The sequence below is a fragment of the Telmatherina bonti genome (assembly GCF_933228915.1).
Source record: "Telmatherina bonti genome assembly, chromosome: 14".
Taxonomy (NCBI): domain Eukaryota; kingdom Metazoa; phylum Chordata; class Actinopteri; order Atheriniformes; family Telmatherinidae; genus Telmatherina; species Telmatherina bonti.
Genome location: NC_136612.1, coordinates 12126160 through 12198248, shown reverse-complemented (window position 1 = coordinate 12198248; position 72089 = coordinate 12126160). Strand labels below are relative to the sequence as shown.

The window sequence follows — 72089 nt, the reverse complement described above, 5'->3', positions numbered from 1 at the left end:
GAGTGCAATGGTCAAGTTTAGCCATAAAGGTAGATTCAAGGTTGACGGTTGTTATTCTCTTGAATTCTTCTTTTATCTGTAAACCATTCAAAATTAAGAATGTCATTGGTTGCTTAAGGGTGGGGAAAATCAACCAATGAAAATTGGCTACGAAGCAATAATGGCTTTAAATATACAATATAAGGGGAAAAAACTTACCTGAGTAGGCTCACATAATGCAGGCCAGCGCTTCATGAAGTCCCTTATTGCAGGGGATTCATAAATGATCTCTTGTCTACGAAGAGAGAATGTTTTGGCCATTTTCTCAGCAACTACCTGGCAATTATCTCTTTTTGTCACTTCGTGTAAGAGGTCAACTCTTACTTTCTCCAAACTTTCAGTGCTTTCACCTTGAGGATGAGGAGGTAGGTAATTTACTTCAGCTTTTTTAGGCTTTTTAACATTTTTTGCAGGGGCCTGCTCATGTGCTGGTTTCCTCTTGAGTGAGTTCACTTCAACTTCTGGACAGCCAAGACACCGAAGTTTGGATCTGAAGTTGTTCATCTTATATTTGAGTCGCTGGATCCATCCATAGCATCCATTGAACGATCCTGGTTCTTTAAGGCAGGGATGTTTTTTGATCAAGGCCTCTGCTACTTGACTTAGTTGTGCGCTTGATGGATAAGCAGTGTACTCATAAATGACTTCAGCTAATCTTCCAAGAATGTCTGGAAGTAGGGAGATGAGATTTTTGGTGCCAAAAAATGTCCCAGAGCAAGTAAAGTTTTCATTGCCTGACTGAAGCAGAATCTCTGTACTCGAAGAGAAACGAGGGATTGGAAATTCTGAGGGCCAACCCTTTGACCGCTGGGTTAAACTTCCTGTCATGAGGTCTGGAGATACCGGCAATGTGTCATGGGAGGACACAGATGAGCAGACTTCGTCAGAAGACTGAACAGAACCATCAATAACACTCGAGAAAGACCCACCGACGTCTGTTAAGGTCACAGTTACTGTAGCTGGTTCTTGGATATACACAACCTTGATAGTATCCTTATCTGTGATATCAGTTGTCGAACTCAAGGAGAAAAAATCATTACCAAAATCAGCATCCTTGTAATGCAAACAGAAATTCCCATAAATCCCAAATGCATCTTGAACAACTGAACAAAGTTCTTCAACTGTTCCAGGGATTCCAAATGGTAATGTCAGTTTCTGGACATTGTGATCTGAAATGATCACTCGGAGATGGGCTGGTTGTGACATAACTCAATCTGTAAAACACAAAATGTTTCACAAAGTACCAGAACTACAAATTTCAGTAAACATCCAATACAAAAAGAAACAATTTCTGCAGAGTTGCACAGCCACAATTTCAAGCCAATGTAACAAATTCTGTTCTATGTTTTGTTTATTTTTAAATGAAAACATGAATGCCACATAACCAATAATTGAGGGATAAACTATGTTTCTGCACTGTACTAGTTAACTTGTTATGTACATCTAGTGAAACTTTAGGACAACAGGGCTACATCTCATCATGAAAAAGTAAAAGTTGGTCATTAGAGAATCCTTTTTTTCCAGGCATGACTTCTGCACCTGACCCATCAAGTATACGTTGGTTATCTATGAAATGCAAATGTAACGTTTTAGGGTTATAATGCTTTTTCCACCAAAAATGTAAGGTGTTAAAGGGAACATGTCAGACAGGTCTGCGGGCTCTAGCACTTTCACAGTGCATGTGTTCTCAAGGATGTAGCTCCTGAGATGCTCAACCAACCAGGCACTTAAGCATTTCACAAGGAATACAAGAGTGCCCTTCACAACAACTATTTGAATCAACTTTCCAAAATCTGGCAGACCACCTGTTGAACCATTAGCCAAAATCATTCCAACCGCATACTTTGTGCCACTGTAACACACATGGTTGGCTATCTGGACACGTGTCTCACCAGGGAATTTAGCTTGCAGTGCTTCCTGGATATCTTTTCTTAGCAAAGTAAGATCTACAGTAGACAGATGTGTGGCCTATAAGACAGGTTTCACAACACTGGGATCATGGTGGTTATATGCAACCATCAGCTGATGCTTCATGGAGAGTGACAACAGGATGTTTCGAAAGCTGTGAGTGTGCTTAACAACACGCTTAAAAAAGCGGTGTTTGGCTTCAAACCACATAGTCCACAGAAATACTAGTGGACCATAGGCCCTGATCAGCTGTGGGTAATGTTCCAGGAAATGGTGTTTAGGGATTAGTTTTTCCTGTGGGAAAACCTGGAGAAACCTGTGTCTGTGTTCAGAGATTTTACTGTCTAGGTAACAAACAGTCTCCTCTGTGTGAACATGACTTACAACAAGCTCAACTATGTCTTTGAGCACCAGGAGTACTTCCCATGCTGGTTCACTCTCAGGGATTTTTGGCCCAATTATGAGGGGCAGGAATTGCAGCAATGACCAGTTTTCATGGGCATTCCCACCAACACTTCTCCTTGCTGCAAAATTCAGAGGGACCTGCTGTGGAGCATTAGCCTTGTCTGACCATTTGTAGGGGAATGTTTTGATTCTTTTGTTGAGTTCATCAAGAGTGAAGTATTTTTTCTTAAGAAATACTTGAAGACATAGAGCCAATTCCCGGGGGACTATACCCTCAAACAGATCATGCAACACATCAGGCGGGTAACCTGACAAAACACTGAAATACTTCAAATGCTCTGTAAGTGTACATTGCCTCTTGACTCCATAGACATGTGCCAAAGCAATGTTCTCCTGCATAGCCTGGACATGCATTTCATGTTCTTCTTTAGTTCTGAGTTTAAATGCTCCCGTCCTCACTTCTTCCATCTGAAACTCTGACTGCTCACCCAGACAAAATCTGCAAACGTGAGAGCTGGAGAAGCTTTCAACAAATCCTGCAATAGAATAGGCCCCAAGATTATCTGCCACAACACTAAATACTGTTCCTTTCACTGTTTTGCCTAATGCTGGGACATACAAGCCCTTTTCTTCTAAGCTCACAAGATCCTTGAGGAGTGGCTCCAGTACAGTTCTGTAACCATATCTTTTCACATCCTCAGCCCTGCAGAGAATGGCTAAGAAGATGGAGGTCAATGATGATCTGAGAATTAAAGGAACATCAGCTAACATCCAGTACACAGCTGTGACTTTGTGTTTTTTCCTAGATGTGCCCAGCGGATTGCATATCTCAAAGTCATCAATATAGAGAATAACTGCAATCGTAGGATCTTCTCCAGAAAACAACTCATTTGATTGATAATAGATTGTCACGAAAGCAGTGGAGATGTGGTGTGGACCCAAACGCGGAGACGAGGGAACAGGGATGCAGGTTCAAGACTGATTTATTTTTAACCCAGGAAACTAAGAACAGACAAACTAACTGAGGTACAAAATGATCCAGCAAACAATGAGTGAACATGAGTGGTATAAATACACAGGAAAAACCGAACGAGAAACAGGTGAAACAAATGAACTAAATGAACCCAGGTGAACCAAATCAATGAACAAGAAATCTAAGAAGCTAACCAAGATCCAAGACAGGAAAAACTACAAAATAAAACAGGAAGCCCAAAAACAAAGCACAGAGAAACCCAAATCATGACAATAGATGCCATCAGAAAATGTTCTGTACTGTGTTTCTCCATAACTTGGAGCCTCTTTGTCCTTCAAGATCAAATCCTGTATCTTTCTCTGTCTCAAAACTTGTAACAATGACTTTAGAATAGGTACATACTGAAAGCTTCTATCTTCTTCCCTACTGAGTACATACTCCACTGGTTCCACCACAGCAAACTGCTCCTTAAAATAAGCCCTTCTTTTGTAGGCAGAAGAAAGTGGACCACCACTACTCAGGGCAGAGGGAAAGGGATTGGCATTACATAGCTCTGTCACCATGTCTGACACAACAGACTCATGAATCTCACAATTGTGCTTCTTCAAACAGGAATGTATAATATCTTTGATGATAGGACCTGATGCTGAATGAGAGGTAAAATGTACCTCTTCAACTACCTCATCAATACACCTGTTAGATACATTAAAAGTGCTTTCCAGTTTTGCGAACATAGAATCGTCACGTAACACCACTCACACTGTACGAGCGACGGCGAAAATTTCTGACATGCCAGAAGTTTGATCGGGAGGTCGCAGTATCATCGTTAGAACGTAGCAGCAATTAATCCTTCCTCGTGAGTGTTCTCACACTGTATGGCTTACGACCTCCCGACCGGACATCCTGACGCTACGATGTTTCCACGATGACGCAGCGTGGTCTGCGACAGCAAAATCGTGGTGAAATCGCCTCGAAATCACACAGTGTCCACCCAGCATAAGAGTCAGGTGTTCAAAGGAACTATAAATAATTTTATGTCTAGGACTAATCAATAGCTCTGATTTAAAGATAGCTGCCACACCTCCTCCTCAGCCTCTAGTTTTGGGGACATGAAAATTTAGACAATCATGTGGAGTCGATTCATTAATACTAACATGATTCTCCTGCTGCAGCCAGGTTTCCGTAAGACAAAATAGATCAATATAATGATCAGTAATCAGGTCACTGACTTACAAAGACTTAGACAGAAGAGCTCTGATATTCAGTAAACCACATTTAATGGTTTTATGTTTTTTGTCCGGTTGAATTTATTGTTTTGATATCAATGAGGTTTTCATAATTTACTCCACGTGTTCTTTTTGTTTTATTCTTTCTGAGTCATCGGAGGGCAAATACAACCATTACGGGTTCTGTGGAGGGTGGCGACAGGGATGAGATTTTACAAAGCGATGTAAGACTACAGCTCTGCTTCTTGGTCTCAATCCCAAATAGTCATGGGTTTAAATCACTAATAAAATCATCCATATTCCTAGAAATGAGAGCTGCTCCATCCAGAGTGGGATGAATACCGTCTCTCCTAATAAGACCAAGTTTTCCTTTGATGAAATTGAAAACAACTATCAACATTTAGCCTTACTTTTTTTCTTTTTTCATTGGGGAAAATCCTCTGTTCTACGATGTTTCTCATGCATGTTTATTTATTGAAAAGGTGCCGGAAAAAAAGCAAGCTCACCACAATAGATATAAACTACGTCACTACCATATCATCTCACTGCCCTCATTAACAACAGAACATGGATGGAAATTAATCAGATGCACATGGTGTGGCCTAAAAATGAACTTTATTAAAATAGTATTTTTGACTATTTTTGACAAAAAAAAAAACCCACCTTTTTTTTTTTTCAAATTTGGGACCTGGTTTCAGGCTTTTTTGAGGGAGGTTCTATCAAGACTTCTGTTCTCAAATTTCTCTTCTTCCACCCTCTTTCTTTTCAGTGCAGGTTTCTTGTTTGATGGACAATCTTGTTTAGATGGTTCCTGGTTTGATGGCTGGTCTTGGTTAGGTGGCTGTTGTGTTGGTTGGTTTTTACCAGTTGACTCCCAAATTTTTGGGTCATCTTCAAGGTTAAACAACTTAATCCTCTTTCTTTTGAGGGAGGTTCTATCAGGACTTCTGTTCTCAAATTTCTCTTCTTCCACCCTCTTTCTTTTCAGTGCAGGTTTCCTGTTTGATGGACAATCTTGTTTAGATGGTTCCTGGTTTGATGATGCTTAGGTGGCTGTTGTGTTGGTTGGTTTTTACCAGTTGACTCCCGAATTTGTTTTGACAAAAAAAAAACAAAAAAAACAACACTTTTCTTTTTTCAAATTTGGGACCTGGTTTCAGGCTTCCAAAACATTAGCATGGACATAACTTAATTTTAACAGTCACAGTCAGACAGGCTCAAAGGCCCCTATTAAACCACATTCTTATTATTTTTTAAACAAAGTTGTTTTTTTCATTATTATTGAAAAAAAAACAAAAAAAAAACTATTTACAAGTAATGTAATTCCAGCGTGTGCAGTCACGGACTGACATCTTAAGTCCTTTCACAGAGACATTTTCTGGAGAGTCTCCATGATGGCAGTGCGTATGCTGCTTAGAAAGAGAGAGTTCCCTTTTTGGGTGAAGTGCACTCCGTCTGGTAGATACAGTGTGTTTTTGTAGTGTTTTAGAAGGGTATGTTCAATTATCACACCACCAAAGTACACAGCCATCTTCCTCATGCTCGTGTTGACGATCTGTTTATCTCTGATAACTCTGGCGATGGGTCCATATCTCCACTGTTGACGTTCATTGATGCTGGAAAGCAAAATTTTCATATTTGGAAACTCTTTATGAAGCTGCATCAGGTCCCTTTGCATTGTCATTTTTAACTCTGATGCTGGCATGAGTCCTAGGTCGTTGCCTCCAGCATGGACAACTAAAATGTCTGGGGGACTCTGTGAAATGATCTCCGAGTAAAAACGTGGGAGCACACCGCTCCAACGCATACCTCCTTTACCAAACCACTCAACTTTAGCATTGAGGCCTAGGTTTTTCCCAAACTTCTGAAGCGCTGCATCTTCTCCTCGCCTGATGTAACTTGATCCAATGAGCCAGATCTTGGTGACTGGTTTCTCCTTCTTAGTTGTCTCTGGTGGCGTACTCGGTGAGGATGTGGTGCCACATTGTGACAGGGCTTTTTCTTCTTTACTTTGGGATTTGACTTCTTTATCTTCCACTCTGATCCTTTTTCTTTCTGGAGTAGTTGGGTGGTCTGTGACAGCTTCATTAAAAGTCCTTTTTAGCAGCGGTCTTTGTTCACCGATCACAATTGTCTTTCCTGCTAAAGAAATGTTGTCTTGGCTTCTGTTCTCCAACTTTTCCTTGTCCTCCCACTTTCTTTTCAGTATGATTTTCCTATTGTCACAACATTTAGTCTCAGACAGTGACTGGGATGGTTCAGGAGAGGAGAAATCTTTGTCTTTTTTACCTAATGGTGGCCCTTGGTTTGATGGCTGGTCTTGGTTAGGTGGCTGTTGTATTGGTTGGTTTTTACCAGTTGACTCCCAAATTTTTGGGTCATCTTCAAGGTTAAACGACTTAATCCTCTTTCTTTTGAGGGAGGTTCTATCAGGACTTCTGTTCTCAAATTTCTCTTCTTCCACCCTCTTTCTTTTCAGTGCAGGTTTCTTGTTTGATGGACAATCTTGTTTAGATGGTTCCTGGTTTGATGATGCTTAGGTGGCTGTTGTGTTGGTTGGTTTTTACCAGTTGACTCCCGAATTTGTTTTGACAAAAAAAACAAAAAAAAAACAACACTTTTCTTTTTTCAAATTTGGGACCTGGTTTCAGGCTTCCAAAACATTAGCATGGACATAACTTAATTTTAACAGTCACAGTCAGACAGGCTCAAAGGCCCCTATTAAACCACATTCTTATTATTTTTTAAACAAAGTTGTTTTTTTCATTATTATTGAAAAAAAAACAAAAAAAAAACTATTTACAAGTAATGTAATTCCAGCGTGTGCAGTCACGGACTGACATCTTAAGTCCTTTCACAGAGACATTTTCTGGAGAGTCTCCATGATGGCAGTGCGTATGCTGCTTAGAAAGAGAGAGTTCCCTTTTTGGGTGAAGTGCACTCCGTCTGGTAGATACAGTGTGTTTTTGTAGTGTTTTAGAAGGGTATGTTCAATTATCACACCACCAAAGTACACAGCCATCTTCCTCATGCTCGTGTTGACGATCTGTTTATCTCTGATAACTCTGGCGATGGGTCCATATCTCCACTGTTGACGTTCATTGATGCTGGAAAGCAAAATTTTCATATTTGGAAACTCTTTATGAAGCTGCATCAGGTCCCTTTGCATTGTCATTTTTAACTCTGATGCTGGCATGAGTCCTAGGTCGTTGCCTCCAGCATGGACAACTAAAATGTCTGGGGGACTCTGTGAAATGATCTCCGAGTAAAAACGTGGGAGCACACCGCTCCAACGCATACCTCCTTTACCAAACCACTCAACTTTAGCATTGAGGCCTAGGTTTTTCCCAAACTTCTGAAGCGCTGCATCTTCTCCTCGCCTGATGTAACTTGATCCAATGAGCCAGATCTTGGTGACTGGTTTCTCCTTCTTAGTTGTCTCTGGTGGCGTACTCGGTGAGGATGTGGTGCCACATTGTGACAGGACTTTTTCTTCTTTACTTTGGGATTTGACTTCTTTATCTTCCACTCTGATCCTTTTTCTTTCTGGAGTAGTTGGGTGGTCTGTGACAGCTTCATTAAAAGTCCTTTTTAGCAGCGGTCTTTGTTCACCGATCACAATTGTCTTTCCTGCTAAAGAAATGTTGTCTTGGCTTCTGTTCTCCAACTTTTCCTTGTCCTCCCACTTTCTTTTCAGTATTATTTTCCTATTGTTACAACATTTAGTCTCAGACAGTGACTGGGATTGTTCAGGAGAGGAGAAATCTTTGTCTTTTTTACCTAATGGTGGCCCTTGGTTTGATGGCTGGTCTTGCTTAGGTGGCTGTTGTGTTGGTTGGTTATCAGTTAACTCCCAAATTTTTGGGTAATCTTCAAGGTTAAACAACCTAATCCTCTTTCTTTGGGGGGAGGTGCTATCAGGACTTCCGTTCTCAAATTTCTCTTCTTCCACCCTCTTTCTTTTCAGTACAGGTTTCTTGTTTGATGGACAATCTTGTTTAGATAGTTCCTGGTTTGATGGCTGGTCTTTCTTAGGTGGCTGTTGTGTTGGTTGGTTTTTACCAGTTGACTCCCAAATTTTTGGGTCATCTTCAAGGTTAAACAACTTAATCATCTTTCTTTTGAGGGAGGTGCTATCAGGACTTCTATTCTCAAATTTCTCTTCTTCCACCCTCTTTCTTTTCAGTGCAGGTTTCCTGTTTGATGGACAATCTTGTTTAGATGGTTCCTGGTTTGATGGCTGATCTGGTTCAGATGGTTCTTGGACTGGTTGATCTTTATCAGATGTTTTCCAGGTTGTTGTGTCATCTTTCAGAGCTTGATCAAGAAAGAGGCCAGTGCCATTTTGATGTGAGCCTGAACTCTGAATATAACAGAAGTCCATCAAATCCAAGCAGGATTGGACATATGAGTTTAAGTCAGAGATGTCAATCAGGTACTCCATTGTGAGGAAAGGATGCTCCAACACCTGGCTGGGGCAGAGTCTCTTCTCAGGGTCTGGGTTTAGCATTCCTTTGATGAGATCTAAAAAGTCCTCCAGGTCACCCTGTACTGCTTTGGTATTGGACAGATACCTGGTTGGCTGGAATTTTTTAATCTCACCCAAGGAGTTTATGGAGTTTAAGAGCAACGGAGTGATCCCGTACTCTACAGGTGTCATAAACTGCCACTGGTTTGAACAGTTCCTAAAGTAAAATTTGTTGGTTTTGTGTCCAGCATTGAGGAGATGTTCTGGCAGCTGGCTAATAATCTGAGTGATGCTCGAGATAACATCATACTCACAGGTCGCAGGATAAAGAGGAAATCCCAGGAACAGCTCTGCGGCAATGCATCCCAGGGACCAAATATCTGTGGTCTCATTAGGGGGAAGACCTAAAACGATCTCTGGGGCTCTGTAACACATGGACCATATGTTTACAGAAGTGGCAGAGCTGGAGTCTGCAAGTGTATTATTCAACGGTTGCCAAAGATGGTCCATATTTCTAATGTTATCGGGTGTGAGATCTGTGTGAGCAATGCCCAAGTTATTTTTACTTATTTTGCTCAGTGCTGTAGCCACTTGATGTAAAATGGGTCGAATCTCTTTCAGTTGAAAGTAGAAGGCTTTTCTTCTGCTCATAAATCCCCGAAGGCTTAAGTCCTGCCGTTCAAATTTCTTGCAAAAATCCATCTTGTAGGTCTTGAAGCTTCCTGCTATCAGTTTTGTTTAGTGCAGTGATGCTTTGTTGAACTTTCCTTAAAACAAACAGTGATAAAATTCACAGCAATGAATTCTGGCTGTTGTTCGTTTGATATCAAAACTCAAAATGACTGTGTGAGGTCACAGCTTCAAAAGTGCCTGTGGGTGGGGCTAGTGTTCTTGAATGTGTGAGGTCACAGCTTCAAAAGTGCCTGTGGGTGGGGCTTGTGTTTTGAGTGTGTGAGGTCACAGCTTCAAAAGTGCCTGTGGGTGGGGCTTGTGTTCAAGAATTCATTTGACATTGCAGACAGAAACCTTGTGGTTGTCATAGTGATCACTATCTACTGATTATGTATTCTTTAAAAAACAGCAAAGAAAAAAAAGTTAACGAACAGTGTTTGTTTATTTTCTAAATATATATCTTTTTTGTTTTTACATAGATTTAGTTTTTAGTGTGTGTATATATATGTATATATATATATATATATACATATATTTTTATTTTTTTAAATTTTTTTTTTATTTCTTTGTTTTTTAAAGAATACATAATCCAGTATATATATATATATATATATATATATATATATATATATATATATATATATATATATATATATATATATATATATATATATATATATATGTGTGTGTGTGTGTGTGTGTGTGTGTGTGTGTGTGTGTGTGTGTGTGTGTGTGTGTGTGTGTGTGTGTGTATGAAATAAAAAATTAAATTAAAAATACTTTATTAATCCCCAAAGGGAAATTCAATATTGTAGTATATAATAATAATTAATTTGAGGAGGTCTTGTTCCGGAGGCTGATGGCTGCTGGCAGGAATGATCTTCTGTATCTTTTAGTCTTACATCGGACCTGAAGAAGCCTCTCACTGAACACACTTTGTTGTTTCTTTACTGTGTTGGGGAGAGGGTGTGAAGAATCCTCCATCATCTTCATCAGCTTGTGCAGCATTCTTCTTTGGACAATCAGCTCCAGTTACTCCAAGCACAGAACCAGCTTTATTGATCAGTTTGTTGATTCTCTTCAAGTCTCTGGTTCCGATGCTACTACCCCAGCAGATGGCTGCAAAGCTGATTGCACTCCCCACAACAGACTTATAGAAGAAACGCAACATCTTGGTGCAGACGTTAAAAGATCTCAGCTTCCTTAAGAAGTACAGTCTGCTCTGACCTTTCTTGTAGATGTAGTCAGTGTTGCATTTCCAGTCCAGTTTGTTGTCCAGCTAAACTCCAAGATACTTGTATTCCTCCACCACCTCCACCTCCTCTCCCAGGATGGAAACAGTGCTTTGTTTATTCTTGTTCCTCCTGAAGTCAACAATCATCTCTTTTGTTTTGCTGCTATTTAATATGAGATTATTGTCACTGCACCATTTAACAAACTGACTGACCAGTTCTCTGTACTCTGCTTCTTGTCCATCCCTGATACACCCCACAACTGCAGAGTCATCAGAGTATTTCTGCAGATGACAGGACTCAGAGTTGTACTGGAAGTCTGAGGTGTACAGTGTGAATAGGAATGGCGAGAGTACAGTTCCTTATGGTGCACCAGTGCTGCTGACCTCCATCTCAGACACACAACCTTTCAGTCTCAAAAACTGGGGTCTGTTTGTGAGGTGGTCATAGATCCAGGTGGTTGTGGAGGTATCCACCTGGAATTTATGGAGCTTCTCACATAACAAAACAGGCTGAATGGTATTAAAAGCACTTGAGAAATCAAAGAACATGACCCTCAGAGTGCTGCCTGAATGGTGCAGATGAGAGTGTGCTCTCTGGAGCATATATATATATATATATATATATATATATATATATATATATATATATATATATATATATATATATATATATATATATATATATATACTAGCGTCTCGCCAGTAACAATCCTTAACAGGATAAAGCAGGTAAAGGACAAAGTAACAGCGAAGGAAATTATGCAGGGTGCAGAAATGCTGCAGAATCAGAAAAGGTTGTTACATTTATTCTTAAAAGCTATTTGAGAAATTAAGCTATTTGCTCTGGAGGTTTTATGATCCCTGTTATCTGCAGAGCTCTTGCTACATTGTGACCCTCTCCAACAGCTGAGACCCTGTAACTAAACTCATTACACATTTAAACTGCATGTTTATTTGTTTGAATAAAAGCCATTATTGACTCGGTACCTGCAACAAAGTAATAATTAGTCTCCTCTTGAGATGAATGAATGAAATATTTTGAGCTTTGGTAAGTTCAAACATTGCTCAGAAGGCCCAAGGGAGGTTAATAATTATTGTAATTGACTGAAGACGGCGGCGTAATAATTTATTCTGCCAAGTGTTTTCTTGGGATTACAGCTCATTTTTATTCCATAATTGTTTTATAAGCGCATCGCTCCAAACCTTCCTCATAAAAAAGGGGGGTGACACCAGAGGAAGAAGACAGTATTAAAAGCCAAACTGAAAATACAGTTTGCGTTATTTTCTCACATAAAACGAAGATGCATGTCCTTCTATGTATACAACTATATGTCCCACTGAAAACATGCCGCATGAATACAGCTAATTTGTTAAAATGCTTATTCTGCTGTGGGCCTTTTACCATTCCCCGCTCTCAGACATTCTTCTATGCCTGGAACAGATGGCTGAGTGTATCCTCATTATTCAGTATGTTCATCCATGTCAAACGTAGCTCTCTGTACATTTTCCTCACTGTTGTATGCATACTTTTAGATAATTATCCTTCGAGGCCTTCTTTCAGAGCTTCGCTGTGTTATAGGTGATCGTAGAAAAGATCCAATCAGGACTCCAGATGCCCCTGTCCTCCGGGAAGAAGCATTGACATTTCCTGTGAGTTTGGAGCTTCATCTTATGAATGCAATTTATTCGGTGATAATAAAGGAGAGAAAAGAAAGAAAAGGCAGCGTCAGCTCCATTTTCACTTTTGTCTGTTTCCACTGAAGACTTTTTAACATCGTTTAACAGATGCTAAACTAAATACCCGTGAACATAAGCTCCACAGTGCAGGAGAAATAACTCTCACACTTTTACACAGTTACAATGAACTGCTATTTTCCTGTCACGATACTATTCATACATATTTTCACTCTCTTACTGAGATTTTGTCTTTGACATTATAAATTGCCTCGTCTAAAAGAGCTTCACAAAAGAAAAACAGCCTGCGCCCATGAGATGATGCATTAATAACAAGCCGTCTTGCTGCAGGTCAACATCATGCATTATGTGGTTTTCGCATCCCAAAAATGAATCAGAAAGTAGAATAAAAAATGTTGATATTTGCTCTCAACCCCCTGCCAACAGTATATTTAGTAACCTTGCATTGACCAAAAAAGAAATACATTTCATTTTTCAGTTATTTCGAAAAATATTTATTGGCATTGTTAATGTATTAATGTAATAACTACACTTGCTTTATTCATTTCAGAGTCAAAGTAGGAGCCTGTGCACATCCTGTACAGGTCAACAGTCCATCAAAGTCCAACACAGAAATAATCATTTGTTGAAAACAATGCTTTTAATCCCTAAACACTGTCAGGTTTTTGTAACACGAGGGTAACTTGGATTGAAAATCGTTAGTACTTGTCTTGATGTGAGGCAACAGTGCTGTCCACCAAAACATTGTACACCAGAAAAGACCAAGTGTGGTCCTGAAGATCTACCATCCTGCAACCTTTATATCCATTTCTTCTCTAACACTCTTGAATCAAATGAATATCCTGCTACCAGGCCTCTGCAGAGATGAATAATAAATGGGTGAGGAGGATTCTTATTTTCATTCATTTTTCAAATCATAGTCTAATGAAACCAGAGCCTATCAAGGAAACTGGAGCCTATCCCACCAATTATTGGGTGAGAGGCAGAGTTCACCCTGGACAGGTTGCCAGTCCATCACAGCGCCAGTGGTGTAGTCCAGGGTATAAACCGCTTCTTTTTTAGTCAGCATTGAGTATACCCACTTCTAAACACCTTGTGATGCTGCTTTTACAATTACAAACGTACCTACACATGTACCTACGTCGCCCAGCAGCTCAACTAAGGTTCTCTATGCTACACTGGTGCAGTTAGCCATCAGCTGCATTCATTTTAGCCTGAACATAGACATAATACAGATATATGTCTATGAGCCTGTCTCTCACCTGTCTGTGTACCAGTACTGGTTTAATCATGTCATAACTCTTCCTTTCTTAACTGAAAAGCAGATGCTGTGTGACAAGGAGCAAATATACTAATGGATTCTTGGGGTAAACTAAACAAAGTAGTCTTACATGTCACTTTTTCTGAAACAGTTTGTGGCCTACTTTTTTCTGTTTTTAAAAATAAAGGTGAAAAGTTAAGAATGTAAACCCTTCTTGAGGGACCACTACACCACTGGGCAGGGCCAACTCAGAGACCCATTTTCAGAAAAATAAAAATTTTAAAATTCCACCCAGTATTTGTTGCGTATTGTTGCCAACAAACATATAAACACCAGCAAAAACATAACCTCTGTGGCTAAGGTAACAAGAACTAAGTGCATAAAGTAAATTTACCATTACAGCAGATCTGACATTTCATTCACAAATTTTATGTAAAAAAAAGTAGACAGATACATGGTAAGATGTTGATGCTAATGCTAGTTAGATGTAAAGCTAGCCACGGTTTACATTTCATCAGCTGTCATCTCAGCCATTTGTTAAAGTATTGATTTATATCATGTTTGTCCAAAAGAGAACAAAAATGCAAAGAACATTTCTTTGTCTTCTTCTTTAGTGTAAACATTACAGATATAATTAGCTTTTAATGTAAAAGGTATGCAAGTTAGCTTGTTATGCTAATGTTTGGCATCAGAGCAGACATTTCATTACCTTGTTTTAAATTTGAAAAAAGATTCAAGAAACAAAGATCCACTATCACAACTAAAGAAAGTATCAGTTTGACATCAACTCTGTCCTTTCCAGTCCTTCCCAGCCCAACCAATCGAGGCAGATGGCTGACCTCCCTGAGCCGGGTTCTGCTGGAGGTTTTGCCTTCCTGTTTAAAGGGAGTTTTCCTTCCCACTGCCGTCTCATGCAGCTCAGGATGGGAGATTGGAATGAAGTCAAGATTCAACGCAATCTGTTGGTTTCTCTTAGCTAAGCATTTTATTATGAATTGGTTTGAATAGATGTGTCTAAATTGCCCTGAGATGACATTGTTGTGAAATGGCTATATACAAATAAAGCTGAATTGATTTCAATTGAATTGAATTGAATTGATATGTTTACATGATTCAAAGCCAGACAGATATGCCATGGCTAGTTCTTAATGCTAATGCTAGTAATTTGAGACTATCCATTCTTTTCAATTTTTGGGAAAGAAAAAAACATATTCTTAAATGTTGTCCTACAAATAAATATAATTGCAAAAGTGTTTTGGAGAAATAGATTTTTTATGTTTTAGTTAAGGCAAAAATCAGCAGCTTCAAAGAAACATCATTGGACATTTTGCTTTATCCATATCTGGAGAACTAATTTGTTTGTTTCAGTAATAATAATAATAATAATAATAATAATAATAATAATAATAATAATAATAATAATAATAATAATAATAAGATAGTGTCTTGAGTGTTCTGAAAGGAAGCTGTGTTCTTAGAAAGTTTTGTCTTTGTTAACTTTTGACTCTGGTGCCTTTGGTCATTAGCAGCAGTTGCCACCATTGTTACTTTACATCTCCCATTGTTTCCTCCAGAGATGTGGAGACTCAAGGCACAGTAGGCGGACTGTTCCTTTCATGGCATTCTGTCTTCCCTCTCTTTAAACAAGTATTTTACCAGCTCACCTTAAGCAAATGTCCAAACTATGACTCATCTGCTCCATCCACTTCTAACTTTATACAGTATTTTTCGTAGTTGAGTACTGATAATTATTTTGCAGGGCTCCACTCTGTCTTGGGCTGAAAGCCAACCATATTTTACCTTCCAGCAACTGCCCTCAAGGTTGGATGAAAATGCTACAACATACAGAGTTGATACTTTGTTTTAACAGAACCAACAGAGATGGCACTGATCCAGACAATCCGCCAGCCTGCAGGTTTCCACATTGCCCTGCTGTGGCCCGCCCTTTGTCCTGTCTTACACCTTGATAAGAGCCATCTGACCTGCTGTGAGATTAAGTGATCTCTTGTATTAATTGAACTTTGTTCATAATTTCATAAACAATGTCACCGTTGTTCTCTTATCATTACCATACAGGTCACAAGTCAGGTAAGTCATCTGGAACAGCACATTTCCAAGTTCTTAAATAATGAAGAAGACCAAACAGCGACTAAATAAATCATATCCTCATCAGCTTTCAGGACAATAAACCACTTTTTTTTATTGGCAAACATTTGACAGTCATTGAACAGTTACAAGAAATTAAGGTAATGTACCTGAACAACAACAAAAATAACACAATACTTGTTATTTCTCAGAGCACCCTTGACCTCAGAGGACCGTATTGCATCCTGTAGAAGAAATGACTTTCAACTCTTTTACATAATTGCTCTCTGACTTCATCCACTTCATTCCATCCATGCAAATTCCTTTTGTATCATGATCTTGTTCATGTCTCTGAGGGTCTAATTTGCAGGTGAATATGCTGTCTAAATATTTGTGAAAATTGAATGCAGCAAATTTTCCTGAGCTTGGATTTAATTCTCTATAGAAAAATAGAAATAACAAATATACCAGACAAAGAAAAATGGGAGCAGAAGAAAATGGTGAGTACTTATGAATAACTGAGTCTTTACCAATCCAAATCTCCACCATTTGTACTATTGCCCCGATCAAACAAAACTTTGCCACAGCTGACCTAAAAGGCAGTACAACTTCGATTCCATTAAAGTTGGAACATCATGCAAAACGTAAACAAAAACTCGTACAATTATTTGAAAATCTATTTTAACCTATGTTGACACAACAGGGACAAGATATTTAATGTTGAAACTCAAACTTTATTGTTATTTTGTTGTTGTTTCATTGGTTTTCATGCCTGTAACATATTCAAACATGCTGGGCTACATCATCTTTCCTTTTGACAACATTAAACAAGCATTTGGAAACCTAGGAAAGCAAGTGTTGAACTTTAGCAGGTGATATTCTATACCATCTTGTGCTTCTTGTCCAGCTTCAGTTGCTCAACAGCCTGGGGTCTCTGTTGGGAACCAGGTCTGGACTGCAGGCAGGCCAGTCTAGCACCTGCTCTCTTTTACTCTTTATGAAGCCACACCGTTATGCCTGCAGAATGTGGCATCGTCTTGCTGAAATAAGCAGGGATGATAAAAAGTGATGCTGTTTCGATGCAGCAGCTGTTGCTTCAAAACTTGTATGCGCCTTTCAGCATTAATGGTGTCCTGACAGGCTTCGTCTTGGAAGTCCTTCTCCATGACCCCGCCGAATTCCTCCCATGCATAAAATACCTTGTCTTTGTAATGTTTTAACTGAATCTAAGTTAAAAAGAATATGCAAATCAATGTATTCTGTTCTGAAAAATGTCCTAACTTCATTGGAATTGGGGTGTGGAAACAGTCTGCATTGTCCCAATCACAAACCAGTTTTAAAGCATGCTGATATTAGCAGTTAGGAAAGGTACATGTTTCACATAGTTGCTACTACTGTATGTCTTTAAGCTTAGTAGCTACACAAAAGTCTGAAGGACAAGAACTGAAAATTAACCTTGGCTAGGAACTTGTATGCACAACATCTACTTTGTATGATTTCATAAAGCAATATTTAATCCACTTGTCCTTGTCAAATACTCATTCAAATAAATGGAAATGTTATTTCTATCTGTTGCAAGGACAGGAAATCAAACTCATTGAACTTTCAGCATTGTGTTATAAATGTAGAAAAGAGCTTAATGACTTTTACGAAACGCAGTTAAAAGTTGCAGTGAAGGTGGAACATCAATCACTGCTTGCGTGTTTGCTCCTGTCACAACTTTAAATGTATAATCGTCCAAACACCTTTTTATTTCACTGTTCTGTCCACATGATTGACATCTGATCTGCTCTAATTAGCAACTGATGTTTAGTAAATCAATGGGGTTGGTTTTTGTTAGAGAAGAGATTAGATTAATCCTGTTTCAACACTCTCTTTTAGTCTGCACAAACATCATTTATCCATCTCTGTATGCTTTTTTTCATTCACTCAGACAGTGGCTTTCTATGCTCTTTGTTCCCCGTCTGTACCAACACAAAAGGACATTTTCAATGTTCTTATTAAAATCAAATTCCTTTTAGCTTTAGATTAAATTGCACATGAATGTTTAGCATTCTGGCTGTCATTAACTAGATGTCGGAGATTTTTCCTGTTTACATATCTGCCTATGACTCAGGTAACGTCTTCCTCCACACCTGTTTTCATGAGACTCAACCTCACAACCACTTTCTTTACCTGAATAAACTCAGTGTCATTCGATTCTATTTCAACACCCATTTGATGCAAAAAAGAAAATCCTCTTGCAACCTAGTTTTGAGAAAAGTACTTGAGTCTACCACATAATGCAATCTCAAGGCCAGAGAGGAGTGAGAGGAGAAAATATGTGTTAGTACACTTGAGCAGCCTTTATGAGGGCTGTTTGCATTAAAACCAGCAGTCTGAGTGTTTTTGCTATTATTTAAGTTGTTATGCATTTTCTAAGGGCTTTTTTTATGGGTAATACTGAAGGTACATAGGTAAAAACATAATTTCTAAAGTGAAGACAAAGTGCAAGGAAAGGGATTCTATGAATGAATAAAGAAAATCATACAAACGTGTTTGTCTGTGTGGAAAAACCAGGCAGACAACCTTGACTCATCATAGTCAAAGTGCACAATGACTGGGAGGTTTAGAGTGAAAAGATGCCAAAAGACTCAGATGACAAATACAACAGACTGCAGACTAAAACTATCTGATTAGAAGCCTGCAGGCCTTGTGCCTCTGACAGCACAGCATACAGTAGAAAAAACTGCTCTATTTTACCTTTGTTGTAAAAAATCCGATGAAAAGAAGCAGACATGCATTCTGACATCGCAAAAACTGCGGGAGCATTCAACTTGCTATTTCTATTGAAATGTAGCATCATCCATACTCTTTGCCCCGTGAGAGGGAGAAAAAATAGCCAAGAAAATAGTATTCAGGAGAAAAGGTGTAGCGTTTACCAGATGGAGACAGGTCATGAAAAAGAGGGACTTCAGAACAGAGGTGGATGTTGCAGCTTTCTGCTGGACACGAAAGTTCATTCAATCTAACAGAAAAGTTTATTTTCCCGTTGTTAGAAGCAGGGCAGGCAGTCCAGCAGCTACTTTATCCTCCCGTTTGAGTCGGATCATTTACTGTTACTTGCTATGCAAAATAGTGTCAGGACAGTGATGTGGGGGGGTGAAGGTGTGGACCCAAATGCAGGAGTCAGGAACTGGGATGCAAGTTGAAGACTGATTTATTTTGACCCAGGAACTCAGGGGACAAACTCAGGGAACTAACACAACAAAATGATCCAGCAAAAACAGAACAGAAACAGAGGGCATAAATACATTGAACACAACAAGGCACAGGTGAAACAAATCTACTAAATGAACCCAGGTGAACTAAATCAACAGGAAATCAATGAAGCTGAACAAGAACCAAGAGAACAAAACAGGAAAAACAACAAAATAAAACAGGAAACCTGAAACTAAAGCACAAGGAGTCCAAACCCTGACAGTGTTGGGGTCGTTATTCAACTAAAGTAGTTAGTTATTTTCACTCATTACGTCTGTAATTTGTAACAAAATTACTTTACTCATCACTGTATTTGAAAAATAACGTTACTACTTGTTACATTTATTTACAATTTCTTATTCTACAGTGTAAATCAGGGGTTGGCAACTAGATCTAAATCTAAAAATTTCTCACCAACTGAATGTCTGCAAAATTACTTTTTCACTGATAAAACCTGTTTATTCTTACTAAATTCCTTATCTGTTTTATTGTATTTATATATTATTTTGTATCCAAATGTAAACTCTAGACTGAAACACCTTATTTGTATACTCTGTCTTCCATACACCACCAGTTTTATGTTTTTGTTTTATACATTTTTAACATTGTTTGGGCTCGAAAGCAATTCAGCAGTAGATAGAAAGTGGGTCAGGAGATGTTGAAACTGAATGTTACGTATGTCTGTGTGTAAGGAGCAGCTGCTTTATCAGGTGTACTAAACACTACAGGAACATTTCGCTATGACAAAACTAGTTATTTGTCTAGTGTTTTTGATCCAGAAGTGCAACATTTTTTTGGACGGTTTAGTAACCGCGCTGCTCTGCTCTGTTGCTTCCACTAACTGAAAGCTCCCACAGAAAAATGTGTTAAACTTCCTCCTCCAAACCAGTTCGGGAGGCTGAGAGGAGCAGAAGCTGCAGCTTTGGGGTAAACTCCCTTCATTTCACCCAGCAGTAGTGAAGCAGACACAGAACTCTGCTTTAACTAGAAGAGCTGTGTGGTGTTTATTGCTAAAGCTTGTAGCCACTCATTGACCGCTAAACGGACAGTTTCTCACAGTTTTCTGTTCCTGACGCAGCTGACATGCTCTGTCTCTCTCTCTCTCTCTCTCTCTCTCCAGCTCAGGTCTCTGTTGTATGTTTTCAATGAGCACACTGCTTATATTTGTCGTGAAATATCTTGTAGCCGTCAGCGTTCTCACAGATCTACAATAGTGGAATGATTTTGCACAGCAGCTGATCGATCAGAATGATCAGCTGATGTGACAGAGGAATTTCTTTCCACTCATCTGTAAAATGATCCATAAAAGAACTTAAGTAGAATAAAAACTTCATGGAGTCATAAACCGTCTTGTTTATTCTATGTAGAAGTGGAAACACGAGCAGTTACCTCACATCCATCTCAACGTGTTCAAGCACAGACACACACAGTCAGCGCATGCACTTTTAAAACTGATCAGAACTGCACACATAGAGCAAATACAGCTTGTATAATGCGGGAATACACTTTCTACAGTATAGGAATGTAATTTTGTTACTGACATTTTAAATGTAGTGCGTTACTTCACTTTGTTATCCCAAAAACTAATAGTGTAACTTTAATGTTTTACAAAGTAACATGTTGCTGCCAACATTGGATGCTAATTTGTTAGTTAGCCTACAGTGGAAAAGCTCTGTTGTAACAGTTTTCAGTTGCTGTTAATCTTCACAGAAGTTGCATGCCACCATGTGCTTCTTTCGGTCATGTTTTCAGAGAGTTTTTCACCATGTTTCATTATTTATTTCAGCTGGTATGTTGGGGGAGTATTTCATACAATGACATTAACTATTAGCAGCGTCTTGGTACCAAATACATGGAAGCATATTTGTAACTTATCGGCATCAGGAACAACACAGATTTAAGTATCGTTCTGTACTTCATTACCTGACTTGATACTCCAACTTGTGCAAGATATTGACATTTTCACATTTGTGACTCGCAGCTTCGGTAGTGGTTATAACGCGATTAAAAGGCAAGGAGCCAGAGAGCATAGTGGTTGTGTTTGTATCTCCCAATTAGGATCTAAGTTGCACAGTTTGGTATCTGCTGGAGATTCTGCTGAAGCTTATGGAGGGGATCCCGATGAAGAGGGCATTACAATACTCTAACCTGGAGGAGACAAAGGGATGGACTGGTTTTAAGGCATCACTGGGGTAAATGGAAGGGCAAAGTTTGGAAATATTTTTGAGATGAAAAAATAATGTGGTCAAATTAAAGGTTGGGGTCAAACCTGATCCCAATGTTTGTCACAGAAGTGGAGAGACAGATGCAGTTGCTGGAAAATGAATGTGAGGGACCGAGCCGAAAAACCAGAGAAGCACAGGGAATGTTTTTAGAAAAATATAATGTCTACATTTATTTAACAGAAATAACAAAATAAGTCTTTCAGTGCAATAACTTTGGGCCCATAAAAGAGGTCAAAGAAACCAAATGTCAACCTAGGTATTAACATAAGGAACTCAAACACTAACTGACCTACCTAACTGACACACAAGGGACACCTATATACTGGCTGATCAGGCCATTCTGACACACAAGGGGGGAGACAATACTATATACCAACTGTAACATAAACTTAACTTATCAGAAAGTGTTACATATAATCAATTAAGACAATAAACTAAACAATCTGAAATACCTAAATAATACAAACCAACTGACAATCAATAGAAAAACCTAAACCCCTCCTATACTTCCCTCCTATTAAAAAAAGATGGTTCTGCCCAATTAGGCCTCAGCCTGATTTAAGGAGCTCCAGTGCAGCCAGGACTCTTCTTTGGCAGGCTTGGGAACACCAAGGAACTGGCAACTCAAAAGGAAAATATATTAACTGAAAGCAAAGCAAATTAATAAGGTGACAAAATAAACCAAATTAACAAGGTGACAATATAAGTTAACTAAGTGTGTGCACCCAGTTAGTCAACCCCCTGTCAACCCAGCTAATAATATGAAAAATGATAAAGTATCTTTAAAGTGTTTACATAATTAAGAAAAAAAAGAAAGTTACCAGACCTTTACTGGGTGGCAGCTCATGCTGCCCTCACAATGAAATAGTAGTAATGGGAGAAGATTGGTCCTGATGTGGAGTGCCAAGAAGGATGGCTTCTGTTTTAATGCTGTTAAGCTATCGAAAGTTTTTTGTCATCCACACCTTTATCTCCTCCAGGGAGGAGGGGAGAGTGAACCTGGTGTTGGTGAGGTGGGATCAATGCGCAGGTAGAGCTGAGTGTCATTGACAATGGAAAGAGATTCTATGATTCCCAATGATGTGACCCAGGAGAAGCGCATACAGTCGATGGTAGACAGGATAAAGCCAAAAATGGACCCCTGAGGGACTCCACAAGTGACAGGATGGGGCATCAACCTGGCGTTCCCCAGGGTCACATATTCAGCCCTACCTGTGAGGAAAGACTGGAATCACTCGAGGACATTTCCAGTCTGACCAATGTTATACTGCAGGTGGTGAAGGCATGGTATTATATGGTCCACCACACAGAAATGGTCCACCATATAAAAAGCTGCTGTTAGATCAAGGAAGACTAAAAGAGATGGAAAACCCTCATCAGTTGCCACCAGCAGATCATTTGTGACTGGCCAGTGCTTTCTCCATGCTATGGGCAGCATGAAACTTTTTGAAAAGGTCACTAGTCCTTTGGGGCAATGGGACCAACCCAGATTTGAAGGAAGATTTTATTCTTACAGTTATAAGAGGCTTATGGCAGAGAGATGCTTTTTAACAAGGCTGTGGGGAGAGGGTCCATTGAACAGGACGAGGACTCCATCCTGCAGATCGTGCTTTAAACCTGCTCCACCACATCCTCCTTGAACTCTAAAAACCTGTTCACTGCCTCAGCTGACTCAGCAGGGGGTTCAGAGGTGGGGTGGGCCAGAGAGCTATGGTTGATGTTTAATGTAGTGGAAAAGAATTCCCTAAATTTGTTGCACTGCTTCTCTGAGGCAAAAGTGCTGTAGGGCGCCTTTGGCTTCAAGAGGTGATTTATGGTGCCAAATAGCTGTTTAGAGTTACCAGGGGCTCTATTTATCAGATTACAGTATCACTGGGAACAAGCAGAACAGTGAGCATCTTCAGGGACGGCGAGGGAAGATGTTTTAAAATGCCGCTCAAAAACACATCCAGCTGTTTTCAGCCTTGGCAGTTCCTCTGTGTACCAGAGAACAGACTGTGTGAAGTGGACATTTCTTGTCTTCAAGAAGGTATGTTTGTCCAAAATACCCCAAAGTGCACAGTTAAATGGGTTGATTTGAGAAATTCAAAGTGGATTTTCTGTTTTGAGAATGGAGCAGATGTTATGTCCAGTGCAATGGCTTTATGGTCTGACACACCCATATCATAGACCTGCTGGTTGGGAATAGGAATCGAGTCTGTAATGGCCAAGTCCAGTATGTAACCCTTTGTGTGTGGGGTAACTCCAATATGCTGTTGTAGACCAAGACAGATAGGGAGCGAGTCAACATGTATGTGAAAGTCTGTCAGAACAATAACATCTGTAGAGGTTGAACAAAGAATCATAAAAATATCATACATTTCTGTGACGAAAATGGGATGGGGTTTGGGTGGTCTGTAGACAATAAGAAGTGTTACTGAGACTGGGTGCACACACCTAATTGCCAAGAACTCTCATGTGGACACTATTTGTCTGGTAACCGGAGTTAGTTGGAGGTTGGTGCAGTGTGTGATGGTCACACCTTCACCATGGTCATATCAATCCCACCTTCTTTGTTCCAACGTAGTGTAATCAGAACCAGTGCTGGCAGTGGTTTGATGACGTGTCCACTGTCACAGGGCAAGATGCCAACCAGAACGATTGAATGGAGCTCCTTTTTGTTGAGTAAACAAATCCCCAACAAGAACCTCTGTGGATGTAGTGAGAGCGCTGGAAAGTCCCAGCTATGTGATAGCAGCGGTGTCCAGAGACACTGAACTATTTTTGAGGAGCTGCGCTGCAGAATATTGGAGCATCTTGCCAGGAGTTGCTGTTGATGCCACAATGCTATCTGTTAGCTAGGGGCATATGGGTGGATAAGCATAACATTGAACAAGACCCTTCTGTCTATCACCACATGAATCGAGATGGCATCCAGTTCATACAGCGGGTTGCAGTATGGACTAATTTTGGCTGAAAAGGCCACAACTTGCCGCCAACCAAACCGTCCTGTAAGCTAGAATATACTAGCAGCATTACATGATGACAGTACAGCCAGGATTTTGCGATCCTTGTGAAAGGCACGACAAGGTCTAGAACAGGGGTCACCAACTCCCGTCCTCAAGGGCTACCATCCTGCAGGTTTTACTGTTTCCCTTGTACAACACATTTGATCCAAGTGAAAAGGTTCTGCAAGAACTTGTTGTCATCTTCTGCACCTGCCTGCTAATGAGCCATTGGTTTGGGTCAGGTGTGTTGTACCAGGAAAACACTAAAACCTGCAGGATGGAAACTTCCCCCTGCCGAACATGGCAGCTGCACAGGGCCTCGGGGCCAGCAGCAACTCCAGAAATTAAAATAATAAATGTCACTGTACCATAAAATGAGTTGGGAACATTAAGTTTTGAGGTTGGAAAGTTGCAAAAGGCATCTTTAAGGTCTCATTTATGTGTGCCAATCTTCTCTTGGTCTTTCTCCCCTGATTTTTGCCCCTATCCAAAATGTTCCAGACCAGCCCTTGTGCTTTTTAAAACAAAGTCGATTTAGATGTAAAAATCATCACAATGACAATCAAGTCTGTGATAACTATTATTGTGCTGTTCAGATTGACTTGTACAACACTGGTGTCATCATGCCTAGTTTAGGAAGTCTGAAAAATCATAACTTTATAGATTTCCTTACTGTTTAAAAAAAAAAATCATATCATGTTTATTTGAGTTGTGTTCCACAATGTTTGAAAGACAGCGCAATGAAGTTCCGGCAGCCACACAGTTTGCTCTCTCTCACTGCTACCAATGTCAAAGAAAAAGTCTTGTTTATGATCCCTCCATAATTTCTGTCACCTGACTGAGACAAGACCGGAACAGAGAAGAGACAGACATCTACTGAGGAGGTTCATCTGATGCTTTTACGAGAAGTCTGACCTTAAAAATGTTAGATTCTATTATTCACATAATATAAGCTGTTAAATTATGTTAAGCGGTCCATTAGAGAGGACATGGAGATCCAGAGACGGAGAAGGTGAAGTAGATGTTTGGAGAGAGAGAAACCAAACCATAGACTGTTTATAAATAGATGGATGAAGCCTCCGTGACGTCACCCATAGGTTTCTGAAGAGCTGAACTGAAGCTCAGTGGCCGGATCCTACCATTGCCATCTTGGCAGAGGCATGCGTGTTGTATCGTCCAGAAAATACATATATGAGCAAAGAGGTGGAGCTGACAAGGGCGACGTGAGCATCATGGTGGATGATCGACATCGAGCAAACTCCGAGCTGCCTATAGCTAAGCGCTAACTGAGATAACCACGAGATAAAGGGAGCTAACCACTTAAAGCTACGTTACGCTGTTAACCAGCTAAAAACCGTGGTTGTTCTACGTTCTTACTTGAAGCAGGAGATCGGGTACCTGTCAATCAAAAGGACACGCCCCTAAATATGCCTAATTTCGAGATAAAATTACTTTTTAAACGGGCGAGTTAGAAAAAAACTTCACTCCTCCCACAGTTGTCATGAAGGTAAACCTGACCTATTAAACCGAAAATGGATTTTTGAACCAGGCTGTAAACATGTTTATTTCTGCTGTGAAGTTGGTCTTTTTAACATGGGAGTCGATGTGGATTTGCTGTGTTTTGGAGCCAGCCCCCAGTGGATGAAGGAGGAACTGCAGGTTTATGCACTTCCACATAGGCTTCACCTTTTCACCCCGGAGGCTCCGTCTATTGTTCATATACGGTCTATGGACCAAACAGGTCCTGAGACAGAAGAAGCTACTCCTTACACGTTGGTTTGGTTAAGGGGCAAATCCAAAATACCAGACAGATGATGATAAACAGCTGCAGACAAGATAGTTTTACCATCCCTTTTAATTGCAATAATGAAGACAGCCCAGATGAGGTTGGAGTTTTAAGAAGTAGATGAAGAGTTTGATCCCTTTATATATTTCCCTTTGAGCTTTAAATTTTCTCTTTGGTCATTCTGTTGGATTCTACATGGAAGTAAAACTACAGAGTAAAGTCATGTCTTGGCTGAATCTACCTACAGACTAGTGATGATTGTATTAACTTTCTTTAGACCTGCAACAAGCTGTACTGTGGTTAATTTCCTCACAACAAAAAGCTAGAATTCTGGCAGAAGACTTTTTATGTGGACTTCATGTTCTTCTTGTCATACATGTATGATTTCCTCCCATTGTCCAAAAAAACTGATGTAAAGTGACGTGTCTATATCAATCCGAAGAGTTAGTATGAGTAACCCCAAATAGGATAAAGCAGGTATAGAAAATGGATGGTTGAGTATGTGACTTCCCTCACACATCTTTGTGTTTAAAATAAAGGTACATTGACTTTAGATTATAACAATAACTGCTATTTATTGTTGCTTTTAACTCATTGTCATCATGATTTCTGTTACATCATGATGACTTCCTGTTAAAGGGGAGTTTTTTCCCTCCCACTGTCGCCTTGTGAACGCTCAGGACGGAGGGTTGGATCGAAGTCATGACTCGATGCAATCAGTTGGTTTCTATTATAGGATATGTATGAACTGGCTTGAAATGATGTGTGTGTTGATTCGTGTATGTAAAGTACCCTGTGACAACATTGTTATGAAGTGGCGCTATACAAATAAAGTTGAATTGAATTATTTCGCCACTTGCTGAAAGGAACAACTTTCAAAGCCATCTCCTGAAGAATAGACCCAAAAGGTGTCTATGTTGTAAAGACTGTTCCATGGCTTCATAATAACTATGCAATGCTGAATGTGTTTATTATCATAATAATAAATAGTAAATAATCAATAAACAAAAAAAATCCTCTGAAAAATAAGATGGCAGGTGTGCTGCAGGTATCCCTCAAACCACTGATGCTCATGGAAGGGTTTGCAAAAGCATGGAGAAAGTACTAAATCCAAAAAATAGAGAAAATCCACATCCAGGTCTTCAAAATATATTGAATAAAAAGCCTTTATTAAAAATGAGCAAGAATCATAAAAATACACCAACACGTATTGGCTTATGTGGCTTATGAGGAAGGCATAATAAAGGCTTTTTATTCAATCCACTTTGAGTGCCTGGACCTGGATTTTTTTTTGCTCCATTTTTGGGATTTAGTCCTTTCTCCATGCTTAATCAATAAACCAATTTGCGGTTTGCAAAAAAGGCCACAGGAATCCACAGATTTATCGCCAAGTCTCCACTGTCTGCGTTGCAGCATGTGATCATAAATAATGTGGAAGTGTGGCCTTTTGTTCGTTGTGGGTGTAGCCTGTCATGGGGGGCGGGCGTGTGCACGCGGGGGTGGATACGTGCCGACGTCACCGCTTTCTCCGGACTGTCAGTGCCAAAAAAAAAAGCGAGTGAAAAACTTTTGACGGACTTAAAGGACCAAACACATGGCAGAGACGGTAGGAGACGACAGGAAAGGCCACTGTCCTCCGGGCTGTAATGGTCGCTCCAAAACGGCGTCGTTAGCATAGCAGAGGAGGCTGTTTTTCTTTTCTTTCTTTTTTTTCTTTTTGTCCCCCCACCTCACCACCACCACCACCACTAAGCTCCGTACGGGGCTCGCGCTGCAAGAGAGGGCGCGCGCTGCTTTACTTTAGCCAACTTGCTAACGTCAAGTTTAAAAAAAAAAAAAAAAGTGAGCGGAGGAAGGCGCCGGCCGAACGAGTGTTTATCCGCAAACAGCAACCTATGCAACGGCTAGCAGGTAACGGAGCTCTCTCTCCTCCTTCCACCGCAAACCAAACACAATGCGTTCCGTCTTTATCTCCACCGCAGCAGCTTTATGTGTCGTGTCCCACGCAGCAGCCTGGTCTGGCTGCAGCCAACAAGTTTCCGACTCTTCGGCCGCCGGTTCTGCTTGTTCCAACCGGTTCCACCACCTGCATGTGTTGTGTTGTCAAGCCGCGTCCCTGGCTGCTCATGCAGCCAAGATACTCGGGAATATCTTGTGATTTCTTTCCCATATCGCAAAGCATAAAGGGTTGTTTTTTTTTATAGCAGATTTCAGCAACGATTTTAATGGTTACTTTGATGTGCACGCGCCCGTTTGTGAGGTGCGTGAATGCTTGATTCCCAAATGACAACAGAGGAGGAGGAGGGGGGTGGAGGTATTGTTGGAATCTGCATGCGGGAATGCGAGCATCTCTGTCGGCTTAAAACTGCTGTAGTCACACGTCATGGATCAGTATTCATGGCATGAGCCAGCATGAGCTGATCGGTGTGTGTTAGATGTGTTTGTGTGTGTGTGTTAGATGCCAGTCCAAGCGGTGTGATGCGGTGCAGCAATGCGGTAGAGAAGGCGCCGGTTTGGATTTCCAAGTGAACAGTGGAAATTGAAGCGCTATTATTTACGTTTGGTCGATATGTCATGGTTGGGGGGGGTCATGGCTTGCTGACAGCAGCAGGATGTTCCAGCGGAACAAGGTCAAGAGTGGACGGTGGGGCAGCTCTCCTGCCCGGGCTGTCAGCCGCAGTGAAGGGGGCTCTGTGTGCCGCCTCCCTCCCCCCCCCCCCCCCATGGGGCAGCGAGAACCAGCCTGCCAGGTGAAGAATGAATGAATTATTCAGCCACATGCTGCATCTGATCAGCACCGGCCTCGGTAATGTGCAGGAGTGCCTCTGTGGGATGTAATGAGCTCTTATGGTGGTATGGATCCAGCTTTCCTGTTGGACGTGTTGTTTAAAGGTTTGGCAAGCTGATCAGAGAAGTTATTGTTTTGGTTATGTGCAGGTAACCTACCTGTTCAGTTGTTTTAAAGTGTGTCCAAAGTTCAGGTGGAAAATGTTAAGAGGATTATGTTTAGTGGCTTTAACTTGATTAGCTTTGTTTCCTTTTATATTATGCAAAGCATAATGTGTGCATGACGTTTAAGAGTTTAGATTCAGTCTTGTTGGGGACTTTTGTTTATTTTAGGTGATGTTTTCCTCAAATTTTGGGTTGTTTTTACCTCCTATAGAATGATATTTGTATTCTTTTAAACTCTAAAAATCCTTTTTAAGTTTTTCTTAAAGACATCGGGGGCAATTGTACTACACTTCCAGGCACCAAACTGCTATGAAAACAGTCCAGAATATTATTTTACACATTTTTTGTTCACATCATTCAGTCAACTTTACTCCTAATCAGAAACACATGAATGTTTTAATTATTTTGATTCTTTAAAAGCCAATTTGATCACTTGATGTCACTGTTTCTATGTGGGGGAAAAATAGTTATTTTTCATAAATCACTTTAACTTATTTTAGTAGATTTAATACTTTTTTTTTTCTAGGAAAAAAATCTTTAAACCTGTAATTCAAAGAAAAGAACTCATATTCTTGTAGGTGTTTTTCTTCTAAAGGTGACATGTAATTAAATTGGCTTTTGAAGGGGCAAAATTATTTGAAATACTACATATTTGGTTGTTTAATTAGGATTAAAGTTGATTGAAAGATTTAAAGAAAACAAAGTGTGGGAAATATAAACTTGTAATGTTATTCTAGGACTTTTTTCACGCATAATGACCCAAAATGGTAGTAAATTACAGTGACCCAAAAGGGTTAAAAATAAACCTCAATACTGGGTGCATACTTAAAACGTCACATGCTGTTCAGAGGTTAAACTACTTAAATTTGTTTTGCAAACATGATGATTTCATATATCTGCATTATATCAGCTTCCCACTACAGTGTTTGCCAGCCAGCTGTGACCTTTTGTCTTACACAATGTAATTCGTCAGTGATTATAAGTTTTTACGTAACTTGCTGACACAGTGTGTTGCAACAGCTGATAATGCTACAGCAGAATAAGTGAAAGCTCATTAGGAGAATGGACCTTTAGAGCCGGTGTTTCTTGGGGAGCTGTACGACCTCCGTTTGCTTTCTAGGTGCTGGTTCAGGTAGGTGGAAAGTTTAGCTGTAACTGGTGCGAGATGAGAAGCAGAAGTAATGTGAAAAAAGGAGATTCGGAAGCTGTGAAGAGTGTTATGATTGCTAAGGACAGTTTTATATCTTCATGAGAGGAAGGTGTCCACCAGCTGTTGATGCGCAGACATTTATTTCTTTTCCTTTAAACAAACACTAGAATCAGTCAGTCCTATGTAAACATGTATAATCTGATAAATCTTCCTCTCTGTAAACAAGTTCATGTGTGTTTTTATTTTTTTTTTAACCTGTGGCTTAACGGGGTTCTGCTTTTGCTTCTGTTTGTCAGCAACAATGTGAACCACAGACTGCTCAACTTGTGATGCTGCCAGGCTAGCTGCTCCGTCAGCTTCTTTTCCTCCTCTCATAGCAGCTGGCGTTTAAAGTAGCAACATGTTGGACAAACATTTGTCTCCACAGTCTTCAGTGGAGTTTAACTACAGTTCTGTCTGTGAGCTGCATGTCAACTAATATTCTTATTATAATCAGGAATTTATGCCTAGAGTTTAGTCTTGCAGGCACATGTTTTTGTTTTGATTTGATTCCGAATTTTTTAAAATCAATTTAAATTGCGATTCTTATGATTATTCAATATTGTTGATATTTGTAGACTAAAAACATTTTAAAAAATAATGTACAGAACTTTTTTCGCGAGTTTTTTTTTTTTTTTCTTAATTTCAATTAGGAAAAAATATCACAGTAGCCAAGACCATCATTCTGCTGCTATAATGCCCAAAAAAGACAAGTAAAAAGATCAATAAAAATGACAAAAATTGTACAATTTACAATTATGTGTATTTATTTGAAAAAAAAAATCTATTTTTTAACAAAAAAAATCTGTTTTAAAATTGTGAAGCAAAAAATTTCCATATTTGATTTTTTTCGATTTGATTTCCCACCCCTACTGTTTATCACTTATTTCTGCTTCAATGTGTTGTCTAAAAACAAAAACATGGCAAATAACAAATGAAAACAACTTGAATTGGTTTAGAAATAAAGTTAATGACTGACACTGTTGACAGTAGATAGTTCAATTACTTGTTTTTATATTCTCATTATAATATAAATATTCAAAGCAAATTTTAATATGAACCATAAATCACCTTTCTGTTTTTAAAAAAAAAAAACCAGTAGTTTTTTTTTTTATTTGTTCCTGTATTTTTAATCAAATTTCCTTTCATTCTTGGACATAAGTTTTAGGGGTGTAAATAAGAAACCTTTGCGATATAAAATATCGATTCAGTTGGGAACAATTTGTTTGTAGAAATCAATCCTCCTTACCAGCTTTACCACGGTGTGGTTCGGTAATCTCACTGTGAAAGAAAAGGAGACTTTAAACAGAGCGGTTCGCTCTGCAACAACACGTTACGACCGAGAAGTTATGGAGGACATTTATAAATCCAGACTTTTAACAAGAGCTTTACTAATGATCCCTTTGGCCATCCTGCTACCAAGTTGTTTGAGGTAGACGATACCGCGCTGTTAAATGCACCACATCTCATCACACAGTTTCTTTCCACAAGCGCTTGTGACTTTAAACAATGCACTCTGAAAAATGCCTCATCGTTATTTTAGTTATCGTTTTAATTCTCTTAAGTGCTGCTTTTTATTTATTATGTTTTATGTTTACTCTGTTTTAGGATGTCGCTATAGGTGTTGTATGTTTGTCTGATAAGCTCTTACTACTACTTTCCAGTATGGTTTTAATACAGCAAATGGGAAATAAAATAAACTGAACTGAATAAATTCTTCCACAGAAATAATTTGATTTAGTTCAGGACAAAAGTCCTTGACATACCTACTCTGAATATTTCATCAGAATAATTCACACAGCAATATTCTTTATCGGATCAGTGGAAAGAAAATGGGAACGGTCAGCTATTTTTGCAATTTTTTTGCAAACTGAGGGGAATTTTTTCCACACTTTTATTTTAACATTTGCGTCTGACAAATATATAATCAGCCAATCAGAGAAGGCGTGCTGACTGATTGGTCACCGGTTGCGTGTTATGCAGGTGTCACTTTTGCTGCTGTTTCATTCAGACTTTGTATTATCATGTCCAGTGGTGTACTGGTCCCTCAAGAAGTATTTATATTCTCAACTTTTCACCTTTATTTTAAAAACAGAAAAAAGTCGCTCAGAAAAACAGTTTCAGAAAAAGTGACATGTAAGACTTTTAGTTCACCCCAAGAAACCATCAGTATATTTGCTCATTGTCAAATGGCTTCAGCTCTTTAGTTTTAGGAAGGAAAAGTTAAGACTGGACTAAACCAGTACTGGTACACAGACCAATGAGAGATTGGTTCATAGACATATATATATACATATATCTTTATTATGTCTATGTTCAGGCTAAAGTTAACGCAGCTGATGGCTAACTGCACCAGTGTAGCATAGCTAACCTTAGCTGAGCTGCTGGGCGACGTAGCTACATGTGTAGGGACGTATGTAATTGTAAAAGCAGCATCACATGGGGTTTAGAAGTGGCTATACTCCGTATACCTGTGTACATCCTGAACTACTCCACTGATCATGATCGAGTGTCTTTATTATTCCTTCTCTGCTTCTTTAAGCAAGCAGCTAGCTGCTAAAGCTGATCCTCCAACTGTCCCACGGACGTGCTGAAGTGTGTCCTGAAGCGGATGTGGTCCAGTTTCAGTTCCCTGATTAAACAAAACCACCCGAGTTCTCCTCTGTTTTGTAGAACAGGATGATCCCGCCGCCTCTTCTTGTCAATTCACCCCCAAATTATTTGCTATTTTGTGTCATTTATTCTCACCGGTCCCGGCGTGTAAAGGCATAAACTCACATGCTGGTTGAACACTTCCATTCATATCAAACTAAAATGTCAAAATATCATTTTCTTCCTGAATTCACTGAGACTTTTAAATGGAAAAACAAGCTGTTCTTTGAACAAAAACAGACTTTACCACATTCATATTGAGTTTTAAGATGTTTACATCACGGAAAAGCAAATTCAGTGGATACATTTTTATTCATAGACATTAAACATTCGTTCCGTAACTTTCCGCTACCCAGCAGCGTCCTAAGGCTGAGTAACTGGACTTTGCAACCTCTCTCTCTAGGATGCCTCGTGAGGTTTCGTTTTATGCACCTTGTTACAGGCTAGCAACAGGACATCAACACACCGGCAACATCAACACACAGATCATTTAAACCTAAACGGAGGAATAGTACATGTATAGTAGAAGTAAAGTACAGCCTGAACACTTGTTATTCAGCCTCCTCTGCACCACGAGCCCTACAACTTGCTTCATCTTGAAAATCCTCTTTTCTTTCTTTGCTCAGGCTTTGTTTTCTTCTTGTTGTGTACTAAACAACTCACTGTAATCCTCTTGCAAAATGTGCGTAATGGACTCTTTATTCAGTGCTGCTTTGCTGTTCAGATGCAGCAATTTTCCCTTCGTTTCTGTCATTTTCACATTCTTTTGTACTTAACTCTACTGCCTTTCATTCTCCTTTCATCTTCTTTGTTTTCACCTTACATGAGTGTGTGTGTATAATATATATATATTTCTTTTTTTGCTTTATGTATCCCCTCGCTCCCTCTTTCCTGTTTGGCCTGTTTGCCAGTTGAACCACACAGGGTGCAGCTTCACCTCCTACCACTGCTGCCACCTCAGTTTTCTTCTGCTGCTGTCCAGGATGACTGACAGTCATCAACTGAACCTGTCTATGTGTGTCCCTGTCTTTTGTGTCCTGCTGACACCCATCCCTTCCTTGCCACCCCCCCCCCTACCTGACTACCCTTCCTTGTGTCTAGGTGAGTGATGGAGACGAGAGAGTTGACGGTGGTGGCTGGCAGCTTCGCGAGCTTCCAGCTCCTCTTCTCAGTGGCCAGCCCGCGGTTCTCCACCGCCATCACACCAGGTTATAGACAGCTACCTCCCACCAAGCTCACCGAGTGGAACTCAAGGTGCGTCACGGAAAGACGACATGAACCTTTTCTGGTTTTACTCTCCATTTCTATCCTGGTGTCTTTTTAATTAAGCCCTCTCAGACATACTTTCCAAAGACAAAAAGCTGACATCTTGACCAAGTTGACCTGTTTCTGATGGTGCAGCTCTGTTGAGATGGACCTTGAGGTCCTTAAGGCGAACTAATGCCCACACAGCTACAGCTGCGACGCGAGTTGCTGGAGCACAGAGTGGTTTAAAGTTTCAAACAGAAACCTCAGGGCTGAGGTTCAGAGGGCAATCAGTTTGAGTTGCGTAACATATTTCACTGAGTCTGTCATATGTGCTCTCTCTCTCTCTCTCTGCTTGCTGTCAGTCTGAACTCCAAGATAAGCGCTCTTCCTCCGAATGTAGCTGACATCAGTCTTAGTGTAGCAGAGTGACGGGAGTGTGTTGACCGAAAGGAGTCCAGAGGAAGGCAAAGGCGAAACACTGACGGTTCACTCTAAAGTGGTCTGCTGTTGCATAACGGCCGGCTCCCAGTTTGTCCTGTGTTGTTTATGTAACCACGACTTAAGTGCATGTAGACAAGTGAGAGAGCATTTCAAAGACAGGGCAGTGCACCGCTGAGAAACGCAGCCTGAGGTGGAGGATTCTTCTCACACTTCTGCCCTTTTTCACTTTTCTGGGTGTATAGTTCTGTCCGAAAGTCTTCAATCCCTAAAAACCCTAAAAACTTTTTATATTTTGCTTCCAAGCCAAGAGTCTTCATCTTTTAACGCAATAGTTCACCAGACTTACTGAAGGGCTTTCAAAGTTTTTCCTTTTAACAACGTTTTCACTCCTTTTCAGTCCAGTCCTTGTTTCTTTTGTTCCTCAGAGGAATGTTATTTATTTATTTGTCTGGCATTGACGCTTAGTGGATGAGCCAGCATTGGGTCAACACAAAACTGATATAGGCTAAGAATCTTCAGACAAAAAAAAAAACAGAGATAATGCAGTTTGACAGACATAAAATAGTATTTGAGTCAAGCTTTTATCTGAAAACTTTGCTTTTCTCTTCATGATTTGCTCTGCAAATTATTAAACGGGACTAGCTTAGGACGGCACTGGAAGAGGCGGGTCTGATAACCATCTATAGTCGATGAACAGTTGCTATGTTTCCTGTTTAATTCAGAATAAAAGTTATTTCTGCTTTAAACTGATGAAACATGACCATGTAAACACTTAATTCCTAAGCAAAAGCAGCAAATTTCTATTTGGAATTAAACTTAATCCCGATGTGAGCAGCTGGTTTATTCGCGTTTTAATTCCGAACTATTTAATTCCTCTGTCATGTAAACCTTCATTCCGCTCTAAGTTAATTCCGGTCGTTTTGAGCATGCTCGTTACCTTGTCCTGTCCCGATGACACGCGTTGTTTTGCCTCCCGTGTTCGGTGGTCTGTCTTTCTTCTCCTTCTTAGTTGCTGCAGAAAGTGAAGTAGTATGCTCGTGTTGAGCTGCTACTTCACTTTTATAATAAAAAATAGCAGTGAAACCGGTACTTATTATGTAGTTTTTACAAGTTACGACTGAAAAGACGAGAAGCAGGGAGCAAACTTTGTTTATTTCCGGTTTACGTCATACGTCATGTGCCTCTGTCCAATCAGAACCCTTCCCAACCCGCCGCTCTAAAGAAGAATAAAGTGAGGACGTGTTTTATGTAAACCTTCATTCAGAATTAATATGTTCATGTAAACTCAGAGAATACGGTAATTCCGGATTATTTAATTACAAATTATTAATTACAAATTAAAAAACATCATGTAACCGTACCCAGTATCTGAAAGTGCCACCATCAGGAGATAAAACCAGCAAAGGCCTGATGCGGGACCAGAGAGTTGCATCTGGACCATCTACTGTTGGCTGAAGCCTCTTCAGAAATGGTCTCCATAGACTTTATGAAGTAAAACAGGGAGAAAAGGCTGGTTTATGACAAATGACACAAGAATTGGGGTGAAAATCTGTGGCAACAGGTCTGATAGATCCTCTCCAGAACTTGGACCTCAACATCACTGAAGCAATGTGGGACCATCTAGACCAGGGGTGCCCAAACTTTTTGCCTCCAAGGGCCAAACTGAAAATGATCCAGTGAGCTATGGGCTAAAGCGCTGCAGAATGAAACACAAGAAAATGCACAAAGTTATTTGTATTATTGTTCAATAGCAAATACACTGTATTTTTTTCCTACCTGGTCAAATAAAATGTTACACAAAAAATCTATATAGCAATAGAACAATGAAGCCATTGTTAGAGGGGCAAGAAACAATAATTACAGCCACTAAACTTTAACCAAGTGTCAACAACCAGAAACAGTGCATGTGGAACAAGGCAAGTTGTTATATTTGGACATTACCAGTCTCCATGTTGGGTTTGTGGTGGAAAATACTCTGGTCTTGAGAAGTTGTAATACATCTAAGAGTCAACTGTCTTCTTACAATGAACATTTTATTATAAACTAATACAAGCACACGCTGGAGCTTGGAGAGAGAACTCTCTCTGCAGATGCTGAAGTAACACCCAATTATAAACCATGCTTAACTCCTCCTAGTTGCTGGGCAGACCACAGAAAACAATCATTCTCTTCCTGACCTTTAACCTTAAGCAACTGGTCAACCAAGCAGTTGACAAAAACAGATGCCCTGCAGGAAACTCTTCCTGTCTCAGACTTTGTCTGCACATTCCAGACAAGGATCATATAACTTAAAGAAAGCTTTGTGCATAGACACAAAACACAGCAGGATCACAGCAAATCAATGCATATATGTCTAATACTTAATTCAAACCAAACTCATAACAATTTTCCCCAACACTCTCCCTCCTCTTGGTCCTACAGGACCAACAATAAGAAGAGAAATTGTTATCAGAACGCAAAAATACATACAGAAGACAACATTCTCAAAACATCAGGAGCCTCATGCCTGTCGGGTTTTAAAAGAATCTTTCAGAAATTACAATAGTGAGGAGCCATTCACTTCAGCTTCAAAATCTGAGTCTAACAATAAATGTAAGAAAAGTGGAAACAAATCATTCCTCTTCGGGGGTGACAGAGGTGTAGTGAAGACACTGTCGGCGTTCTGGTGGGACTTGGCATATCACAGTTGCAGTGGAGCGCTTCTTTCACCTTTCACTGATCTTGCTTGGGAGCGAAGGCTGGTCTTCAGGTGTGAGAGTAGACTATCTCACTTACCCACGCAACCACAGGGATTATTCTGCCCTTTGTTGGGTGGTGCGTTATTCTTCTGTAATTTCAGACTGAAGAGCTTCAGGAGGTTCAAGCAATCTGTAGTGCCAAGCAGCTCACTCTGCGACCTTTACCGCTGTCTGGGTCGTCAGGAAAACCTGAAATGGCCTAAACCATCGATGTTGGTTCCAGCGCTGATGTTTAAAGCTTCTTATCAGGACAAAATCTCCCGGCTGAAGTGAATAGAGCTGCGTAGATGCTGATTCATGAAGGGCAGCTTTCACCTGTGTGCAAATGCCTGAAAAGGGTTCTTATGAGGTTAGGACAATATGTTAAAACATTACTTTCACACAGAGCTGTGTCTGAACAGGCGGTCTTGGAAGGAACCATGCCCACTTGGGTGAGGGTCCTGCAAAAAGAATCACAAAAAGGCCCATGTTTCCATGTTACGCATGCGCATATACATCAGAACCAGAGAAAGTACTTTTGGTCCAAGGAAGACCTGAAAAGAGAGCCAGAAGGAAATTTCCCCGTCTGCAACCTGTGGGAGGAAAACATTCAGGAAAATGGCATCCAGAAAGTCATTCATAAGAGAGCGCCAAAACATGGACTTGTTTTCAGCTAAAGAGTAAGCTCAAGTAATGAGAACTGAGACGGGAGAGCTGCGGCCTCTCTGTCACAGTCAGAGCAAACAGCATCAAAAGGAAAATCAAGTCAGGGTCAACTAGAGGTCGGTCAGGGGCCAGGCCTGGGGGGTGCAGAGGATAGTCAGTTTAAGCTAAACAGTCATGGAGTAAAACATGAACAATACAAAGCAACAGTTAGGGCCACTCAGTTATCTGGTAGGTAAGCATTCAAAGTAACCAAATTCATTTAATTACTTATTGCAAAGTTCCTATCAGGTAGTCTCATCTTAACCAACAACCAGAAAAAATCCTCTAGTACTGCATAGCAGAACATGTGTCAAACTGGACTCCCAGCAGTGACCAACACTTATCCATGCTGGAATTTCCTTTCTGATTTACTGCTCGTGTTGTTTATGTCATGTCTGCTAAATGACAGAAGCAGAACCAAACTGAAGAATCTCTGCATATATTAAATAAAGCTCATTCAGAACTGTTGATTTAATCACTAATGTAGTCTAGTTTAGTCTCATGGTTTACTCTGATTTGTCTCTCTTAGACTCCAACAGACCCATTCAGGAGCAACACACACAAAACAGATCATGATAAGACTGGCTTTCTATTCCAAATATATTGTGAACATAAGCATAAGCATAAAGCAACAAGATGTAAACCCATCTTTAACAGCTGGACTTCAGGTACTGAACAGCCAGAGACCTGCAGGTCATAATAAAGCTGTTTGCTTTCTATCTACATTTGAACTAAAGCAGCATTTAGAAACAAACTTCTAATACTGATGGTAAAGCTGTTTTCATCTACAACAACACGACGCACACATGTACGTGCACACACTCAGCAGCATTTCTTCCTTAATGATTTTAATGCAAACGTGTGTAACAGAAAAGGCCAAGACTAACGGTTTAGCATAGTTAGCTTAACTTTGGAAGTATCAATACTGTTACAAATAATCTGCCTCATATTCATGTTATTTTGAGGACATACAGGGCTTAAATGACTTGTTTGTTTACTTATTAAGCGTGTTAACTAAGAGACTGGTCTATTTACTGGCAGCCATCGCAAGAGTTGGTTCTACTCTTTAAACAAAAATCATCTGATGTGTATTTTAACCACTGAGCATATCTGCTTTAATTCAAAATAATGAGTTCAGATTAGGGATAAAACACCAAGCTGTCAGCAAATAAAACACGGAGATTGTTGTACTTGTGTTGCATTCACTGAAGTCGGGAAATTACAAAGCTACCTTCTTATTTAATGTCATATAGCGGCTTATTTTTTCTCTTTTGACATCTATTCTGTCTCAAACATTAAAAACTTAGTATTCATCACTTTTTTTTTTTTTTTCGAAAAGGCGGCAGAATTTGACACCTTTTTTTTGTTTTTTTAAATCTATTTATTTTCCTATAAAGCATAGCGTGCCAGAAGTTAACTTGTCTGTATAAACTGTTCAGCTTCCCTGCAGCAAAGCAGAGATGTCTGTGTCATTGTTCAGTTGCAGAAGTCTGCAGGAGTGCAAAATTTTATGCATGCTCATAAATGTGGTATAAAGCTAAGCAGAAACAGTGAGTAAATGTTTGGTTGTAGGGCCTCATTCCTTGGCCTGGTCTTGTGGATAATCATTCAGCTCGTATCACTCGATCTGCTCAGGAGTCAGACGCGCCACAGCCACCATGCTCTCCTCCAATCAGCATACAATCAGAAATTCATGCCAGGAAGTGCCCGACACATGTTCATCAAAGCTTCCTGGTAGATAAATCAGATTCATATGTGTAATTAATTAAGAGTAACATGTAAAGGATCAGAGAGTGGGCAAAAGTTCCAGGAAGCAGATCCAGGTTTTCCACAGAGAACTGAGTGAACCCAACAGTCTTTCTGACAGAATCAGGGTGCAGCTTATTCCAGAAAACATCATCTGATTCTGTAGTTGTGGTGGGACTTGTGCTGCCTGCCGGCCACATCCGTTAGTCTTTTACTTCCAGAAAATTCCACAACTGAAACACAGTCTGAGGACAAGGAGGATCCATCACCTCCAGAGGTCAAAGGTGAAAATCCAGCTCAAATGTCCACCATAGAAGCCATATCCACACTGTTCACAGTCACAACCAACAGGGCTCTGCCAGACCCTCTGGTTCTGGGATCTCCGGGCCCCATCAGCAGCGGCCGGGTCCATGCAGCCACATCTGCATATCAGGTTCTGCTCCAGGACTTAGATCTGACACAGAAGGGAGGTGGAATGATGCTTTAGGTTGTAGGGACCGTTTCTGCTCCAGTCTCCTGACTGACCACGCGTGACACCCAGAACTCTACGGTGACCCGGGTCAAGAACTCACTCTCCCCCAGCCCCTCCTCTGAATCCCCTCAGGCAGGATAGACATTTGAGGTCCAAGCTGCATGCTGACAAGGGTTTAGAAGGGAACGCTGCAATGCGTCCAACACCATACAGCAGACGAGCTTTTGAGACTGAACCATTTGGTCATGTGGTGTATTTTCTTCTCCAGTAAGGGGAAAATAAAGATCATAGCCTCATAATTATAATGGTTTTCTTCTGAATCCTGTAGCAAACATATTATGTGGACCATGTTCTGTGCTGTGAACATCATGTAACTTGAATATTACATTGTAATTGTGTGTGTGAGAGACTATATTGTCAGTGGATTCATAACTCAGTTCTCTCCTGGGAAAGCTGAACATGATCTTGCTAAGAAGATACACTTGTTCTGAGAACTTCTCTTCTCGCCGTTAGCTCACATTTAGCTAAAGTGAACTTATTGCAAGGGAAATTTACTCTAGCAAAGTTACGTTGGTTCACCATTCCTGTTCTAAGGTCAAGAATTTTCTCTTTTTTCCCTAACATTATGCTTAGTTTCAGCATCCTTCAGCTGCATTATTTATTTCCAGTTTATCTAAATTTATTTAGACATGCTAGGTGTAAATTAATAATAGCAGTAGTAAAGGAATAAAAATCACCTTATGAATGTCTGAAAGGGAACAGACAGAAACCTAAGCTTATTGCCTACACAATGTACAGTAATTTAACAAAATAAGTCCCTAATACTATAAATCACATCTCTCACATTTCAGATTTTTCATTCTTAATATGTTGTTGCTCTTTAAAATGTTCTCAGGTGATAATAAAGAATGCTTTTCCTTTAGGAAAAGGTTCCACATTCATACAGGGAGTGGCTTTTATGCTCTTATAAAAGCTTTAGGAAGAAAAGCACAAGCAGCTATTTTACACAGGATTTATATGTTTGTTTCTGCCTAACATGCTATGACATCATCTCCTTCAGTGAGCAGAAGGCCTTTAATGAACACACTCTTTTCCTCACTTCCCTCTCTGGGCCTCCTTCATGTCTGAAACTCTATCATACATTTTTTGTTGTTTTTTTTTTTTTCTTACTGCAGTAAATTAGATTTTACACAAACAATTCACTTCAACAGTTGGATGAATGCATGTGAATGGGTCGTGCCCCCACGTTTGTCTACCCCCACACAAGCTTCTTGGCTCTCCTGCGAGAGTCCGGTGTGGCTTCACAAGACGTGGTTTTAATTCTCCACACAATCAGTCCAATCAAGTTTAACACAGGAAATTTTACACAACCACCCCAGTTTCCCCTCACATGAAGACAGAGATTTCAACTTCTTAATGGTGCTGTACATCAACCTCCTACTGCAAAGGAACTAGTTCTGTTTGCAGCGGATGTACACAGAGGGTCAATCCCACACCTTTGTAGAATTATCAGGCAAAATTCTCAATGTCTCCAGAAACCAGCCCACACAGTTTCTTCTCTGTTCCTCCTCACTCAAGATGGCTTTCCTCTCAGTCTTCTAACTCAAGGTTGGCCTGGTCTTGCTTCTCGAGCTCACAGGACTTACTGACTAATTTACTGGTCTCGGTCTTGTAACTCACAAGATTTACTGGTCTGGTCTTGCTACGTCTAGCTCACAGCACTTACGACTTGGTCTTGTTACTCACGATTTTTAACTTAAACTTTAACCTAAACTTAACTTGAACTCACAGGATTTTATTTATGACGTCAACCTGATCTCGTCTTAAGTTATTCTCTTATCCCTTGAGTTATTTCGATGAGGAGGTGAGGAGGAGAATCCCTGTCACAATGAGAATAATGAAGACAATTGACCACAAAACAGAAAAATATTGTGATTATTAATTAAGATATTGATTATTAATTTGTGATAAATTTCTAGTAATGTTTGACTCCAGTTTGAGTCTGAAAATTAATGTAAATTTAGAATAACACTTCTCACCATTGTCTTTTCACACTGGTTCAGAAGGAGTCCTGGCGTAGTCGACCACGGGTGGGAGAAAGACGTCCTGTCCTCTGAAATTCTCTAATTGAGGTTCTTAGGATGAATCTGTGGATTCAGGTGGCCAACCCGTCTATCCCCAACCTGGGCGGACTGACGCAGGATCCCGGACGAGCCCCCAAAAACTGTGGTGGAAAATACTCTGGTCTTGAAGTTGTAATACATCTAAGAGTCAACTGTCTTCTTACAATGAACATTTTATTATAAACTAATACAAGCACACGCTGGAGCTTGGAGAGAGAACTCTCTCTGCAGATGCTGAAGTAACACCCAATTATAAACCATGCTTAACTCCTCCTAGTTGCTGGGCAGACCACAGAAAACAATCATTCTCTTCCTGACCTTTAACCTTAAGCAACTGGTCAACCAAGCAGTTGACAAAAACAGATGCCCTGCAGGAAACTCTTCCTGTCTCAGACTTTGTCTGCACATTCCAGACAAGGATCATATAACTTAAAGAAAGCTTTGTGCATAGACACAAAACACAGCAGGATCACAGCAAATCAATGCATATATGTCTAATACTTAATTCAAACCAAACTCATAACAATTTTCCCCAACAGGTTGCACCTGGCTCACTGACAAGGTCATTGAGGTGTGAGTCAGTCAGGGTCCCTCTGAGTCTGGTCTTATTGGGGTTCATGACACTGAAAGTGTCTTTTCATCAAGCTCTGTAGTGCATTAATATAAACAATGACTTAAGGGCCAAAAGCAAAATGCTGGCGGGCCGATTTTGGCCTTTGGGCCCCACTTTGGGCACCCCTGATCTAGACGGAGCACAGAGCACAAAGCAGAAATATCCAGAGCTTAGCAAAGCCCTCAGCTAAACCCTGGAGAACTCTTCCTGATGACTAAATAAAGAAATGACAAGAAAGCTTGTCTAAGAGGGTTCAGACTGTGCTGAAGAATGAAGCTACTCAGATCAAATATCGACTTTTTAGCTTGTTAGAATTGTAAAAACTCTCTTCCCATTTGTGTTTCCACATGAATCAATATGTCCCTGCACCTATTCTCCATTTTCCTGACGACACACAAAGAAACAAGGGGTAGCTCAAGGCCTTTCTGCGCCACTGGAAGGAGTGGCATCGCTCCCACAGATAACTGTATTGATTCACTGTTTCACTCTCTGCCTTTAGCAACACTTGGTCCACGGTCGATTCATACTGAGCCACTTCAGAATGGTAGTAATGGAGGGTCTTTAGAGGCTGTTTTGGCCCGGACTCAGGGCAGCAGCTGTAGCCTGTGGACCCCCCCAGAGGCAGCACAGTGATAGCGAAGGAACTCTGATACTGCTAGAGGGGAGATAAGACCTCTGGAGTACCTCTTCAGTGGGCCTGATAGCCACTCCAAAGGTCAGGGGTCATGCTGTCTCAGGCCTGAATAAAAACATGGATGTAGTTGTGCATTTATGCATTGAACACATTCTAAAAAATACAGACTAATTGTTATTAATTAGCTGTGTTGTTTCCCTGTAAAGCTGTTTGCTTGTCATGTTTCCTGATATGTGTGTGTGTGTCAATCCTCAGGTTGGTTTCCACTGTACACGCCTTGATTGTGGGTTTGTTCTGTTTATACATCCTGTGGTTCGATGACGCAGTCAACGCTAACCCCGTCTGGTAAGACACACAGAAAATTAAAGCTAATTCATCAATGTGACAGTTGTGTGTGTGTGTGTGTGTGTGTGTGTGTGTGTGTGTGTGTGTGTGTGTGTGTGTGTGTGTGTGTGTGTGTGTGTGTGTTGTAGCGCAAATGAAAGAAAGCTGCAGCATCTCTAAGATGCAATCAGTTTAACCTAACAAACCTTTCTGGGCCAACAAGGAGATGAAAACAGTCACATGCGGTGGGATTTGTTATTTAGAGAGGCTACGAAACAGGAAGTGAGCGCTCTGAGTGTTTTAGGAAAGGTCTGACAAGGCAGATGTCAGGCTGTCTGCTCGGGCGAACTCACACGGAACGATAGGAGACTGATAAGAGGGCGAGGATGGGGAGGTGTGTAGAAGTGGAGGATTGTCAGGGTGGGAAGTTGATACCTTCTGCAGCGACAGAGAAGGGATTCTCATCCTGTCAAAGAAAGCAGGAAGGACAGGATGGATCTAACGCGTCTCTAGAGAGTTTAGATTCAGTGGATTTGGCATTTGATTTCTGTCTCCACTTTCCTCCGCTCTGTTCACCATGTTTTAATCGAATCAAAGACTTCCTTTCTGATAGCTGTATCGGATGAGTGTGTCTTTTAGCTCTCCCTTACGTTCTTACAGCTCTCCCTTTTATTCCTCTTTTTTTTTTTTCCTTCTCCGTTTTGCTTCCTCTCTGGCCGTCTCAAATCCCACCAACAAGACTCCTTTTCATGGTCTCTAACAGCCACCCAGTCTCTTGCCCAACCCCCTCCTCCCCTCATCGGCGTCCTCCTGCCCGTATCTGTGCGTTGTACCCCCACATCTCTGGTTGTCGAGGCGCTACACGCCTCCCTCTCTCTCATTGTCTCTCTGTCGGCCTGAGCCAGCATCACTGATGGAGCAGAAAGGAGGAGAAAAGCGAGAGTAGCAGTGGGTGGAGGGCGGTTCAGAGGCTCCCTCTCTACTCCCTCCTTTCTCCGTCTACAAATCTTCATCCAGTGGTTAGTCTTACTCTCCCCTCGTCACAGCATCTTTTGTTTTTAACATTTCTGCCTCATGGTTTGTTTTTCTGCCGCATAATGTCCTCCTGCAGCGGAAACAAGAAACACAAAACCGTTTCCCCTTTTTGGTTTGCTTTGTTTGATGGATATGATGACAAAATAACACCAAACACACTCAAAGTGTTACAAAAAGCAGGTGTATCCATTTATTTCTAGAAAAATGAAAGAAAATGTAATGAAAAAGCACAAGATGAAGGAAATAGTGGGAATGGCTGAACAAGAAAATGATCACAAGAATTTAAACAAAAGATAAAACTGTCACTACACAAATAATAATATTCATTGTAATAAGCATAGATGATTATTAAATGCAAATACTTGTTTAAAAATATGATAAACGATGGCAATAATAATAAAAAAAAAAGAAGCAGAAGAAGACATTGGTAAGAAGAGAGACGGTTTCTTTTCATTCCTCATGTTAGATTTCATGGAGCCGATCCCCTTATACCTTTTATTAAAGCTCGTCTGGTTGTAATACCGGAGAGGTGCAAGCTAAATTCTCCAGTCAATCTGATTGTATTCCCGCCTCATTAAGACGTGTCACACAGCAGCATTGTTCTGCAGCCTGAAGCCGACTGTTAGAAACCTGCATTGTTTTCTAGCTGGCGCGCTGCACGGCTTACACTGTTATCATAATCCGTTCAGTTAGCAACGGCTGCACCTCGCCTGCATTTCTTGATTGGCTTGTCTGCACTTGAGCTTAATATGAGCACTGGACGGTGTGGAGAATGTTTTAGGAGCCTCGAACAAGAGATGCTTTACGATGAGCGAGGAGAAAAAAAGTCTTTAGTACAAAGATGTTTTCCAGCAGCCACAATGTTCTGCTCTGGAAGTCTGCAGGTTTCATGCAGAAAAATGGAAGGCAGAGCTGAAAACGTGAATTTCTTGGTGCGGATCTTATTTGTTGTTGCTGAAAATGATGATTGTGAGAAGCAGCTTTGCAGTTTTCCATAAACGTCTTTTTCTGTTTCACTTCTGTAATTTATCATTCTGGACACGTTACAGTCAGAGTGTAAAAGTGCAGGTTTACTCAACAGAGCGGGACAGTTTTAGACAATGCAGGAAATGTGTTTTATGTTGCGTGCCCTGACCAGGTGCTGCATATAATACCTCATAAAGACAGGCACCTACTATTTAGGCAAAGTCTGAAACTCTGTGTAACACCACTAACACAGTCCCTATCCCCCTAACCCTGCACAATATGGTCCATTTTTCTGTTGTGGAACAGCAAGCACGCATGCTTCCACATGGGATGGCGACCCAGGCACCTCTAAGGAAAATCCTCCACATGCTGCCATAGAATACCTTGGAAGTGTCATAGTAGGGCTGCTCGATTAGGACAAAAATTATAATCATGATTATTTTCACTGAAATTGAGATCTGGATTATTTAACATAATTATCCAGTATTTATAAACAACACTGCGCGTCGTGGTGTTCTAGACTCCGTGTCGTGCATTATAACCATCTAATGCATGGCGAGTTGTTTAATCCGCTTTTACCGCTTATATAGGAACCATTTCATGTCGGCCCCGATGAATGTTTCATGCCAAACAACCGCTGTCAGGCTGCAGCACATTTCTCTCATTCACCTGTTAAAAGACGGCTGATCTGAACCAGCTGGTTAACGTGTTGCTATGGTAACGCCCCGTAATGCAGGGATATTACAGTGTTTAACTCGCCGAACTATGTATACGAAAGTAATGCAGCCAGTTGTCACTGACAATGGTATAAACTATGTTTAGGTGAACTTCCACAACCTACTGCAGTTATTCTACATCGACCTGCAGCCGGAGCCGACTGAGACTGGCCGCCTGGGAGTGCTTTAGGACGGGAGAGGCTCCCGCTGCTCCTTCCTTACAGTAACTACAGAACAATATGTGTCTTCAAGTCAGTCGCCAAAACACCAGAAAAGTCTCTAATAACTCCAGTAAAAGTCGCTAGATTTGTCGCTTTTAACTAAAAAAGTCACCAGATTTAGCAAGAAAGTCGCCAAGTTGGCAACAGTGTCTGAATGAAACCAAAGCAGCTGTGGGAGGAGTTTACAGCACGATTAGCAGCTGAAGACAGCAGGAGAGGAAACTGCAGAGAGAGAAATAATCACACCCTTTTATTTTTATGATCGATGAAAACCCAGATCGTAATTAAGATTAAAATCCGATTAATCACCCAGTCCTATGTGTATGTGTGTGTGTATATAGATATATATATATATATATAATATATATATATACACATACATCATACTTTAATATCCCGTTTTGCTTCGGCATTCTATAAAATACCAAATTTCACACATTGACAGAAGCATTTATATAATATTAATATATAAATGACTCATTTTCTGAAATAATTAATTTCATATCAGTCTGTTTTACTGAACTGACAAGTAATAAAGAGCTTTTATCTGCTGTGACACCTGCTGTGTAGGAGAATGGCAGCTGTGTCCTGTGTAACTGGACGTTACTGTAATGATCATGCATGTACCCAGTCATATTTCACATTTTACATCAGCACCATTAATAATTTAGTTCTCACCAGGTCAATACAAGCACTGAGTATCACCATATGGTATCTGTCATTATTTATTTATTAAGTCAGTCACAATGCAGAGGTACTATGTCCTGCCGAGAGCTGCTGATCAAATACTCCATTAAATGATAATTATCAACACAGTTTTTTTGGGCACATTCACAGCAACATTCAGTCCATTTGCTCAGAAAATCCTCTTCTTTTGAGGTGTTGTGGATGCGCAAGTTGATTCTGATAGCCTACAGACACAGGTCAGTCTGCTTCAAGCGGCCCTAAATACAGGAAGTGGACTACAAAAGCAAAGGGCATTGTGGGTAAACGGAACCAAAACATAAGCGGCGATGAGCGGCTCTGGATGAGAGAAATGACACAGATGTGGAAGACTTTAGTAAAAATTCAGATGGAAATACAATCAACCCACCACCGCTGGGATCTGATGCTGCTCCATGTTCAGCTTTTATGTTCCAGGAACTTAAGTTGCTTCGCATTAACCAACAGATGGAGGAGTTATCCTCCTCATTGTGCCTCATCTTCTCCTTCAGTAGCTTTAACGTTGGGGCACATTATTTAACAAGTTCGCTTTGTTTAAGAAGTACAGCGTAAACGCAGTCTTGGTCCAGAAAATTATTGAACCCCCCCCCACCCAGCTGAACCAAGTCCCCAGTCGGACAGAGTCTAGTGGACTATCCCAGTGTGAGTGTCCCCTTCTGCTCTGGAGCATTCAGGTGTGTGTTAACACAATACCAAGAGGAAAGACTATCAGAAGCAACTGTTGCTGTTAGCATGTTAAATGTTAAAGATCATGGCAGTACAACTGGAAAAAGACCAAACAAGGTTTGTTGGGAAGAGTTTTGGGAAAAAGTTTCCAAAGCTGCATCTGAACGAACCGTAAGACTTGTGATTCTTTGGAAAGACCAGACCAAAGTGGAGATGTTTGGTGTTAATCTATGCAGCATGTTAGACACCTCATATCAGTACAAATACTTAATACCAACTGTCAAGCACGGTGGCGGAGGGCTGATGATATGGGCTTGTTTCGCAAGCATTGATTGGAGCATGAACTCATCTGGATGTCAATGTATTCTTACGCTGAATATGAGACCATTCAACTGGACCATGTTCCCAAACACAGCAGCAAAACTACAGCAGAAAGGCTGCAGCACCTTCATTCTATTTTCCAACCATCCAGTCCAGTCCAGACCTCAATCTGACTGAAGTGCTCCGCTCAGTCCGTCAGAGAGCACTGCTTAACCCTGCAATATGGAGATAATGGGTGTATTTACAGTATGAAAGAAAGACAAAAAGCACCAGTAACTAAAACATGTCAGCAGATATGAAGACAAGGCTAAAGAAACGAGGTATCATGATGTTCTCCGTTCCAACGTCTCTGTATCTCAAATTCCAGCCAGTTAATCATATAAGCAGCCAGGAACGTGGGTTTACTGTACATTTGATTAACTGGAGCCGGATCAAACTGATGTGATTATGGAGACGTCTTTGGACCCGGTGACAACATCCTGCAGACTGTCTGACTGTCAAACTATCACTCCGGTCTCTTCTTGTTTCTTTTTGCTTCACGCGTTTCTGACTAAGTGCAGCGGTAAAGTGATACGGCTGATCGCTTCACGGGGGGAGCTGGGGGTGAAATGAACATTAGCAGGATATGAGGAGGAGGAAAAGAAACCGAATGTGTCTGTAGTTATCAGGCAGGTGCAGAAATGCTGAGCAGCTAATGTGAAAAAGAAAAGCTGCCACTGATGCTTCAAACAAAATGTCATTTTTATGGAGTGCATGTATGTTTATTTTCCATGAAAGTATATGATAAATACTTGATCTACAGCACAAAGCATGAAGCGACCTCGTCAGGACTGGCTGATCTGGGGCCGGGGTTAAAGGAAGTCAGCTCGGCACGCTTGTTTGTACAGTATGTGGACCAGCAGGTCCTGTTACACAAGCTGTCAGTCAGTCGTTTGCAACGCGATACTTGTGACTGATAGCAGGATCACGTGGCCTTTGAAGCAGAGACACCTCCATTGTTGTTTTGAACAGATTTTATTTGCAGGGACACCCAACGGTCACCAGAGCAGGACGTGGACCTCTGGGCTGTTTACTCTTTCTTTATGTTATCAATTCATAAAAAACACACACACACTCTCTATTTTCCAGCTTGTCAATCTGCTGTTTTTAATTAAACTGTAGCTGCATAAGAGCCTTACAGAGCTCAACATCAGACAATCAACCTTGAATGACCACTCTGCATGACTGATGAGTGTGTTAGTGTTCCTGCATTAATTAGTGGATCTTGTATTCTCTGCAGAAGCTGATTATTGATCTGATAATCTACTTGTGCGGAGAGGAGGCTGAGTGGCTCTCCATTCCTGGCTTGTTAACTTTGGATGTGATCGTGTTACAGCTGTGCTGAAAGTACCTTTACACTTTGTTCTTTGCTGTTCCACAGGGGTGACCCCAGTCTAGTCAAACTAAATGTAGCCATAACCTGTGGTTACCTCCTTTATGGTGAGCTTTTTTTCCCTTTTTTTTTTTTTTTTTTTAAGCCTCTGTTGATCATTTCTTCTTGTACACAAACCACCGTGGTGTGTTTTTCCTCCAAACACATACAGATAAGGTCCTTTCTGATTGGAGGGACAAATGTAAGGCAGGTTATTTGAGATTAAATGTCAAAGAGCAGCCATAGGATGAATTTACAGTTTATTTTAAGTAGATGTTGAGTATTTTGTCTACCCTGCAGCCTGAAATGACATTCAAGCCCTTGGCTGCTGCTGCAGGATGTCTGTTAATGGTCTTTACACATGGTAGATCCACGTCTACTTCAGCTGCTGGTTTAACTTTTATCTAAACTGTTGTGGGCAAACGTCTTGAGCCACTTCTGTTTTCTTCATGTATGGTCAGAAAGACATGAGAAAGCTGCAACGACTGATGTTTAAATATGTGTGGAAGCCTATTATAACCGGTAAAAGCCAGTTTTAACCAAGCTAAAAGTGACTATTTGGTCTGAGCAGCTTTATTCTTCAACAAACCCTAACCTTCTCAGGGATGGTTCCCTAGGCTTCTTGAGGGACTTTTCTCTCCCTTTGCTTCGTTCTCTGGCCAGATCATACCAATCTGCTTGGTTAATACTGAGGTCCAGGCTCAGTGGAAAGTTCATCCCTCCTTCAGACCTGTTGTCACTGATCTTCAGTCCAGTTCTTGCATCTCTACGCAAACTTTTCTTCTTGTTTAGCAGCTTATTAGCAGCCAGCATGGAGACTGTTTCTGATGAGGCTGCAGTGAACAGTAGAGGTCTGAGTGCATCTCAGGTCCTTCAACAGACCTTTGCTAGATTTTTGACCTATTTCTGAAGGACATCACTTTTTCCTCTGCAGCAGATCTTTTCAGTCCTGACACGTCCTCTGTCCAGCAACCAGTTTTACAAATCATGCTGAGAAACGCCACCTTTTCACTAGAGGTGGCAATTCCTGGTCCAGAAAGTAAAAGTCCTGCCATGATTTTGGACCTACCTGTACATTTAGAACAGGTGTTTTTACTAACAGGCTAAATTCAGCTCATTTGGCGACTGGTCGGAGCAGCTGCCGGACAGGACTTTTACTTTCTGGATCAGGAATCGCCTCCTCTGCTTTTCACCCAGAAGCTCTTTGAAAATCACCTTGTTGGTTCAGAAATGCTATTTCATGTCTGTAAACTATTTTATCCCTGGCAGTCTTATAGATGGAATTAGAAAAATGGGAACTGCGTTAGCTCTTCCCCTTTTTGGTGGGCTAGTGGATGGGCTTGATTCTGGAAAACCTGGGTCTGAGACCCAAGTGCGCCAACAGAGATGAACCACTGTGGACCCTAGAATAAGGTCCTTTACCCCTCCCAACTGATCCCTGATCACACAAACAGCAGCCAACCTGCTTCTCATAGATCCAGAGAAGATCCAAGCTGAACTTCCCAGTCAGGATTAATGTAGTAAACATGATTTTATTAATCAATTATTTATTAATCGAGATATTTAAAAGTAAGAATCATGAGTCTCAGACCAAAACAATCTTAAGATATCAGGTACAAGTTCTGGACTGAAACTAGGTTCATAAAGACCTTCCAAAGTTTGGAGAACTGATGCTCAAGACCGCTTTAAATGATTACAAAAACCGTCTGATTCAGAAGCAAAACATAAAGAAAAGAGAGAGATGGCTCAAAACTACCTCATCTAATCCAAAGATAAATTCATTCTAGGCGTTAAATTAGAATCTGAGTTTTGTTTTGGTTTTTTTTGTTTTTTTTTTTATGAACAAATGGTTTGATTTTTTTTTTTTTTTTTTATAAACATGAAAGTTGAAAAGAACGGTGCAGATCCGGTTCTGGAGATGCAGGACTTGCTCCATAAATACTTTTGATGTAATAATTAACAAAAAAAAAAAAAAAAGGGTTTTGTTTTTTAGGTGTTTTAGAAACAGTTTCTCATTGTTGTCCATACTTGTCCCCCCGTCCAGACCTGGTGCTGCTGGCGTGTAACTGGAGCACCATGGGGGACAGCTTCTTCGTCTGCCACCACCTGGCGGCGCTCTATGCTTACGGATACGTGTTGGTGAGTCCGTCACTCTGCTGTGTTTCCAACCGCCTTTGTGTCGCCTGCTTCAGGAACTCTAATGTGTGTGTGTGTGTGTGTGTTTGTTCATTGCAGACACGCGGCGTGCTTCCCTATTTTGCCAATTTCCGTCTAATTTCCGAATTATCCACGCCATTCGTGAACCAAAGGTGAGACGGCTTCAGATGTTAGCGACAGGATTCCGGTCGTGATTCCTGACTTTCCTTTGCTTCCCTCCAGGTGGTTCTACGAGGCGCTGAAGTACCCCCGCTCTCATCGGCTGGTTGTCCTGAACGGCATCGCCATGGCGGTGGTGTTCTTCCTGGTCCGCATCGCCGTCATGCCGTCCTACTGGGCCAGTGTGTTCGCCACTTTCAGCACTCCAGAATTTGAGCGGCTGGGTCTGGGCGCGCAGGTGGCCTGGATCACCTCCTGCATCGCGCTGGACATCCTGAACACTGTCTGGATGTACAAGATCGCTCGCGGCTGCTACAAAGTCATGACGGGGCGAGGCGGGCGAAAGGTTCGGAACGGGGTGGAGACGGCGCCGCCCTCGGACAAGAAGCACACAAACAACCACACGGACTGATGTAGAGTTCAGATGCGGGCGTGAGCAGGAGGGGAGGCGAGACAACCTCACCGCCTCCTCCTCCTGCTCCAGCCTCGGCACCCCTCCCGCCCTCGCTACCCGGAGTCCTCAGGTTCCGACCCCTGATGGGGGGTGTGGGGGTGAGGAGAGTGCTCATTGAATCACTCAAGCACCAGCGTTCGCTGTGAATCCTACAGCGAGGAGGAGGGGCTCAGCTTTTATTTGGCCGTAGACAGAAAGGTAGAGCTCAGAAGCACACTTACTCTCACACCTGTCACTCCCCTCGCCCCCGTCTCCTCCGACACGCCTCCAGCCAAAGCCCCGCCCTCTGAAGTGCCTGTGGGACAACAGGAAAGCAATAACAGTGGAGGAGGAACATCACACACCCCTTACGAAGATAAAGACCCACACCCACGGCAACCAGACGCTTCACCTCTTCTTCTGTCTCCGCCCATGCTGGAGGAGGCGTGGCCTACCGAGCGAAGAACCCTCACTACCCCCCCCCCCACCCCCCACACACACACACACACACACACACACACACACACACAGCGCTCGTCAAGCTGCAGGGCTCTTGTCTTAAAGTCATCAAACCTCAGAAGAAGAGACAGAAAAACACCACAATGCCTCTCCTACAGATTACCTGCTGTGGCCTCCTTGGAACAAGTTGCGCCTACTTACGTCACCAGCCCCTGAAACACGTCAGAATTAGGATTCCAGATGGAAAGCAGGAAGTATGCATGCAGGAGGACATGCCCCATCATCAAGATGTTTTATTTCCTACTCGCTGCAGGGGTCTGCCTCAGCTCGAATGTTTTCGTTCTACCTCTCCCCCCTGCCTTACAAAGACTCTGTACCCCGTCCTCATTCGCTAATCAGCTCTTTGTCTTTTTACACACACACACACACACACTCATCCTTCTTACAGAGACTTCTTCATGTCTTCTACTGCAACATCGGGAAGAAAAAAAGCATAAATTCCCCGCTCGTTCTTTCCGCTTGTCCAGCACGCCACCGCCTTTTTTTTTATTTTTATTTTTTTTTTTTCCCTCTTGCCAAACACCATAACGGTGCTCATACTTTGTGTTTTCTTTAATTCCCGGCAGCAGGTATGCTAGCAGGTTTTCACTGCTCTTTAATCTCTGCGTAGAGTTGAAGCTGTCCATGTGGGAGAACCCCGAGCTGCTGAAAACAGCGAGCTGAATCTTGCATGTCTGATTTCTCTGTATCCAGTGTAGGTCGTCACTGTAAAGCATGAGAAGATCCCCCTTAGTGCTCCGTCACGATAGATGAACAACATCTAAGTATTATTGCATTAATCCAATGCTGTTAAAGGGGAGGTATTCGTCTTCCAACATGCCGCCCCCTCCCGCACCACACAGAGCATAATCAAAAGCATGAACTTAATGTATTTGGGGGTCTTTCTCCTCTGTCTGCATGTCTATACAGTATTTACACATACAGTATCATACAGTTGCCGTCTGCAGTGTTATTAACACTTCTATATATCAAGAGGCGCTATTTTCAGTTTACAAACGCATAAATGTTTCATGTTGAACCAATTAATGATACCAGACAGAAACACAAGATCTGACAGATTTAGGATTCGTCTCACAAGTAGATGTTCGTACCGACACCTCCTCAGTTTAACACATCCAAGCTGCACTGAAGACTTTGGAAGACTTCTGCCTCCATGCATGCTCATAAAAAAAAAGGGCATTTTACACCTCATTTATGTACAAAATATACCAATCCCTGAACTTCTAAAAGGATTGTTGTATGAATAAAGTTTAAATGAATGGAAATCACTGCTGTAATTAAAGTGGAATTAACTTTAATCTTTCTAACACATTGAACCACTTCTCAGTCTAATTGAGGTCCAGTATCAGCGGTATAGATGTCAGTAAATGAGGACAAAACCACTTCTGCGTCGCTAAGTGAAACGCATGGTTCCCATGGCAACACAGTGAACAGCCTACAGTTTATTTTACTGTAACTGCTTCCTGCTGTGCTCAACAAGTTGGAATATAAAATGTCTGGGCAGAAGTGTTGCCATGGTGATCTCTTCAGATTTAATGAAGGCGCTAAAAATGGTGGAATAACCATCAGATAAGCACAAGAATCAACCGCATTTCCATAAAAAACAATCGGGTCAAAATGAAAGAATCCATATTTCCACTGGCATGGCTGGAGTGGGAAAGTTGTTGTTACACCAACTGGCCACAAGAGGGCGCAACAAGTTCTGCAGTCGCGCCTCATCCAGGCAAACCAGCTGCTGAACTCTGATCCCAGCTACTAACACATCCTCACTTACATCACTTCTTAGATCCTATTGGACCATCAAGTCTTGGTATTTTCTTCCTTGTTTGGTTTTTTCTTTTTCTGTATTTTTAAGCCTAATATTCAACACTACCTACAGAAATGGACTATAATGTGTAAAAGTAGCCAGTCTGTCTGATATTTGGGTGGATAGTTTTAACAGTCTGAGAATGTCTGGTGGTATTTTCACTGTGGAAATTTAAAGCACACTCCCTGCGGAGCGCTAACTCTGGGATCTTCTGTATTTCTGTCTGTCACCACAGAGGAGGGCCTATAGTATCTTGTGCCTTTACACAAACGGTGAAAGTGATGCAGTCAGTTTTTTTTGTTTTTTGTTTTTTTTTTTTACTGGATAAGCATGAATTTTCTCATGTAACATCAAGCAACAAGCTCTTCTGTATTGCTTGTGTATACTCTGTGTGGGTATGTTGTTTTCAAACTGCACAATGATTATCGACCAAGTGTTAGAACCGGAGCTGGGAGTCCGTAACGAGTTGGTTTTTAATGCTCTGGTGAGGAGAAAGGAGCATGTCTCTGAATGTTGTGATGGGTTATTTAGTGGCATTTCTTTTTTTTTTTTTAACTAAAAAGGCAATCAGTATGTTTTGAATCAGTAGTCGTACTCGACGCCGACACGCTGCACCATGTGGGAGACCGGGTCTCCTCACATTACTTTTGGATGTTTTTACATGTAAACGGAGGCTGCTGTCCGATGCAGGTCTCTTGCACAAAGTAAGAAGTACACATAAGGAGTGCACAGTCTGACTGTCCTCAGTCTGAACAAATCCAGTTTTCTTCCTGGTCTGGGTTTTACGTTTCCTTCTCACTCTCTGAACCCCGCAGCTGTTTGGAAATGAATGTGACTCAGAATTTGGACAATGAGTTTGATTTCTTGTTTGTATTTTGTAATAAGTGTTGTATCAGGTTAGAACGACCCGATTGCCTCTGATTATTTGGGGAGTTCATGAAATGTTGGGCATACAGTATTGAAGTGTATCTGAAAGATATGTATGAATCTCCTAAATATCATGTCTTGTTTTGCAAATCAACGATCTCTTTGGCACAACTTGGTACGTAGAGGCAACTCTTGTTTTTGCCCTGTTGTTTTTTTTTCTTTCTTGTGATTCAGCTGTGATTGCTTGTGTACAAAGAAATGTAACCGATTCTCTCGAGCATGACGGAGTTTGTATTATGACGATTGACCGTAAAAAGTGACGAAACAAATGACTTTCCATTTGCTTCGTTGTCCAGTGAATGACTTGCCAGTTTGGCTTCCCTTCATCTCATTCTCTTTATGTATTTTAATGCAATGCAATATAAGTTCTTTTTTTTTTTCCTGAGATTTTAATGTGAAACGGCCTACACTACACAAAGCCCTCTGGTCTCTGTCTGAGCTTTACCTGGTGACTCAGACTGTTGTCTACAATGACCACTACTAATGATCACGTATTTGTAGTGCTGAAAGCTGAGACTTACTTGAAAGTTTTGTTCTTCAATAAAGTTGAAGACGATTTAAAAACGCACATCAGACTTTTGTTTAGTCTCTCATTCATGTGTTTTAGAAACTCTTCAGTGTGTTGACAAAAATGTTTCCGTGTTCCTTTCTGCTGTTTGGAACTGGCTGGAAAGATGTGAATAAGATTAACGTGTCTGGTTCTGCTGGAGGTTTTTCCTCCTAACTGTCGCCTCATGCAGGCTCAGGATGGAGGGTCAGATTAAAAAGGTGATTATATGAAATCAGATGGTTTCTTTTGCTAGGTAGCTATTTTTCTAAATGTATTCATGAAGATTATATAATCAGTTTGATAAAATGATATGGTACTATCTGAAGGTGCTTTGAGATGATTCAGCTGTAAATTGGTGAAAAACAAATTAAGCCAAAATTTGAAACAAAGCTAAATAGTGTTTCCAGTTATATGGAGCCTGAAGACATTTTCACAGTTTAAACTGGTTATAAAAGGAAAATATTCATTCATTCGGGCTGGGTAACTCCGGTCTTCAATAGCCGCAGTCCTACAAGTGTTCTGAGTTTTCCTGCTGCAACGCAGTGTATAACTAGCAGACCTGTGCAGCGTTGGACTTTAAGCTCTGCACAAGTCTACTAATGAAGTCAGATGGGTTTCATATGTGTTGCAGCAGGGAAACACTGACCACTTGCACCGGAGTTCTCGGCGAATCTTCTCCTCAGACAACACCGTTGTGATGTCACTTTTCAAAACCACCGACGTGAACCCAACTCAGATGTATCCTCAGATGCCATGGAGTTGCAGTCGCATACAGCTAACTTGTTCATCATTAAGGCACCATTAATTACACCAATCATCCCAAAAACTGAAAAACAAATGCCTTTAATGACAGAGGGAGTAGCACTGCTCACCTTCCAATCAACTGTTCACTTAAATAAAGACAATAAAAAAGGCTTTTATTGTCATTGTAACACTCCACATCCCTTTCATGCATAGTGGCCCTGTAGTGGACATTTTCATGAATGAGGATGGTATTTTTGAAAATAAACCAATTTAGTGGATGTTAGTGAGTCATCCAAAACGTTTCCTCTCACTGGAGAATAAATAAATATAACTGAACATAATGTCATTACGCAAGTTTGCCTTTGTGATAAACAGGAAAAGAAAATCCATCCATCCGTCTTCTGCCGCTTATCCAGGGTTGGGTCGCGGGGGCAGCAGCCTAAGCAGGGAAGCCCAGACTTCCCTCTCCCCAGCCACATTTGCCAACTCTGTGGGGGGGATCCCAAGGGGTTCCCAGGCCAGCCGAGAGATATAATCCCTCCAGCGTGTCCTGGGTCTTCCCCGGGGTCTCCTCCCAGAGGGACGTGCCCGAAACACCTCACCAGGGAGATGTCCAGGAGGCATCCTGACCAGAGACGTGAGCCCCTTCCGGATGACCGAGCTCCTCACCCTATTTCTAAGGGAGAGCCCGGCCACCCTGCGAAGGAAACTCATTTCAGCCGCCTGTATACGAGATCTCGTTCTTTCAGTCACGACCCACAGCTCATGACCATAGGTGAGGGTAGGAACGTAGATCAACTGGTAAATTGAGAGCTTCGCCTTCTGGCTCAGCTCCTTCTTCACTACTACAGACACCGCACAGATCCATCTGTCGATCTCGCGCTCCATCCTTCCCTCACTTATGAACAAGACCCCAAGATATTAAAACTCCTCCACTTGAGGCAGGACCTCACTCCCGACCCGGAGAGGGCAATCCACCCTATTCCGACTGAGGACCATGGTCTCAGATTTGGTGGTGCTGATTCTCATCCCAGCCGCTTCACACTCGGCTGTGAATCGCTCAAGTGAGAGCTGGAGATCACGACCAGATGAAGCCAACAGGACCACGTCATCCGCAAAAAAGCAGAGACCCAATCCTGAGGCCACCAAGCCGGATCCCCTCAAAACCTCGGCTGCACCTAGAAATTCTGTCCATATAAGTTATGAACAGAATCAGTGATAAAGGGCAGCCTTGGCGGAGTCCAACCCTCACCAGAAACGAATCCAACTTAACTGCTGGCAAAGCGGACCAAGCTCTGACACCTGTCGTACAGGGACCGGACAGCTCGCACAAGGGGGTTCAACCTTGACAGCCGAAACCGCATGCCGCTTAGCCTGTCAGTACCAATCAGCTGCCTCCAGAGTCCCATAGGCTAAGAGGCCCCGATAGGACTCTTTCTTCAGCTTGATGGCATCCCTCACTGCTGGTGTCCAACAAGTTCGGGGACCAACGACCTTACAGCCACAGCTCCGGCTGGCCGCCTCAACAATAGAGGCACGGAACACAGCCCATTCGGACTCAATGTGCCCCGCCTCACTCGGGACATGGTTGAAGCTCTGCTGAAAGTGGGAGCTGCCAGACGTTCCCAGCAGACCCTCACAACAATTTTGGGCCTGCCAGATCTGACCGGCTTCCTCCCCCACCATCTGAGAAAAACTAACTACCAGGTGGTGATCAGTTGACAGCTCCGCCCCCCTCTTCACCCGAGTGTCTAAGGCATGTGGCTGCAGGTCTGACAATACGATTACAAAATCGATCATCGAACTGCGGCCCAGGGAATCCTGATGCCAGGTGTACATATGGACACTCTTATGTTTGTACATGATGTTTGTTATGGACAATCCATGATGAGCACAGAAGTCCATTAACAAAACACCATTTGGGTTCAGAGGGGGTGGGGGACCATGCCTTCCAATCACTTCCCTCCAGATCTCAGGTCCCAAGCCAAAGCCATGCATCAAGGTGAGTCAAACTATATCTAGTCGGAGCCGCTCAATCTCGTGCACAACCTCAAGCTCCTTCCCCAACAGAGAGGTTACATTCCACGTCCCTAGAGCCAGCTTCTGCAGCCGGGGATCAGACCGTCAGGGTCTCTTCCTCTTGCTGCCGCCCAGCTCATATTCCACCTGACACCTACGGCTCCTCCCGCAGATGGTGTGTCCACGGGAGGTGGGGCCAATGTAACCCTTTCGGGCTGAGCCCAACCAGGCCCCATTGGCAAAGGCCTGGCCAACAGACGCTCGCTCTCATGCCCCACCCCCAGGCCTGGCTCCAGAGGGGGGCCCCAGTAACCCGCATCCGGGCAAAGGAACATTTATGCCCATGTTCGTTGTCATCATAGAGGGCTGTAAGCCGTAATTGGTGTGGTCCCTCCCCTAGACACCTGTTTTCCATGGGTGAGCCTACCAGGGGCATAAAGCCCCCGACAACACAGCTGCTAGGATCTTCGGGACACACAAACCCCTCCACCACGGTATGGTGACGGCTCAGGGAGGGGGAAAAAGAAAAAATGAAACGGATATATTTTATAGAAGATTTACACAATACAATCATGATCTATATTTTGATATATATATTTTATATACATGATATATGTTTTATAGATATTTCATAGAATACATTCAAATAAATCATGATGAATTCTAAATATGACTAACAAACAAAAAAATATTGCAAATGTCTATGGAGATAAAAAACCATATAAACAATAGGAGTCATAAAATATAAAATAACTTTAAAAAATATAAGGGAAGAAGGGTAGAAAAAGCTAAAAAGAGAAAGTTTACTAGATGAGTATATTTCTTGAGGAAGAGCCAGCACTCTGAATTCAGATAGATGCTACTTTTATACGTTTATCTTTGTGTAAACCAGTCACACACACTCCATACGGAAACATCCAGCTCAAATAACAGAGCTATTGTAATGTTCCAGGTTCTTCAGATCTGTTCTGTCCCACCGCTGGGAGCTTCTGCTGGGAGGACTTTCCCACTATAAGGCAGGTTGTCATGATGGCATGGCTGACTTGCATCCTATGAAATGAATTTGCGTATTTCAGCAACACAATTCCACATTCTGCATGTATGACACCAGCGTAGCTCTCTTGACAATAAGCCAAGCTACTAAACTGGATGTGCTGCCTGAAATCCAGGCTGCACATCCACTGAAACATTTTGGATTATTGTAAAACAAAATGACAAAGCTGTATTTAAAGCTTACAAAACGGCAACAACTCGTGTTCAACCAATCACGTTGCATTTATAAATAATACCTCAATAGTAACTGATCCACTGAAAATACATTTATGTTCCTAAATATTTAATATGTTTTAGCTCATTTTTGCATTAAAAAAAAAAAAAATCGACCCCTTGTGATGATAAGTCATTTCTACTGAGCTGCTACTGGAGATATTCCCAGTGGGTTGGGTACTGGAACTGGTACCATGAGTGGGACATTGGAAAACTGAAGAAGCTTCTGATCCCATTTGTTCCTTAATTAGTAGGAACTAGTTCCAGACTCCCTGGTGTCTGTAGAAAACATAGTGTTGTTCTGCATGGACAGTGTAATTTACATTCATTACCAACAATGCAAGCTCACCTGTATATTTAGAAATTAGCAAGCCACAAAAACAAGTAACACTGAAGGACACAGCCGGGACAAACACACTGTATTTTGTGGAAAGTACTAACCCGAAGATGATGTTAAAAGTTGATTTTAGAAGTAGATCAAGTCTGTAAACTCTAATACTGCTTTAAAATACACAAATAAATATTATTCATTGTAATATCAGAGCAGCTGGTCTTGGACTTTACTAAAAATAAGAGGCATATCTCTCTACTTAAAGCTGTCAGTAACAGTTTTATAACCATGAGAACGAACTAAAGATGGGCGTGTCGATGCTCTGGAGTCGATACTTTCATATCAGCCAGTCAAAAAATTGGATTCAATACTTTTTTTTAAGTATAAATATACTCTGCTGGAACAGTTCTATAATTGCAGTAGCATGTCAGATGTCATGATGATGCTGTTCTGGACGTGCTGGTGAGGTTTTATTTTGGTATTTTACTGGGTTGATGCAGGACATTTGGTACAATAACATCACCACAGTTTTTTGTTGTTGGTTTTTTTTTTGTTTTTTGTTTTTTTTGCACATAAAATTACTGTTAATCAAATCAAACGCATAGAAAAGTGAACAACTGTATGGTGTGCCACATATTGTATTTACTGTATTACTTTGACTAAATTTAGTTTGGGATTCCAATTAAATAATTTGATATACATCTGTATTTTAATCATTATAAAAAGTTTTTTAATTTAATTTTTGTTTAATTTGTAATCAGCAGAATTTAATGTTGTTTTTAAACCATTTATATAAAGTATTGTTTTTTTATACAATAAACTCATGGTGTCATATAAACAGAATAAACCTTTTTATCGCCCATTCATAGACTAAACATCTACTGAGTAAACTGGCTATTTTCTTGGTCATTTATGATGAAATGAGCAACACTGACTGTATTTTGAGCAGATAATGATGTTGTGAACTTATGTGGTCTCTAAGCAAAAGCTAAAAATTTTGTTTAGAGTAAATTACTTTCAGGAGTCAAACGGATTTTACACACTATACATATTTATATATATATATATATATATATATATATATATATATATATATATATATATATATATGGATAAGATGTATGGATATTTTGCACTAAAGGGGGGATTTTTTTTTTGACAGATTAAGAGGTCATTTTAAAACAAATGTTTTGAATAAGAATAATCAGTGAATATAAGAATCTGTCTTTGACCAATAGCCAGTTGAGCTTCTTGTGCTTAAAGATAATATTTGTCCTGTAGACACACTTCAGTGTTGTCCAGGCAGCTCTATTCGACCAAACTGCCGAGCAACAAACAAGATGTGATTAAATTAACGACTAAACTGCTGTTTCAAGTTTGAAGTCATAACACTTGCGTATCTCCTCGTAATTGACATGCCTCTACTCACAATTATTTCATCAATGTGTTTTTTTCTATGCTAATTCACTGTCAGCTGGCATTCCCCCAGGTTTGGTCTCAGACTGAACGACCTGAACCTGCCCACCGCAGCTTTACCCAACCATGCGAAGCTTCTGTTGATTTGTGTTTGTCTTTTCATTAAAAATGTTTTTATCAGTGAGAAAGTCACATTTCACAAGAAGAGAAGGCAAAGTACACACACTCTCAAACTGGAGATGAAAGGTTACAAGAGGATTGCCTGAAATAGTGATGAAAGAGAAATGTCTTCGAGCATGGAAAGTGAAAGATGTAGAAGGGGAAGGGGGGGGTCTGAGGCTAAGTACGTCTCTGATTGAAACCATCTCCTACATGTGTGTGTGTATGTGTCAGCGAGTGTGCGCCAGCCGGTCAAAGGGGGCTTGGTCGGAGTCCGTGCCTGAGGAGCTTTACCAAACATGGTCACATAACAGAGACTCAATCAAAGTTTCCTCTTGCTACCACAGCACACACTTTCTTCAAACTTCCCTCGGGCGTAATATCACCACCTGTGTGTTTTGTACACACAGACGTTGGCGTGTCAAGACCCCATCCCCAATCGAACATGGTAAACGCCTTCACCTGTAGCTGGAAGACAGAGTTTATCTTGTGTCACACACAATGTTGTAAGTTAGTGAACTCATGTCTATAAATGTCAAGTCTCCTCATTCCCTCTTTACAGAGTCTAATATCTGGTCAGAGCGCCGGCCAGACACACTGAGCAAGTAATAATCCTGCAAAAATAAATAGATCATCTAGATATGTCTATTTCAGGAGGAATTTATGCTGAAGACTTTTCCCAGACATGGAGAAACAGAAACACATATCCGACACACTCACACACAGAGAGAGAGAAAGAAAGAAATCAACATTCCAGACTTTGCAGGAGCTATAAACAGAGCACGTTTTACAAGGGGGCTTAAACTCCTGGCAAGAGTTGATTGAATTGACTTTAAAACCAGCTTGTTAACAGGCAGGACCGAGCTGTCACCACATACCTCAGCCACAGGTGGCATGAGCCCCTCCGAGCCTGTCAGAGCCCACATAAACCCCTCTTTGATCCATAACAAAAAAACAATAGAACTACCTACATTCACAAAGCAAATTCTTTCAGTTTGTTTGTATTAAAAGATCTTAAATGTACAGTTTCTTCTTCAGTGGCTTAAAAACACTGTTGTCTATGAGAGTGGACCACCCGCTCCAAAGCCTCAGCCATACCCATACAATCGGGATCCTCCGGCAGTGAAAAGGGAAGCCTATGCAGAAGTGAATAAAACTGCAGTTCCCCCTTCATCCACTAGGGGCTGGAAAACAGAGCAAATCCCCATAGACTCCCATGTTAAAAAGACCAACTTCACAGCAAGAATAAACATGTTCACAGCAGAAATAAACATGTTTACAGCCTGGTTCAAAAATCCATTTTAGGTTTAATAGGTCAGGTTTACCTTCGTGACAACTGTGGGGGAAGTGAATTTTTTTTCTAACTCGACCTAATTTAATGTCGAAGTTCGGCATATTTAGGAGCGTGTCCTTTTGATTGACAGGTACCCGATCTCCCGCTTCAAGTGAGAAGAACATAGAAGAACCGCGGTTTTTTAGCCTGTTAACAACATGACTTAGCTTTAGCCCGCTTACCTCCGTTAGCTGGTTAGCTCCTGTTAGCGCCGGGTTAGCTCGATAAGCTCTTAGCTACAGAGTTCGCTCGGAGTTCGCTCAGAGTTCGCTCGGAGTTCGCTCAATGTCAATCATCCACCATGACGCTCACAGCTCCCCTCTCAGCTCCACCTCTTTGCCCATATTTGTATTTTCAGTGCGAGACAACACACATGCCCCTGCCAAGATGGCGATGGTAGGAACCAATCACTGTGCTTCAAGACAGCTCTTCAGAAACCTACTGGTGACGTCACAGAGGCTCCGTCCATCTTTTTATATATTCTCTATGTACCGATACTATGCAATATGCATTGACTTTAAAAATATAAACTATCATCAGATGATGTTGTAGATAGTATCTGGGAAGAATCCTTGATCAATAAACTTTTGACAGTTGTCATATCTTCAGTTGCTAGGCGACAAGGAGCTGGAGCACAATGATGTGGCTAGGTAGTCTCATTGCACAGACAGTAAGCAGGAATGGTAGGCTATTACTACATAGGCCTCTTTGCAGTAGTAGTTACCAGTAGCATAGCTTTTTTCACTGGATCCACTAGCAGGTGAAAACATCTTTACGTCTGGAAGAAGGGTGGCCACTGACACCCATCATCCAAGTATCATTTATGCCCATTTTCACCACTAGATGTCAGTCATTCTCACACACTGTACCTTTAAACCAGTGTTTCTCCATCCCGGTCCTTGGAGACTCCTGTCATGCTTGTTTACAAGGTTTGAAACTCTAAGATTCAATAATCAGATGAAATAAACTCATCATCAAGTCTTTTAATTCATTCAAGTCTAGTGTGTTAAACCTCGAAAACACACCTTGTAGTGGTCCCAGAGAACTTTGTTTGAGACACATTCAACACAGTATGGGATTAAAATGCCACACCTGGCTGGTGTTTTTACCAGTTCCTGGATGGTGGAATACTCGATGCACTTGCAGAATATTGTCCAGTCAGTTTTAAGAACAAGGTGTGTGTTTGACAACGTCAAACTGTGGTGATGTCATTGCAAATAAAGCTGAGGATTGAAAGGAGTGTAGAGAGCAGATACTGCTGATATCTGCAGCTTGTTCAATACTTCTAAATAAACATCTAACAGTGGCACAACACGGGCAATTAAATATTCATTCATTCATTCATTTTCTGAACCGCTTAATCCAATTCAGGGTCGTGGGGAAGCTGGAGCCTATCCCAGCTGGCTTTGGGCGACAGGCAGGGTACACCCTGGACAGCTCGCCAGTCCATCGCAGGCAATTAAATATGATTTATTTATTTTTACTGTTTTAATTTATATCTTTATCTTTTCTTTGAATGGTTTCAAAATGAGTAATAAAACATTTTCCTTTGATTTTACAGACTTTTTTTTTTTTTTACTGAGATACTCTGATATGGTGATACCGTTCTGAGATCTGAAGTAAAGAGAAAAAGCATCACAAATACTACTTACTACTACGATTGTAGGAATTTCTTTGTGGAAAGTTTACCCGAAATAGACAAGGGGTTGTGATTTTATCGGCATACCAATATGATCGGCGGATGTCTTAAAATGCAATATCTGAAATTATCTGTGTCATTTTTAATTTTTTAATGGCATGTTTACACAACATGCGCATATATATCAAACTCTTCAGCTACGTCTCCTGTAACTCAAACTGACAAAATGTGAGAGACGTCATAGTTTTCCAGATATTTTTGTTTGTTTGGCACAACTCACTTAAAAAAAAAATATTGCTGGAAAATTGTCAGAATCTCCATAAATAAGGAGGATAAAGTGGATTTTAGTGAATTCATTCCTTGAAAAGCCACTTACATGCCAAAAATCAGCTTTTTTCACCAAGATAATGCCACATTGCCACAAAAATGAAGCAGAAATTAACTGGATAATTCAGACTTTCAATTGACATAGGCTATGTTCTAACTTTGCTGTTCATACTTAATACGTTAAAAATAAAGGAGCTAATTTCACACAAGTATGTGTTTTAACAGTTTAACTGATAAAAATCCCAAATTTACCAGATAAAAGTAGGTTATCTACTTTTTACAATCATTTGTAAAATGATGATACGACATTATTGTACGGCCCTCATTGGGGTCCCACGCCACAGTTTGAGAACCAATCCTCTATGGTAAATTCCTTGGTAGATCTTCTTAAATATTGAATACTTATCTATTTGTACAAGTTGAACTAGGTTTGGTGAGCGGAGGTCATTTTTCATATAAAAATCTTCTCATCCTGTAAATCCCTTTCGTCTTCAGGAAACATATTATCTCAATGACATGCAGCAAACAGCCTGGATTACAAACCAATGGAACATTTTGAGTCGAAAGGAGGGAAAAAGGTCCATGGCAAGTCTCCATGCTACTAAGCTGATGTGTCAGGAGGAAGTTTAAACCTGATAAGTTGCTGTTTATCATTAAAATCTCTAAAAGCAAAAGTAATATATTACTTATTAAATACAAACTGGGGAGAAAAACGAACAAACAAAAGCATGAATTGTAACTGATTTGTTTGATTTTCTGAATTAGGATAGTTTATGCATCATCTGGATGAATAATGAGCTTCTTTCAATTAAAGAAAAAGTTCAAACTTTTTCATTTGCTCAGTTTCAAAAGGCCAAAAACTGGACAAAATGTTAAAAAAAAAAAAAAAAAAAAGTGTGTGTCATTCAGGTAAAAGTCAGTGTAGAAGTGTAAAATCAGCCAGTGTAAAAGCACTGAGAGGGAATACACACAGCTCTTCAAGCTAATATAAATGTGTTACTGTGGTTTTATTCTTATGTAAACTGTTAAAAACTGCGTCCAAAAGCGTAAAGCACTCAAAAATGTCAAATAAGGTGGTAAAAGTACTCTTTTTTTTTCTCTTTTTTTTTAAAACTTACAGCAGAAAAATTGGACTGTAACAACAGATGGATTAAATCCTACTTTGGTTTTACTGAGCAAATCCAGGTTTGTTTGAAGCTTCCTGTCCTACTGTAGCTACAGATTAGAGTTATGATGCTATGAACTCAGCCTTTAGGACTCCGAGTTGCGCAGGATCATGCGGCCTTCTACCATAAATAGCCAGCCTGTAGTGAGGACAGGAGCTGGTGGGTGGAGGGACAAGTGGCTCCAGGCAGAAATGCACTAATGTGCAAATGTGAGTGGATTTATTTAAATTTCATGACAAAGCTTCCATGACTATAAAACATTTCTATCTTCAACCTGAAGCAGCCAACATGTTTGCCTGCTGCATCTCTGCTGTGTGTTTCTGCTCTATTAGGAAATGGAAAATTCCCTTTAAATCAATAAATAGTTAAAACTACTGCTGCATTTAGATCAGTGGTTTGTTTAAACCCATCATGCTCTACTCTCAAACAACCCGGCTGGCTTTTAAAAGTAAAATACTCTAAGTATTAAAAGTAATTATCACCAAGTTTCTCATGTCAGGTGATAAAACTGACACTTTAATTGTCATTTCAGTAAATCACACTGCGACTCATGGCATTTTGCAACACAATAAATTCAGCCTAATATAGTCCATTTAGCCAAAGTGTGAGGTAAATGTGGAGGTGGCGTAAACACCGAGCAGTAAATATCTGACTGTAGTCTGTTATTTTTAGCGTGAGGGATTCCACCTTCAAAAGACATCACATCTCCAGCCCAGTCAGCGCTGGCCCTTCCCTTCTCCCATCATGCCCAAATAAAGTGTCCAAATTCCATGTGTGTGTTTCTTTTTCTCTGTGAAATGTTTATAAGACCTTTGCTTGGTTTGTGTGTGAGTCTGTGTGTGTGTGTGTGCGTGAAAGAGAGAGAGAGAGAGAGAGAGAGAGAGTGGGGAATGCATCCACGGATAAATGAACTCCTGAAGTGCAAAACCAGAGCAGACTTTTATAATCCAACAGGTTGTTTTAGAGAATCAGCTGAGCTTTTGATAACTCACCCTCATCACGTTTCACTGCCAAAAAGGCAAAGATCCACATTTACCCACGTAAAATGAAAGATTGGGTTAATCTGTTCATGAATTCATCAACTTTAACCCCTTAATGCTGTAAACTGTATGTTTCTGAGCCCTTCAGTGCCGGATTAAAAGGGCACAGGTCCCTGGGCCCAGAGGGTTCCAGGGGCCCCCTTCTACACCATAACATTGTAAAAATTGTGAATGATACAGTGTGAAACGACATTTCTAACATCTCTCAGCCAGTGGTACCAGTAGCAATACACTAGATACTGTGGTGTGAATATCTGGCTTTTATATACATTTTGTTTCATGTCCAAACTGCTGGTGTTTGCCCTACATGTCCCCACATGGGCCTCCAATGGGTGTGGGCCCCTGGGCCCGTGCCCATAATGCCCACTGGATAATCCAGCCATGCTTCTGCACCACTTTACGGTAAAAATTTTGCTAAAAACCCCGTTGAACACCACGAGAAACTTGGCCTCTGACCTCTGGTGGACATAATGCTAAGACAGTAATGGGCGACAGTAGTCAGTTCGACTCAAACCAACCATTTTTTGTTGGTTGAGCTTTAAAGGGTTAAGACTGTCAGAGCATCCAGGATCATTGTGAGTCAAATTATCTAATAGTCCACTTACAATTCAGTGATTTAAAAGGCATCTAATTCAAAATTATTTGCTATTTATTATTATTATGCAACTATTACAAGTTGCATTTCAGTCACTGGTTGTTTTACTGGCATAAAATGATGTTAGTGTGGCAGGTGCAAACAGTTCGGAGTTGATGTCTTGTCCAGGAAAAGGAGGAGTTGGAGATTTGACAGCTAACTTAGTAGCATTTAACCTACATTTTTATGAATTACTGCTTTTCAAACAACAATTTTAGCAATTATGCTGAAATTTATGATGTTGTCATTGGGCAACTTTTAGATGAACTTTAGCTGAAAACACTTCAACTCTGTCTGGTGTCAAACCGTTTTACTGAAATATTACCTTGATTCTCTTTTTCATCTTCATTCATTCATTCGTTATCCTAACAGCTTAGTCCAATGAAGGGAAGCTGTAGCCTATCCCAGCAGTCTTTGGCCGAAAGGCAGGGTAGACCCCGGACAGCTCACCAGTCCATCGCAGGGCTCTTTTACATTATTATTGATATTAAAACATTTTGTCCCTGTTAGTAAAGCTGCTGATTTTTCACCTGTTGTCAGTTCTCACTATCAGATGTTCAGCTGTCTCCTAGCTGATAATTCAGTAGTTTACCTACCGCTGTCTTCTTATCATGCAGATGATAGGAATCCCACCTGATTCAAATCAGTGATCGCCACAGCTTGACGTCTGTAAATGAGCCATGCTTTGCAATCAGCAGGGAAATATGGAAAACCTTCAGGAAACCAGCACTGAAGGCCAGGATATGATGATCCCCGCCTTGAACAATCACAGCCTCACTGGCTCCTTCCATATCACATCTCAGATCTATATAACCATTATTTCTATTGATCAACGTTGACCTTTATGCTGTAAGTTCTGGGGTGAATTTAATTATAGGATGATTGTTAATTGATGTTCAACTACTGGACACTAAAGCAAAATGTTTGTCACACAGCAGAGAAAGTATTGTAATGTGTGTTTTCTTTTTGCAAGACTTGGTATTTTCATTCCTCAAGTACTTTTACGCATGAAAGCCACCACTTGCTTCATTGTAAAAGTAATTCTGCTGTTGTAGTCAGTGAAAGCCGGCCAGTGCTTGGCTCTAATTAATGTCAGCTGTTTGTGTACAAATCTGCGCTCTCTGCATTGCTGCTGGGTACTGGTGTATGTCTAGGGATCATACCCCAAACACCACAGCTTGATATCTCACTACGACAGCTCTTACTCTGTCAGCCATCCATGAGCTTTCCGGTATGTTCCCTTTTGGCTCTGATGACATGCCTGTCACGACTGTGGCATTTAAATACAAAGAAAAGACAGAGTTGGGGATTAATCATGTTGTCCACCCCCTCAGTTCCCTATGAAGAATATCTACTGGATGGACCCCCTGAATTGACTGCATTCCTTTCCTTGTCATCAGCCTGCCGGCAGAAGGATAGAGGGACAGCACACCCGGGTAAAAGAGGAAAACTACCTCATTGTTCCCAGAATGACGTTGAACATTCTACAGTAGCTTTCATACAAAGTCAGACACAAGTCAGATACGCTGCCATCGGTCCCACAGCGGTGTGGGGATATTACACTGTTTGTTTTAGATCCATGTTGCCTTGAAAACAAAACTCAAAACAAGCTTTAGATCACGGTGAAAGCTCTGGAACAGTTACTAATGATGTTAATATAATAATGAGCTCATACTGTAGGGATGTGTTTTTAGCTCCCTCGGAAGTTTTACACAACTTACCGTATATTGGAGTACTAAAAAGGGTTTAATTTGTTGTAATTATCACTCAAGCTTCTTCACATATGTTAAGTGGTGGGACCAAATCCTCAGGTTGTATTCTGTGGTATGTTAGCTTGTAGTTCAAAATGACCTAAAAGGACATGGAAACAACGATGTCTCAGCATTAAGACACTTATAGATGGGTTTTTTTGCATTGATTCATAGTTCTGTGTATGATTTATTGGATGCGAGTACTGATTATGTCGTAAATTAAATATCTGAACGTTTATAAAATGTAGCACAAAGGTGTGGTGTAGCTAATCGATTTAGGGAAAAAAATAAACTCACTACTTTCCTCTGACATTTTGTCATGTTCGGTGTTCTGTGTTTTTGAGCTTGGTTTCTTGTTTTGTTTCTGAGTTCTAGTTTCCTTTTTTGGTTTGTAGTTTTTCTAGTTCTTTCATGTCTAGTTTCCAGTTTTAGTTTGTAGTTTTTCTAGTTCCTTTATGTCTAGTTTCCTGTTACAGTTTGTAGTTTTCCTGGTTCCTTTATGTCTATTTTCCTGTTTTATTTTGTAGTTTTCCTATTTCCTTTATGTCTAGTTTCCTGTTTTAGTTTGTAGTTTTCCTGGTTCCTTTATGTCTAGTTTCCTGTTTTAGTTTGTAGTTTTCCTATTTCCTTTATGTCTAGTTTTTTGTTTTAGTTTGTAGTTTTCCTATTTCCTTTATGTCTAGTTTCCTGTTTTAGTTTGTAGTTTTCCTGGTTCCTTCATGTCTAGTTTCCTGTTTTAGTTTGTAGTTTTCCTGGTTCCTTTATGTCTAGTTTCCTGTTTTAGTTTGTAGTTTTCCTATTTCCTTTATGTCTAGTTTCCTGTTTTAGTTTGTAGTTTTCCTGGTTCCTTTATGTCTAGTTTCCTGTTTTAGTTTGTAGTTTTCCTATTTCCTTTATGTCTAGTTTTTTGTTTTAGTTTGTAGTTTTCCTATTTCCTTTATGTCTATTTTCCTGTTTTATTTTGTAGTTTTCCTATTTCCTTTATGTCTAGTTTCCTGTTTTAGTTTGTAGTTTTCCTGGTTCCTTCATGTCTAGTTTCCTGTTTTAGTTTGTAGTTTTCCTGGTTCCTTTATGTCTAGTTTCCTGTTTTAGTTTGTAGTTTTCCTATTTCCTTTATGTCTAGTTTCCTGTTTTAGTTTGTAGTTTTCCTGGTTCCTTCATGTCTAGTTTCCTGTTTTAGTTTGTATTTTTCCTGGTTCCTTTATGTCTAGTTTCCTGTTTTAGTTTGTAGTTTTCCTATTTCCTTTATGTCTAGTTTTTTGTTTTAGTTTGTAGTTTTCCTATTTCCTTTATGTCTAGTTTTTTGTTTTAGTTTGTAGTTTTCCTGGTTCCTTTATGTCTAGTTTTATGTTTTAGTTTGTAGTTTTCCTATTTCCTTTATGTCTAGTTTCCTGTTTTAGTTTGTAGTTTTCCTGGTTCCTTTATGTCTATTTTCCTGTTTTAGTTTGTAGTTTTCCTATTTCCTTTGTGTCTAGTTTCTTCTTTTAGTTTGTAGTTTTCCTGGTTCATTTATGTCTAGTTTCCTGTTTTAGTTTGTAGTTTTCCTGGTTCCTTTATGTCTAGTTTCCTGTTTTAGTTTGTAGTTTTCCTGGTTCCTTTATGTCTAGTTTCCTGTTTTAGTTTGTAGTTTTCC

At 40.7% G+C, this 72089-nt stretch overlaps 1 protein-coding gene across 2 annotated transcripts; it reads left to right on the top strand.

Annotated features, from left to right (window-relative positions):
• The first annotated feature begins 27938 nt into the window (after positions 1–27938).
• On the top strand, positions 27939–52903 carry tlcd4b (TLC domain containing 4b). 2 transcript variants are annotated; one of them, XM_079252189.1, is made up of 7 exons: positions 27939–28115; positions 34099–34251; positions 43952–44041; positions 50089–50147; positions 52124–52218; positions 52315–52388; positions 52459–52903. In XM_079252189.1, the coding sequence occupies exons 2-7, from the start codon at positions 34106–34108 to the stop codon at positions 52805–52807; spliced, it is 813 nt and encodes a 270-aa protein (XP_079108315.1). In that variant the 5' UTR covers positions 27939–28115; positions 34099–34105; the 3' UTR covers positions 52808–52903. The 2 variants fall into 2 exon arrangements, with proteins under 2 accessions (XP_079108315.1, XP_079108316.1); XM_079252190.1 differs by lacking the exons at positions 27939–28115; positions 50089–50147 and having other exon boundaries at positions 34115–34251.
• The last annotated feature ends 19186 nt before the right edge of the window (positions 52904–72089 follow it).

Coding starts and splice junctions, on each gene's coding strand:
- tlcd4b (XM_079252189.1), top strand. CDS start 34,106: ATGGAGACGAGAGAGTTGACGGTGGTGGCTGGCAGCTTCGCGAGCTTC. Junction 34,252..43,951: donor CTCACCGAGTGGAACTCAAG/GTGCGTCACGGA, acceptor GTCAATCCTCAG/GTTGGTTTCCACTGTACACG. Junction 44,042..50,088: donor GTCAACGCTAACCCCGTCTG/GTAAGACACACA, acceptor GCTGTTCCACAG/GGGTGACCCCAGTCTAGTCA.